This window comes from Macaca nemestrina, chromosome 10, assembly GCF_043159975.1.
Source record: "Macaca nemestrina isolate mMacNem1 chromosome 10, mMacNem.hap1, whole genome shotgun sequence".
Classification (NCBI taxonomy): Eukaryota; Metazoa; Chordata; class Mammalia; order Primates; family Cercopithecidae; genus Macaca; species Macaca nemestrina.
Window position 1 is genome coordinate 40964078 of NC_092134.1, and position 72089 is coordinate 41036166.

General features: G+C 39.0%; 2 protein-coding genes across 4 annotated transcripts; one reads left to right on the forward strand and one right to left on the reverse strand.

Annotated features, from left to right (window-relative positions):
• Positions 1–18278: 18278 nt before the first annotated feature.
• LOC105483731 (uncharacterized) lies at positions 18279–37408 on the reverse strand. Of its 3 annotated transcripts, none has more exons than XM_071071320.1 (5): positions 37269–37408; positions 36473–36576; positions 33886–33942; positions 31616–31747; positions 18279–18704 (listed from the first exon to the last, which is right to left on the reverse strand). In XM_071071320.1, exons 2-5 carry the CDS (start codon positions 36531–36533, stop codon positions 18652–18654), a joined length of 303 nt encoding a protein of 100 aa, XP_070927421.1. In that variant the 5' UTR covers positions 36534–36576; positions 37269–37408; the 3' UTR covers positions 18279–18651. The 3 variants fall into 3 exon arrangements, with proteins under 3 accessions (XP_070927421.1, XP_070927420.1, XP_070927422.1); XM_071071319.1 differs by lacking the exon at positions 37269–37408 and adding an exon at positions 36994–37212; XM_071071321.1 differs by lacking the exons at positions 18279–18704; positions 37269–37408 and adding an exon at positions 30645–31042 and having other exon boundaries at positions 36473–36568.
• Positions 37385–40105, forward strand: LOC105483730 (BTG anti-proliferation factor 1). The gene is made up of 2 exons (XM_011744717.3): positions 37385–37844; positions 38785–40105. The coding sequence occupies exons 1-2, from the start codon at positions 37697–37699 to the stop codon at positions 39150–39152; spliced, it is 516 nt and encodes a 171-aa protein (XP_011743019.1). The 5' UTR covers positions 37385–37696; the 3' UTR covers positions 39153–40105.
• Positions 40106–72089: the final 31984 nt, after the last annotated feature.

Here is a 72089-nt window from a genome sequence, read left to right on the forward strand (position 1 = left end):
GTTTTTTTCAATTTTTATAATTACCACAAAAACGTACCTTGTAATCTGAAGCAGAGAAACATTCAAATTCATCATAGTGTGATCCTATTTTTTTTTTTTGCTTGCTTTTTTCACTGTATAAGATGATGAGAGAAAACTAAGATGTTTAGAAAATTAAAAGCATGGAACAATAAATGTCCTCCGTGATAGTATTTAGCGGTTTAAAAGAAGAAGGAGGAAGAGGAATAGGAGGAGGAGGAAGAAGGAGAGGAGAGGAAGAAATGCCACAACCATCATATATTTTCACTGGCTACTTGAAAATTTCAGCAATTTTAATCTTCATAGGATTTATTTTCCTAGTAGTAAGAGTTCTTAGTATTTTGTTTTCTCATATCTCAGCCTTTATCACTATTAAATAGTCTGCTAGTTGTGTTTGTCTGTGTATGTGTGACAAAGGAACTTAGAAATGTGGTAATATATTTTCTTATAATACAATTACCTCTTGATTCTAAATTTGGATTTTATTACACTATTCGATATATGTAAGAAGTTTTGGTTGTAAAAGAAAAAAATTTGGCTAATTTAGGCAAGCATTAAGATGTATTGCAGGGATATTAGGGTTATTTTATAGTGCCTAAGGACTGAAATATGTCAGTGTGTTAGATTGCTTTTAAAACAGCTCTCAAAGATTTCTGCCTCCTGATACCCACACCTTGTGTCATTTCCTTCCCATGAGTAGAGGCTGGATGTAGTAGCTTCTAACAAGTAGAATGCAGCAAAACTCATAAGATTCTCCTCCAAGATTAGACCATGACTTCCTTCTTGGTGGCTTTTTCTCTTTTCATCCTTACGAAGGCAGACGTCATGCTGTGAGCTGAGAAGGTTATGTGGCAAGAAACTGAGGGCAGCTTCTGGCCAACAGGCAGTGAGAAACTGAGGCTCTTAGTGAAACAGTCTACAGGGAACTGAATCCTACTGCAATCATATGAGTGAACTTGGGAAAGGATCCTTCCCCATTTGAAATTTCAGATGAAACCACAGCCTCAGTCAGGACTTTAACTGCAATCTCGTGAAAGACTCTGAGACAGGGGATCCAACTATGCCCTGTCTAGATTCTCAGCCCACAGAAATTATGGGATAATACATGCTGTTGTGTTAAGCCACTTAGTTTTGAGGTAATTTGGTATACAACAGCACATAAGTGATAGAGTTAGCAAAAGTGTATGAGCCCTGAGGGTTGGCAGAGTGGAGGGAGGGGCATAAAATGCTGTTACTGCTCCTTAATTTCGTTTTTCTCTGGGTGTCTGCCTCATTTATCTTTCTTATTACCAAGCCACTCTGCCTGATCCTCAGCATCCAAGTACACCAATAGCTGCCACATTTACCTGCCTTTAGTTTCCGTCATCTGGAGGAAAGTTAATGTCTTTTTAGGCACTTTTCCTAAACTATAATGGCAGGCATTGGATTGACGGATCTTGGATCAGAGGCTGACCTCTAAATGAATCTTCTGTGCCCAGGAGGGAAACATGCAAGGGAGAGATCGTGAATGACTTTTCTTGGATCAAGTGCACTAACAGCAATTTCTGTGCTAATTATGGAAACTAAAAATCATAGTTAGATTTACAATTCATTTCACTATTTTTCTTACTTTGGCTTATCATTTCTGTAACATGAATTACTAACACAGTGAAACTAATATATACCATCACTCTAAAAAGTAAATATAGAAAATTTTAAGGTCTATAAAAAAAACTTTTCAACTAGAAAGTGCATCATATGGGACTTGAGATTGGTACAAAGTATGAGTCAAGATGTAGAAAGTAAAAGCTTGACATGCTTGATTATTCAGGAAGGATATTATTTGACATTTGAGGCCAACTGAAGCTTCTTACCTCAGTCATATCGCAAGTTCTTTGCGTCTCCACTTTCTGCCCATTGTCCAGCATATGTGGAAACATACAATTCTGGAAAAGGGGATAAAACAGCAAAAGCAGAATCAGTTGTTGTACCAGGGTGCTGAACATTTATCAAACTACAACTGTATAATTGTGACAAATAAGAAGGTTCCTTCAGAACTGCCTACACCTATACATGCAGAATACTGACTGTGATCAAACAATGTAGACAAAACAAAGTGGCTTTGTTGCTGGAATCCCAAACAGAACACATTGTAGAAGCCTATGTTATATTTTGACTGCTAGACTTGCTTCATATATCAAAAGTATTTTGTAAAGATTAGCTCTGAAATCAGGAAAAATAAGCATACTTTACTGCTATTTTGATGTGATAAGAGTATGGGCAAGAAAGTTAAAGAAAGCATTCTGTTGGAAATGGCCGAGATAATAGAATCACATGTTCAGGATGCTAAAGGGCAGTTAGTGGGTGTGTGGAGTGCCTGTGAAATCAGAGGCAGGGATGGAAAGAGTGGTGAGCACACAGTGTCCACATACAGCATAGTACCTGGGCTTTGGATTCATTCTCCTTGGGTTCAAATTCTTCCTTTGCCAAGTACCAGAGATTTTGGGCACAGCATTTACACTCTGTGCCTCAGTTTCTTCATTTTTTAAATAGAGAAATATTGAAAAGTACCTAGCTGTATAGTTTTGCTATCAGGATGAGCTAAGATAATTTAAATAAAGAGCCTGGCATGGTACCTAACACATAGTAATCACTCAAATGTTAGTCTTATTGTTACACACTTTTTGACACCAGTTATTTAAACCCCTATGTGCTCATTTGTCAAATGGGGAAATAATTTTAGCAATGACATATGTAAAGTTATGTATATGTTCTCGGATATCACATTATACACTTACTCAGTCTAATATAGGCATATACCTTGTTTCATGGTGCTTTGCCTTATGGCACTTTGCAGTCATGGTGCTTTGCCTTATTGCACTTTGCAGTTGGTGCATTTTTTACAAACTGAAGGTTTGTGGTAACGCTGTGTCCAGCAAGTCTACTGGTTTTATTCTTTCAAAAGCACGTGCTCACTTCGTGTCTCATGTTCAGTTTTGGTGATTCTCTCAATAATTCAAACTTTCAGATATTTCAAACAGGAAATATGTTTACAACAGGGTTTACTAAATATTTTAGGCCCACCATTGAGACCTAGTGCTCAGGAAAAAAAAAAAAAAAAAAAAAAAAAAACAAGATTCCTTTCAAAATATTACCGCTCTTTGACAATGCACTTGGTCACCCAGGAGCTCTGAGGGAGTTGTACAAGGAGATTAATGTTTTCATGGCTGCTAATACAGCATTTATTCTGTAGCCTGTGGATCAAACAGTAACTTTGACTTTCAAATCTTCTTACTTAAGAAATACATTTCATGAAGCTACAGCTTCAATAGATAGTGATTCATCTGATGAATCTGGGCAAAGTTGAACACCTTCTAGAAAAGATTCACCATTCCAGATGCCATTAAAAACACTTATGAGTCATTGGAGGAGGTCAAAATATCAACATGAGCAGGAGTTTGGAAGAAGCTGATTCTTCTTCTTCTTTATAGATGACTTTGAGGGATTCAAGACTTTGGTGGAGGAAGGAATGGCAGATGTGACAGAAATAGCGAGACCTAGAAATAGAAGTGGCGTCTGATGATGTGACTGAGTTGCTACAATATTGGGATAAAACTTGAATAGATGGGGAGTTGCTTCCTATGGTTAAGCAAAGAAAGTGGTTTCATGAGATGGAGTCTACTTCTGGGAAGGATGCTCTGAACATTGTTAAAATAACAAAGGATTTAGAATATGACAAACTTAGTTGATAAAGCAGTGACAGAGTTTGAGAAGATAGACTCCAATTTTGAAAGAAGTTCTCCGGTTGAAATGCTATCAAACAGATCACATGCCACAGATAAATCTTTCACGAAAGGAAGAGTCCATTGACGTGGCAAACTTTATTATTGTTTCATCTTAAGAGATTGCTACAGTCACCCTAGCCTTCAGCAACCACTGCCCTGATCAGTCAGCAGCCAACAACATCAAGGCAAGGCCCTCCACCAGCAAAAAGATTACAACTCACTGAAGGCTCAGATGATCATTAGCATTTTTTTAGCAAGAAATATTTTTAGGTCAGGCACAGTGGCTCATGTCTGTAATCCCAGCACTTTGGGAGGCTGAGGCGGGCAGATCACTGAGGTCAGGAGTTCGAGACCAGCCTGGCCAACATGGTGAAACCTATCTCTACTAAAAATACAAATATTTGCCAGGCATGGTGGCATGCTCCTGTAATTCCAGCTATGTGGGAAACTGAGGCAGGAGAATCACTTGAACCCAGGAGGCAGAGGTTGCGGTGAGCCAAGATCGTGCCACTGCACCCCAGCCTGGGCGACAGACCAAGAGTCCGTCTCAAAAAAAAAAAAAAAAAAAGAAAAAAGAAATGTTTTAAAATTAAGGTTTGTCCATTGAGTTTTTTAGACATAATATTACTGCAACTTAACAGACATAGCATAGTTTAAACATAACTTTTATATATATTGGGAAACCAAAAATTTTATGAGTTTTTTTTTTTTAATTATTGTGGTGTTATCTTTACTGTGGGGATCTGTAACCAAACCTGCACTATCTCTGAAGTATACGTATATATTTTTTTCTTAGTTCTCTGGGAATAAGAAGAGAAAATAAGTTTGCAGCCCTTTTGCAATCGTCTAGGATCACAGTTGCTGTCCAAACAATGGTGTGTTAGTTTTCTAGGGCTGCTGTAACAAATTATCACAAACTAGGTGATTTAAAACAACATAAATTTATTCTCATAGTTTTGGAGACCAGAAGTCTAAAGTCACGGTGTTAGCAGGGCCATGCTCCCTGTGCAGACTCTAGAAGAAAATCCTTCCTTGATTATTCTAGTTTCTGATGGTTCCTGTGTATCTTGGTTCATGGCAGCATAATTCCAGTCTCTACTTTCATCTTCATATGGTCATCTTCTCTATGGATATCTGTCTCCAATCTCCCTTTTTTCTCTCTCTCTCTTTCTCTCTCTTTTTTTCTAAAGAGTCTCACTCTTACTCAGGCTCCTGTGCAGTGGTACAATCATGACTCGCTGCCACCTTGAACTCCTTGACTCAAGCATTTCTCCCACCTCAGCCTCTCCAGCAGCTGGAAGTAAAGGCATGCACCACCACACTCAGCTCTCTTTTTATTTTTTATTTTTTGTAGAGATGTGGTCTCACTCTGTTGCCCAGACTGGTCTTGAATTCATGGGCTCAAGCAATCCTCCCACTTCGGCCTCCCAGAGTGCTGGGATTACAAGCACAAGGCACCGTGCCTGGCCTCTCCTTTTACTTACAAAGATACTAGTCATCATATTTAAGGTAGACTCCAAATCTAGGATTATTTCATCTTGAAATACATAACTCATATCTGTAAAGATCCTGTTTTCAAATATTGTCACATTCCAAGATTCTGAGCAGATAAAAATGTTGAGGGGACACCAGTCAATCCACTACAGTAGTGGTTTTCCAAATGCCTTGGAGGGATAAAGAGACCCTCTGCTTCTGAAGTTTTGCTGAAAAGCCACTGACAAAAGGCAGATTGATAGGAGAACAGGCGTACAAATTTATTAATGTGCACAAGGGCAGAGGGGAGTATCACAGAGTAATTACCCAAATACCCAGTGTGGTACAAAAGCTTATATACCCTTTTTCATAGGGGAAGGAGGAGATGAGGAATGCAAATTCTTTTGACAGGTAGTAAATCACTGGGGAGAATGAATGGGTCAGGGAGGTGGAAGGCAGACATTACGGGAAGGTGTGTCGCACGTTGCTTTATGCAGATAAAGTGCCCCAGGTAATCTCTTGGAGCTGCCCTCAGAAGAATAGATGAAAAGTCTGTCTGGGGCTGGGCACAGTGGCTCATGCCTGTAACCCCAGCACTTTGAGAGGTTGAGATGGGAGGACGGCTTGAGCCCTGGAAGTCGAGGCTGCAGTGATGCAGTGGCCCAGATTGCACCATTGCACTCCAGCCCGGATGACAGAGAGAGACCCTTTATCAATCAACCAATCAATCAATCAATCAGTCAATCAATAAAAAGTTTTTCTGGGCATGGTGACCCCAGTCTCTGCTTTTCTCTGGTGGTTGATCATTTCTGGTTCTTTGATGATATTTCTAAAGAGGGAGTCTTAAGACAATTGCATTTCTCTTGGAAAAAAGCTTTCCTGATCAGATAAGAAAAACTGAAAGAGAAACTTACCCTGTTCTTGGGGAGGCAGGGACAGGACAAGGTGTTAGAAGGGTCTGGATTCTCAGGCAGCTTCTAAAGCCTCTCAGCATGCCAAAGTGCTAGTCTTCAGGGTTTCTCTTTCTGAACCCCAACAATATGTAACTCCTTCTCGCCATTTACTTCATTTTTACTTTAACCCATGCACTCAACGTACATTTAGGGAGTATCTACTGTGTGTCCCATACAGAGCCAGGCCATGGGGGCACAAAGATGACTTCATTAAGGAGTTTGCAATATTTTTAGAAAGGTGCATATTAAATAGGTCTTCTGGAGCTATAGTAACAAAGAGCGGGGGAAAGAGTGCATTATCTTGGGGTGGTCAGGGAGCACTTTCTTTCTTTCTTTTTATTGAGACAGGATCTTGCTCTGCTGCCTGGGCTGGAGTACAGTGGCAACATCTCAACTCACTGCAACCTCTTTCTCCAGGGCTCAATTGATCCTCCCACCTCAGCCTCCTGAGTAGCTGGGACTACAGGCATGTGTCACCATGTCCTGCTAATTTTTGTACTTTGTGTAGAAACATGATTTTGTCATGTTGTCCAGGCTGGTCTCAAACTCCTGAGCTCAAGGGATCCGCCGGTCTCGGCCTCCCAAAGTGTTGGGATTACAGATGTGAGCCACCATGCCCTGCATAGGGAGTACTTGCTGAAGTAGATAAAACCTATAGTTCTCACAAGTTCTTTACTTATCTATTCAAAGGGGCAGGAGCAAAGTGAAAGTGTAAGGGAGAAAGAAGGACACAGACTTGGTTGGACAGGCCATTCTTACCCTCTAGATTAAACAGAAGATGGTCTCTTGAGTGCCCAACCCCTTGCTTCAAATAGAGTTGCCTCCAACATTCCAGACACATGGATATCAGTGTATAACAGATTAAAATCCTCCACTGTAGCATCATATTAAAAATAGAACATTTATTTTGAGTCTTCTGCTTATGAAAAAATGCATTTCTTTTAAAAGAGGGGACTGTATTGCAAAATGTATACATTAATTATTATCAGTTCACTGATCAATTGTTCAATTGATCACCGGTTGCCATGATACATGGCAACAGATAGGCTCTCCTTAAGGCTTCTTGTAAAAGAAATTCCTTTTATTAAATCTAATTTCACAAATGTAATAATTTTTAAAACTCCCCTGCAGCTAAGTGGTAACTGAAACCTAGATGTTAACTTATCATTGCACCTCGTTTTGTGAGAATAACTTTGGAGGTGCAAGAACGCTTATTTTCAGCTCTCGGAATGTGTGAAATGTGTGATCTCTAGACTTTGTGAAGTTCACCTGCACCTCCCCTCCCATCCCACCTAGATTCTTGGTGAGTGTAGGTGTTAGGTTTTCTGTGATAGAGGTTTTGTCCTCAGACAGAAAAGCACATGAGCAAAGCATGTCACAAGGATTCTATTATAATTCCACAACAAATACTGTTGGCAGGTGTTCTAAAGCTGCTTCACCCCAGAACCAGGCTCTGAAGCTATATTAAGGATGCCTTTGTTTTCAGAAGGCCTTGCTATTTACTAAGGAGCAATTATTAATCTGAGGTAGGTAAACAGAGGGGACTTGACCATGAGTGAAAGTGTAAAGTAGGTAAATTTTTCGTTATCTTATTTCTCTTTGCTATATATACTGAGTCTGAATAAGCAGAGAGAACAGAAAGATTTTCACTGTGCTTCAAAAACTTTATTTAAAATTTAATGTTTTATTCCTTTAAGAATTAGGAAATGGTAAGGAACCAATAGGGCTGTCATGAAAAAAATATGCTACCATGACATCTTATTGCTTACAAGAAGAAGCAAGTTTTTTCCAACAATTTCTTTTTCTTTTTTAAAATAGAGATAGGGGCTGGGTGCAGTGGCTCACACCTGTAATCCCAACACTTTGGGAGGCCAAGGCAGGCAGACCAGCCTGGCAACATGGTGAAACCCCATCTCTACTAAAAACACAAAAATTAGCCATGTGTGGTGGCAGGCGCCTATGTTCTTAGCTAGTCGGGAGGCTGAGGCAGGAGAATAGCTTGAACCTGGGAGGCAGAGGTTGCAGTGAGCTGAGATAGCACCACTGCACTCCAGCCTGGGTGACAAAGAGAGACTCTATCTCGAAAAAAAAAAAAAAATAGAGATAGTGACTCACTATGTTGCCCAGGCTGGTCTTGAACTCTTGGCCTCAAACAATCCTCCTGACTCGGCTTCCCAACAAATACTATATTAGCATTATAGGTGTGCCCACTGTGCTGGGCCTCCAACAGTTTCTTCAAAGTCATTTTACCTGTCCAACTTTCAGCCAAAGCCATCTTTAAAATTCTTTAAAATATATAGCTTCTCAGGGTTCAAAGTAACATAAAAATGAAAAAAAAGTATAAAAAAATTAAAAATTTAAAAATGCTATAGAAGATATGTACCCTACTTCCTAAAGAATGTATATATGCAAATGGATTTGTATATATACAAATAGATTCACATTTCCCTTCCCCAGTCTCCCTTCCCTCGACAGCCAAATCTATTCCTCTATTCTCTTTATTCCTTTTTGTTTGTAGAGACAGAGTCTGACTATGTTGCCCAGGTTAATCTCAAACTCCTGGCTTCAAGTAATCCTCCTGCCTTACAAAGTGCTGGGATTAGGAGCGTCAGTCACCACACCTGGACCCCCACACTCTCTTTAGACTCTGACTCACCGTCTCTTGGGTTGGAAAGAGATGGGGGCTGGGGTGGCAGTTGTCCTTGTCCCCTTTGTGTCAGGCTGGCTTCTGAATGTCTTGCTTCAATGCTGTCACTCTCTACAGACAGACCCGCTGATCCTTCTCATTTTAGGGGTTTGTGTGTCAATCACTATGGAGGAAACAATAGCAGAGGGAGTCCACAAATAACAATAGGGCAGTTACAAAGCTTAATTCTTAAAAGGTCCTCACTCCCTTGCTGCGAAGGTTATAGAAAAAAAATGCTTGGAAGGCTGCTGCCTGACTTTTTCCTTTCAAGGTGGATCTCTTCTGATTAGCTTATTGGTTGAATTGAGCTCAGCGTTTTGAAAATTATCCTGGGGTCAGATTCATCCAAGTAGGTAATTTGCATCTCTGAGCTCCTGTGGACTCGGTAGTCACAATTTAATGACTCTGGTTTCACTCAAACTTGGATATTTTCTCACTTTGATGGCTACACAAATATCTCTGATTTTTTCTTAAGAAATAGGCAAGTGTCATGATTTTCTTACAAAATAAAGCCAATAATTGTTAAGAAGCTTGTAAATGCACTGGAAAGGAGGTTATGTTTAAGGAAAGGATTGCTTCGTTCAAAAACACTTATTGCTTAACTACCTAAAGTGAAAGCCTGCAGACTGGGAAAACAAAAATAATTAGCAAAAAGGTTGAGCACAGTGGTTCATGCCTATAATCCCAGCACTTTGGGAGGCCAGGGCAGTAGGATTGCTTGAACCCAAGAGTTCAAGACTAGACTGGGCAACATAATGAGCCCCTATCTGTACCAAAAAAAGCAAGAAATTAGCCAGGTGTGGTGGTGCACACCTGTAGTCCCAGCTACTCGGGAGACTGAAGTGGGAGAATCACTTGAGCCTGGGAGGTCAAGGCTGCAGTGAGCTGTGATCTTGCCACTGTACTCTGCCTGGGTGACAGAGCTAGACCTTGTCTCAAAACGAAAGAAAGAAAGAGAGAAAAAGAGAAAGGGAAAGAGAAGAGAAAAGGAGAGAAAGAGAGAAAGAAAGAAAGAGAGAGAAAGAAAGAAAGAAAGAAAGAAAGAAAGAAAGAAAGAAAGAAAGAAAGAAAGAAAGAAGAAGGAAAAGAAGAAAGGAAGAAAGGAAGGAAAGAAGAAAGAAGGAAAGAGAAAGAAAGAAAGAGAAAGAAAGAAAGAAAGAAAGAAAGAAAGAAAGAAAGAAAGAAAGAAAGAAAGAAAGAAAGAAAGAAAGAAAGAAAGAAAATTAAAGCTGCCCAAGTTGGCAGAGGTGGTATGAGCCTGTAGTACTTGCTACTCTGGAGGCTGAGGAGGGAGGACCCCTTGAGTTCAGGAGTTTGAGTCCAGCTTGGGCAACATAGCAAAACCTCCATCTCTAAAAATAAATAAATAAACATAAAATGAAAATTTTAGAAAAATTGACATTTAGAAGCATACAACCAAGGTTTTCACTGTTGTTTTTTTAGCTTTACCATCTTAGAAGATTGGTTGGTTCTTCTCTCAACCAATTTTATTGTTTTGCAGTCTGAGAATTTCTTTAGATTTATGGGATCATTTTGAGTTCCAAAACAAGCTGCTCACTGCTCTAAGTCTTTTTTTTTTTTTTTTTTTTTTTTTTTTGAGACTGAGGCTGGCTCTGTCGCCCAGGCTGGAGTGCAGTGGCCGGATCTCAGCTCACTGCAAGCTCCGCCTCCCGGGTGTACGCCATTCTCCTGCCTCAGCCTCCCGAGTAGCTGGGACCACAGGCGCCCGCCACTTCGCCTGGCTAGTTTTTTGTATTTTTTAGTGGAGATGGGGTTTCACCGTGTTAGCCAGGATGGTCTTGATCTCCTGACCTCGTGATCCGCCCGTCTCGGCCTCCCAAAGTGCTGGGATTACAGGCTTGAGCCACCGCGCCCGGCCTGCTCTAAGTCTTATACCTTGTTTTCATCACTGTTTAGTCTCTTTTCCGCCACAAGTCCCCCATTTAGGGGTGCCAGGTTTGCCAATAAAAACCACAGGGCACCCAGGTAAATTTGAATTCCAGATAAGCAGTGAATAGTTTTTTCATATAGGTGTGTCCCAAATGTCGCTTAAAACACAGTTAAGAATTATAATTGTTTGTATACTAAAAATTATTTGTTGTTTGTTTGAGATTCTAATTTAACTGAGCATCCTGTATTTTATCTGGCAAACCTACTCTCATCTTAATTCACCTTCATAAAATATGTTAGCCCTTAAATTTAGTGGTGTCCACAAATTTAAAGAGCATCTTCTTTATTCTATAAACCTAGTCAAGAGGGGAAATGCTAAATCCTCCATAGAAACCACTCCCTGCCGGGCAGCATTTATTTATTCCCCCTCTGACATTGACCCTTTTAGCTGAATAGGACATGTCAGCCATTGCTACTTCCATGTAATACTTGTCACATTTGAAGGATGTTTGTTTTTTCCCCTTTCTCACTGATTTGAATTTTGGATTTTGTCTTTGAATAAAACAAATGCTACAGGTCTAGCTCATCACCTATTCTGAATCTAGGTCTGCCTTCTATTTCAGTGAAGAAATTAAATGAGGATAATGTGGGTGGTTATCGGGTGCAGACTCTTCAGGTTCTATGGCAATAATGCATGAAAGACTGGTCTACAAATCATTAAAACCCTAAGTTTCAACCTTCTACACTAGAAAGCAAAGAATGGTTGATTTGCATGTCATTTCTGTTGTTTCACCTGCTGAAAATCTGATAAGATTTAGAATGTGTAAAGTGAAGTCTGGAAAACGGATTTCGGATTCGCCCCTCTCTGGCTGAAAGCAGCTCTTATGAGCTTAACTGATATCATAGTTCTCACAGGGAGAGAGGTGAATACCAAAAATGTAATTGCTTTAATGAAATGCTCTTATAAATATACTATCATGCCGACTGATATCATTTTATCCTAAATGCTATTGTAATTAAAATGTTGTCACTAATATCCAAAATCAGCAATTTCTAAAGTAGTGTAATATTACAGCTGCTTTAAAAATGTGCTTGTAGACTAGCAAAATGTTAGAGTCTACTTTCAAAGGCTTTCTTCTGGGACCCCATTTATTTTTGCTTATAACTTTAGTAGTAGTATTACCTCTCACTGTTGCAAACTGGTTTTCTACAGCATTCTTTTTTTTTTTTTTTTTTGGTAGAGATGGGGTCTCACTATGTTGCCCAGGCTAGTCTAGAATTCCTAAGCTAAAGTAACAGATATTGCAAATTCTAGAAAACCCACCCCTGGTGTCGATAAAGAAATCAGTTATGGACCTGGCATGGGAATGTATAGGGATATGAGCTATAAACTAGACGAACATTCCCCAAGAGCAGAATCTATTTTTTTAAATAAAGACTTAAATAAAGTCTTGCTATGTCACCTAAGCTGCTATTAAACTCCTAGCCTCAATCAATCCTCCTGCCTCGGCCTTCCAAAGTGTTGGGATTACAGGTGTGAGCCACTACGCCCAGCCAAAACCAGAATCTAAAATAGGAGCATGGTTTGCACCATGCATATGCCACTTTCTAAGGAAACACTCCGACTCTACAGTTTGAAATTTGCGGCCGGGCGTGGTGGCTCACACCCCTAATCCCAGCACTTTGGGAGGCCAAGGCGGGCGGATCGCCTGAGGTTGGGAGTTTGAGGCCAGCCTGGCCAGCATGGTAAAACCCTGTCTCTACTAAAAATAAAAAAATCAGCCAGGCGTGGTGTCAGGCACCGGTAATCCCAGCTACCAGGGAAGCTGAGAAAGGAGAATCGCTTCAGCCTGGGAGGCAGAAGTTGCAGTGAGCCGAGATGGTGCCATTGACACTCCAGCCTGGGCAACAGAGAGAGACTCCGTCAGAAAGAAAGAAAGAAAAGGAAGGAAGGAAGGAGGGAAGGAGGGAAGGAGGGAAGGAAGAAAGGAGGAAAGGAGGAAAGGAGTAAAGGAGGAAAGGAAGGAAGGAGGGAAGGAGGGAAGGAGGGAAGGAGGGAAGGAGGGAAGGAGGGAAGGAGGGAAGGAAGGAAGGAATTTGCATGTGACTTCTTTGAGGTCAAGAGTGCAGAGAACTTGCAAACAGCTGAGAGCCTAAAAGCCCGTAAACACATCAGGGCACATAAGCCTCAGGGTAGTCCAGTGTAGAATTTGCATGTCTTAGGCTTGAGGCCTCAAGGACCTTGTAACTGTGGTTAAGAAATGTCCCTGCCCTCAACGTCACATCTGCTACTCAGAACAAGTTATTACCTTCAGTTATTTCTGACTTAGGACTGTCTGTGGGTGGATCTGTCCTGTTTTTATTATGTCTGCTGGTTCTGATGATCTCATTACTTTGTTAATTAAATTTTTAGCTTATTTTAATCTCCCTTTAATAATTCACTTTTAGCAGCGGGGAAGAGGAAGCAGCACCTCAGAGAATAGTGTCCATCCCAGAGGTAGCTCTGCAGGCTTCCTTCCTGTGCTTCAAATTGTATCTTCTTGCCAGGCCTGGTAGACAGCCTTAAAGACACAGGTTAAAAATATTCATCTAGAGAATTTAGGAAGACCACAGGCTAAATTACTCTTCTGAGGAAAAATGTAAATAGCCCTAAAGCCTCCCAAAATTGCCAGAAAAGAGAACCCCAGAGGCTGCTCATAATGTATCAAAGGCTAGGACCAGCAATTGCTATTGCCCTTGCTGTACTCTTTCTGCTCCCTGCTCCCTCGTCAATGAATTTCATTTGGGAATTACCTCTTCATATTCACTGCCTGTTTCTCTACTTGGGTGTACATGGATATGAATGCATGTCATATGTTCAAAATTGGTTTTTCTTTGTTGTTTATCATTTTGGCTTATAACACTAGCTCCCTATTTGATCTCTTCAGGCAGAGGACAGAATCTGAAAAGAGTCTTCTAAAATATGATAATCTGGCCAGGTGAGGTGGCTCACGCCTGTAATCTCAACACTTTGGGAGACCACAGTGGGCAGATTGCTTGAGCACAGGAGTTCTAGACTAGCCTAGGCAACACGGTGAAACCCTGTCTCTATCAAAAAAACAAAATGAAAACAAAAATTAGCCAGTCATGGTGGCATGCACCTATAGTCCAAGCTTCTTGGGGGGCTGAGGCAGGAGAATCGCTTGAGCCTGGGAGGTCGAGGCTGCTGTGAGACAACATTGAGATCATGCCACTCCAGCCTGCGTGATAGAGTGAGACCTGGTCTCAAAGAAGAAGAAAAAGATGTGATTATATACTTGTAACCTATTCTCTGGACACTGACTCTTAGCTGAATGAGAAATTCAAAAGATGCCAGCTCTTCTGTCTAATTAAGGATATTTACTATTTTAAACTACTAAAAATATATTTTCCTAGTTTGTCATTCATTTTTCCTTGTTCATCCTGATTTTTTTAGTGGCCAGAAGTTTACAAACTTAATGAAGTCAAATCCGTGCTCCTTATTAATGTGTATTTCCACGTCAGTTTATTGTACTTCCTGCTTTAAAAATAATTAGGTGTAAATAGAAATTTAACAGTAAGCAACTAAATATAAAAACAGTTTAAAATAACTATAGTGGCGCAAACTTATACAGTGCTTCATGGTGTTTAGCAGTATGATAATGGAGTAACAGAGTGCGGAGCATGCCTGTCGGATCCCTACCATATGCCAGCTATGCAGATCTGATGCTCTCTGTAGAATGCTCTACGGACATTCCCTGTCCTCTTCCCTTTCCTTTCCTGAAAAGTCAGTCCTAAAGAAGTTAAGTAGAGTTAAGCATGGTAGGCATGAGCTTCAGGGGAAGGCCGTGGGTGACAGGGGAGTTGGAGTGCTCCAGAGGGGATGTCAGAGCCCAAGCGGAAGCAGAAGGACAAGTATCTGCTTTCGCTTAATATTTGTAATTGTTAACTCAAGGTCCTTACATCTGGAATATTCTTATCAAGATGTTAATTATTTAATAAGAATCCTTAATTATTTAGGATTATATTGGTTACAAGGGATAATAAGTTAAACACTACCTTAAGAAAAAATAGAAAAGGAACTTATTGGCAGATTATTGGGGTCTCATAGAATCTAAGGGGAAGGTGAATAACCTAGTCACAAGAAGGGCCAGCCTACAGGACAGGATAATGCTCTGGAACAACTCAAGCCAGGAGCTTAAATATCTCTAAGGTGTTCTCTATACCGTTTATCTCCTTTTCTCTTTGTTCTCTCTCTCTACGTATTCTTTACATAGTAGGAAAAAATGGCTGCCAATGGTATCAGGATTTTACTTGCAGAGCATACAACTATAGGACAGATACCACCTTGATCTCCAGTGTTTCCAGATCTAAAACTCCCAGGGAATAATTCACTGGCTATGCTTAGGTACCCATCATGACTACTCCTGTAGCCATGGATGGAAGTAGGAGGAAAGAAAATGAGGGAGTATTTGAGGGATTTCCAAGAAGGGAGGTACTATGTGGATAAGTCGTAACTACCTATTACTTAGGCCTTCTCTGTTTATCTCCATCTCTGAGATGGGTAATTTGGGGATAAAGGTGATCACTCCTGCTTTAAACTTTTTCCGACGTGGCTGGTCTGAGTGCATGGTGTCTACAACTAATTGATCACAACTAGTTACAGATTTATTTGTTCCTCCTCCACGTCCACTGCTTCACTTGGCTAGCCTAAAACACAAACAAACAAACAAACCCTTATTCTGACTTAACATTACTCTGCAAATGACTCTACACTCAGCTCGGATGATGAGCTCAGAAAGATGATATTTACATGACAGAGTTTCTCAGTTTGTATGTTGTCTTCTGTGTTCCATGCAGTCTGTAACTATTTACTTCATCTAGAAAAGGCCCACCCATAATCTGAGCAAGCAGGAAATAGGATTTTGATTTGGTTTTTTATTTGCTAAGGAGTGCTATGCAACAATGAAAAGCTTAGCAGTCAATTGCTACAAGGTTTTACTTGCTTCAAAACCTTACTTTTTAATACTATTTTCAAGCAACACAGAAATTTACTAATAAGTACTTTTATAAAGAATATTTGAGGAGAAAAAAAACAAAGATGATTACAAGAGGCCCTGAGCCTAGCAATTATGGGTCAATAATTCATGTTTGGGGGCCCATTACTAATGGTATAGAGGCATAAATTCCTCTTGATCTAATTTTCCCTTGAAATCACTGTTCTTTGCAGTTAAAAAAAAATTACACTGAGGTTTACCAATAAATTGTCATAGATTATATTCATACTTTAATATGCACCCTTTAATATCTCTCTATTCTCACTAGGGTTTTTCTATTACAGTATTTTAGAAATCATATTCATATCTCTGCAACTTGTTTTTTTAACTTAAATGTATCATATTTATTCTTCTAAGACTTGGTCAATGTACACAGATATAATAATTTTTATTAGCTATATGGGATTACTATAGTATGAATGATTCATTCACATTATCATTCTCTTATTGATAGACATTTGGGTTATTTCCAGTTTGGGGCCATTATTTTTAAATGCTGCAATAAACATATACCCTTAACACATGTATATAGGAACATATGTGTTTATGTTTTTATATATTGAGTTTTTCTATAAAAACTGACTTTTTCTATAAAATTTATATTAAAGAAATTATCAAAAGTGGGATGTCAAAGCATAGCATATTTTTAATTGATAAATTCTACCAAATACTTTCCAAGAAGATTATAGCTAATTATACTTTCATAAACAAAGTACGATATTTCCATTTCCCGTAACTATATGAGCACCAGACATTATTAATCTTTTACTATCCATCAATCTGATAATAAATGGCATATTGTATTGTTTTGCGTTTTCCTGACTACTACTAAGATTGCATGCTTACTATATTTATTATCCACTCTTTTCTCTAATAAATTGCCCATTATTTTATTTTGCCTATTTTTCTTTTGTTTAATTATCATTATCAATTTATAGTTCTTTATGTGAAGATATTATTATACCTTAATTTTTATTTACTCTATATTTAATATTACTATTAATTCCTTGTTTCTCACATGTGTCACCAATGTTCCTTTTGCTGTCTAGCTTTTTTTTTTTTACAGTCCAGAGGTCTTGGATTTTTTTTTTTTTTAACACCTACTATGCCATGAATTCATAGGGAAGAAGTTCCAGCAGTTCCAGCAGCTCAGGCTTTTTTCCCATTGGTTCTCACAAAGTCTGCTTCTCTGGGTGGAGCAGGCTGGCACTTCAGTTGAACCCAGGTACCATTCTCTTTGGCTTGTTTCTTTTTCTGATCATTTTCCTTCAAGCATTTCAGGAAGCCATCTCAGCTCTTAGATGCTTAATGTGCTCAATACCCACCTTAATTCTCTTGGCAGGAATCTTGCCCTTAACTTGTTTGTTTACAACAATGCCAGCAGCGTGCTGGGGAACAAGGTAGACTCTTTCAGCTTCCCCATGGTAACACTTGTGGGGCATTCCTTTTTGAACAGTACCCACTCCTTTGATGTCTACAATATCACCTTTCTTACAGATTTGCATGTATGTGGCCAAAGGAACAACTTTTCTAAAACGCCTAAAAATCACATTAGGGGATGACTCTCATCTTTCCTGTTGTGTTTGTCGTTTTGGAGAATTACTGGTTCCTGCCCAAAGGACTGTCTAGCATTTCTATATTGTTTTTTTTAATGATGCTTTTTATCATAAACAAACATCTAGTTTTGCTTTGTTTTTCACAGATGTTTTAATCTTTTCCTTTATGAATTCTTGTCTTCCTGAATGACTTAGAAAGTTTTTCCACCCATCCTCACTGCCATAGACTGAATGTATTCCCCACCAAATTCAAATTCACATCTTGAAACTCTAATCCCCAATGTGTTGCTATTTTTAGGTGGGGCCTTTGGGAGGTGATTAAGTCATGAGAGTGGAGCCTTCATGAATAGAATTAATGCCCTTATAAAAGAGATCCCAGAGCGCTTCCTTGCCCCTTCCATTATGTGAGGCTATAACAAGAAGATGGCCCTCTGTGAATCAGAAATCAGGCTTTCACAGACACCAGATCTGCTGGTGCTTTGATCTTGGACTTCCCAGTCTCCAGAACTGTGGGAAATAAGTGTTTGTTGTTTATAGGTTACCCCGTTTATGGTATCTGTTACAGCACCACAAACAAAGAAAGTCACACTTGTAAATCTACACATTTCCTGATTTTTCTTTTATTGGTCTTTATTTAGTAATGTAATTCAAATAGAATTTGTTTTATATACAATGTAGCAATCTAACTTTCTTTCACCTAGAAAGTCAATACTCAGGATTATAAAAAGTAAATAACTATCCACTTCTCTAAAAATACCCCTCAGAGGAGTAACCCCTTGATGTGTTGCCTTAAAGTTTTTTCTATGTATATATAATCCTTTGATACGTGTGTGTGTGTGTGTGTGTGTATACACATATGTGTAAATACTATATGTACAGCATGATCTATATTTATTTATTTTTCTCCAGTTTGTTTTCTTTAAAGACCTTAAAATGCTGGAAAGAACTCCAAATCAGTTGGTATACTCTACCTCATTCTTTTAAAAGGCATAATAACATCATATCTTAAAATCTGACAAACTTCACTTATTAAGGCATAACCAGTTAACTACTCCCAGCTGAAGAAATCCCCAAGGTAAAATCTTCTCTGCCCCAGCTCTCCAAATCTTGTTCTGAACAGTGGTCCCACATCTCTGAGGAGTTCTTTACTTCGTTCCCCTGGGACAGAGTCACAGTATCAGCCTTTATCTTTAAAAAGGGCAGCCTTCTAATTGCCACCTTCAATCAATCAGCTCCCAAGTCTCTCAACATTCTGAACTAGCTTTCTTTTCTATGTGTTGTAGGTCTGGCTTCTTCATTTAATATTCTGCCTGCAAAAGAAAGAACATTTGGAACAGCGCTATTCTGCTACTGACCTTTTTGGTACTTTTAAATCTATAGGGGATGAGGGGGAAATGCAGTTAAAAATAACCCAAGACTCCTTCTGCAATATTTATAGATCTCTCATCAGTCTTTGATTCCATAGATAGGTACCACTTAGCTAGGCCATATGATTTTGATATTGATTCAAGATTTTTAATCTTCCATCAGAGCTTTTACTGCCACAGAATTTCGGAGTTCATTCATTCCTCAAATATTTATTGATGCCACTATTTACCAAGCACTATATGAAGTGCTGTGAATGTACTGGTGAACAAAACAGTCTCAGTGCTGGGTAGTTATGTACTTCTTTGAGCAAATTCTAATTCTAAATTTGATTGAAATCATTCTTTGTCTTTAATTCTCCTTCGAAGCATTTACACTAACATGATGCAGATTTTTGTGTTTTGTATGCTTTTCTGCCATAAAAAACATCAAGTTCAACGCTGTTCCTTATCTAAAGAGAAGATTTTTATGCTGTAGGTATCATCATGACACTTTTTAAACAATTTTTGTCTAAATAGTTTAGCATCTTTTTAACAAAACCAGTATTGTTTCTATGGGTTAAAAGTCATTTGGTATTCAAGAAATATTTATTGAGTCCCTAGTGAATATAGGTACTGTTCTAGGATTCAGGCCTAGGGTGTGTGTGTGTGTGTGTGTGTGTGTGTGTGTGTGTGTCATAGAGCTTTTTAGCAGTGTAACAGTATAAACTTTTTCTCTGAACAATATTTTTATAATGTACTAATTAAAATACATTGGATTACAAAGGACACTGATTGACCTATACCTTGATTAATAAGGTTAATTTCTTAAAGCCCTGCTTTTAAGTAACCTCTTTAAACAAAACAAAATAAACTTCATTCATTTTAATGAGAAAGTTTTTTATGTAGTACATCTTAACCTAAGATTCCCAAATAATTTTCAAAAAATTATATACATATTTCATATGTCTCCATACATGTTTATAATAAAAGTACATCTGTGTAAGTAATAATAAAGAATTTGAAAGTAATCAAGCATAGTAATCCAACGAATAATTTTTGTACTCAGCGAAGGAGAAAGAGATGACTTGATAGTGGGTGATGGACGTGCAGGAAAGAAGTGAGAAAATCTGGATTTAGAAAGCTCCTTCTTTTTGCACTATTTTTCTTATGATTTTTTTAATATTTTGAATCTTATTACCGAGGTCAGTTTTGCTTAAAATAAGCTTTAAACATCATTTTTCAGGCACAAAAAAGCAAAGCACAAACAATGTACATACACCGAATGGAAATAGTGCATGCACACACAGACCAAAGGGTTATAAGAGATGAAGATGCTATATCTTCATATCTTGCTTGGTGTTCACAAGCAAAATAAACATGTCTGGGATTATCCAAATAGGGGATTCCATTTAATTTTTTTTTCCTGTGATAGTTTGACTAGAAACTCTGCTGAGTGACTTGGTGACTGTGTTCATACCTGGAATCATAATGTTGACACAATTTCTCTTAGTGTGTATATTTAATGTATTTGGGTTAAAAAGTCTTTATGCTGGGAATTAAAAGGAGTTTTACCAATAGTGATATGACTTTTCAAGAGCTGTATTGCTGAAAGGTCATTAATTAAACATTCGTCTTGTGAGGTACACCTCATTAACATCTTATTCTATTCACAAAATGGGTATCCTTTCATCCAGTTGGGATAAAAACAAAACCAAAAACAACAAAAAAGAAACTAACAACAACAACAAGAAAAAACATTGACCAAAACAGACACAAATCCTTGCCTCTAAAGAGCTTATAAACTTCAGAATCTACATGGATGATAATTCTGTTCATGGGGTCAATTTGTTCAGCTCACAAAAGGTGCGTTTTGTCCTTAATTAATACCGGCAATCCCATCACAATGCAGTACTGCTCAAAACTAAAGCCCTAAGGGAGTAAAGTTATCCTGTTAAAAGTGTTTTTGCTTAGATGGTTACTCTGGCCTCCAAAATCTTCTATCATGATCATCTCTTTTTTCCCCCCGCTTTTTAAATCCCCATACCTAGAGGACAATAGTGATCATCTCTTTGATGCTTGTTGATCTAGATGAGGGATAGACAAAGTATTGCCCAAGAGCTAAATCTGCTCTCTTCTGTTTTTGTAAATAAACCTTTACTGGAACACAGTCAAACTTGAATTGTCTATAGCTGCTTCCACACTATAACAGCAGAGTTGATGACACCACAGAAATACAAATGCAAATGCACAGAACTAGGATGACCACTTTCACCATTCTTATTAAATACAGTACTGGAAGTCATTATCAGAGTAATCATGCAAGAGAAAAATATAAAAGGCATGCATATTGGAAAAGACGAAGTCAAATTGGAAGTCAAATTATCCCTGTTTGCTGAAGATATGATCTTTTATCTAGAAAATCCTAAAGACCTCACCAAAAAACTATTAGATTTGATAAATGAATTGAGTAAAGTTTCGGGATACAAAATTAATGTACAGAAATCAGTAGTGTTTCTGTACACCAATAATGATCTAGCCAAGGACCGCATCAAGAAGGCAATCCTATTTACAATAGCTACAAAAATAAAAAATAAATGAATATATTTATTCATTTAATAAATATATTTTAGGAATATATTTAACTAAAGAGGTGAAAAATCTCTATAAGAGGAACTATAAAACACTGATAAAAGAAATCATAGATGACACAAACAAATGGAAAAACATCCCACGCTCATGGATTGGAACAATCAACGTTGATAAAGTGACCATACTGTCCAAGGCAATCTACAGATTCAACTCAATCCTCATCAAATTACCAAAGTTGTTTTCCAGAGAATGAGGGGGAAAAAAAAAAAAAAAAAAAAAAACTTCTAAATTCATATGGAACCAAAAGAGAGCCTAAATAGCCAAAGCAGCCCTAAGAAAAAAGAATGAAGCTGGAGGTATCACATTACCTAACTTTAAATTATACCAAAGGACTATAGAGTAACTCAAACAGCATGGTATTGGTATAAAAACAGACACATACATCAATGGAACAGAATAGAGAACCCAGAAATAAGGCCACATACCTATAAACAACTGATTTTCAACAAAGTCAACGAGAATATACACTGGAGAAAGGACACCCATAGTGCTGAGAAAATTGGATAGCCATATTCAGAATGAAACTGGGTTCATACCTCTCACCATATACAAAAATTAACTTTAGATGGACTAAAGACATAAACATAAGACCTGAAACTATAAAAATCCTAGAAGAAAATATAGGAAAAACTATTTTGGACATTAGCCTAGGCAAAGAATGTATGACCAAGTCCTCGAAAGCAAATACAACAAACAAAAATAGACAAACAGGATTCTGTTAAACTAAAAAGCTTAAAAGAAATAATCAACAGAGTAAAGAGACAACCTTCAGAATGGGAAAAAATATTTGCAAACTATGGATCTGACAAAAAGCTAATGTCCAGAATCTACAAGGTATTCAAAGAGTTCAACAAGGAAAAACCAAATAATTCCATTAAAAACTCGGTAAAGGTTGGGTGCAGTGGCTCATGCCTGTAGTCATAGCACTTTGGGAGGCCTAGGTGGGAGGATCCCTTGAGCCCAGGAGTTTGAGACCAGCCTGGGCAACATAGGAAGACCCCATCTCTACAAAAAAAAAAAATGCAAAAAATTAGCCAGGCGTGGTGGCATGCACCTGTAGTCCCAGCCACTTGAGAGGCTAAGGAAGAAGGATCACTTGAGCCTAGGAGGTTGAGGCTGCAGTGAGCCGAGATCTTGCCACTGCACTGGGTGACAGAGCAAGACCCTGTCTCAAAAAAAAAAAAAAAAAAAAAAAAGTGCTGTGCGCAGTAGCTCACGCCTATAATCCCAGTGCTTTGGGAGGCCGAGGCGAGTGGATCATCTGAGGTCAGGAGTTCAAGACCAGCTTGGCCAACATGGTGAAACCCCATCTCTCTACTAAAAATACAAGTTAGCCAGGCATGGTGGTGGGCACTTGTAGTCTCAGCTATTCAAGAGGCTGAAAGGCAGGAGAATTGCTTAAACCAGGGAGGCAGAGGTGGCAGTGAGCCGAAATTGTGCCACTGCATTCCAGCCTAGGGGACAGAACGAGACTCCACCTCAAAAAAAAAAAAAAAGTAGGCAAAAGAAAAAGACATGAACAGGGAGAGGGAGAACATCAGGATAAATAGCTAATGCATGCTGGGCTTAATACCTGGGTGATAGGATGATCTGTGCAGCAAACCACCATAGCATACGTTTACCTATGTAACAAACCTGCATATCCTGCAAATGTATCCTGGAACTTAAAATAAAATTAAATTAAAAAAAGAGACATGAACAGACAATTTTCAAAAAAGACAAACAAGTGGCCAATAAACATATATAAAAAAAGCTCAATATCACTAATCATCAGAGAAATGCAAATTAAAACCACAATGAGGTATCATTTTTCACCAGTCAGAATGGCTATTATTGAAAAGTCAAAAAGCAACAGATGTTGGCAAGGACGTGGTGGAAAGGGAATGCTTATACACTGTTGGTGGGAATGTAAATGTGTGCAACATTTATGGAAAACAGCATGGAGATTCCTCAAACAACTAAAAATAAAACATTTAGTTTGGTAATCCTACTACTAAGTAGGCACCCAAAAGGAAAGAAAGTATTACATCAAAAAGATATCTTCACTCATATGTTTTTTCTAGCACTATTCACAACAGCAAAGATATGGAATCAACCTACATGTCCATAAGTGAATGAATAAAGAAAATGTGGCATATATACTATGGAATGTGACTCAACCATAAAAAGAATGAAATCATGTCTTTTGCAGCAATGTGGGTGAAACTGGAGTTCATTATCCTCAGTGAAATTGCTCAGAAATAGGAAGTCAAATACCACATGTTCTCATTTATCAGTAGGAGCTGAACAATGGGTACACATGGACATATAGAGTGGAATAATAGACACTGGAGACTCCAAAAGGTAGGAGGGCTGAAAAATTACCTGTTGGGTACAATGTTGACTATTCAGGTGATGGACACACTAAAAGCCCAGACTTCACCATTACGCAGTATCTGCACGTAAGAAATCTGTGTTGTACCCTCTAGATATATAAACATTGACGAAATTTAAATGGAAAAAAATTTACAGAATTGAGTAGTTGTGACAAAGCTCCTCTGGCCCACAAAGTCAAAAAGTATGTACTACCTAGCCCTTTATAGAACAAGTTTTGACCACTACTGATCTCGATTTCTGGGGCTTCAAGTACAGTGTTATTGAATATTTGAGCAGATCTAAAGGGATGCAGCCTTGCATTCTTAGGGGATCCAGCCTTACCTACAGAGCTCATATCTCTCCTGAAAAGCAAAGAAGGAGCAGATCTTTACCTTCACATTTTCATAATATTAGAATGCTTTGTCCCCATTGCCCCTGGTGCTTAATGAATGTTTTTGTTTGTTTGTTTTGAGACAGAGTCTTGCACTGTCGCCCAGCCTGGAGTGTAGTAGCACAATCTTGGCTCACTGCAACCTCTGTCTCCCGGGTTGAAGAGATTTTCCTGCCTCAGCCTCCTGAGTAGCTGGGATTACAGGCGTCCGCCACCACACCCAGCTAATTTTTTATTTTTACTGGAGACAGGATTTCATCATGCTGGCCAGGCCGGTCTCAAACTCCTGACCTCAAGTGATCTGCCCGCCTCAGCCTCCCAAAGTGCTGGGATTACAGGCGTGAGCCACCATGCCCCGCCGAGTGAGTGTAACTTTTAACAGGCAAATCTGATCATGTCATTGCTTGGTTTAAAACTCTTGGGTAACATCTTCCTCATTCTTTGGATATGATGAATATCTTAAATACAATCACAAGGTGCTTCAGATTCTGACCTCACATAGTTTTCCAGCCTTATCTTTGGTGTCTCTCGTTTCATTCTCTTCACTAGGAGATCAAACACTTCCACTCTGAACATACCTCTGTCCCCTTTGAACACTTGTTTTCTTAGTCTGAACAGCAGCTCTTATTCTGCCACCCTCCATCCAGGTTAATTCCAACACATCCTTCAGTAAAAATCACTGTTTTAGGAAAGACTTCTGTGGCATCCCTCTGCCCTGTCCCTATCTAGGTTAGACTTTCATAGCTTCTCTATTTTTCTTCCACAGCAGTTTTCAGAATAGCAAATATCTACTTGTTTATGCTATTTCCTTAGTTTTGTGTTTCTACTAGATTCCATAAAGTGTAGGACAGCTTTTTTTCTGTAAGTGGATGTAGCTCCAGTGCTTAGCAAGTACCTGATACAGAGCAGACAGTCAAATTCATGGAATGAATTTATGAACAATTAGAACACTTACACATCAGACATTTTGCAGTAAATTTGTACTCGGTAGTTATTGGGAGTCAAATTAAGAGTGAGTGACCTGGGCTGGGCACGGTGGCTCACACCTGTAATCGCAGCACTTTGGGAGGCTGAGGCGGGTAGATCACCTAAGGTCAGGAGTTTGAGACCGGCCTGACCAACATAATGAAACTCCGTCTCTACTAAAAATACAAAAAATTAGCCAGGCACCTAATTAGGTGCGCACCTGTAGTCCCAGCTACTTGGGAGGCTGAGAGAGGAGAATTGAACCCGGGAGGCAGAAGTTGCAGTGAGCCGAGATTGCACCACTGCACTCCAGCCTGGGTGACAGAGCGAGACTCCATCACACACACACAAAAAAGTGCGCAACCTGAAGCATGAATGTCTTACAAAATTATGTGAAGTTGTTCCTTCTATCAAGATCTAATTAAAAAGTGATCCACTAACTCGAGTGTAATGCTAATATGTTTTTTTGATAGTCTTTTTTCTTTTTTTTTTTTTTTTTTAAAGAAAGCAATATACTTTATTGCATTTCTTTTTTCTTAATTGGTACGAGGAAGCTCAAAAATAAATTTATTGTTTATTTATAGCAATGCTCTCCAAACCCACATTTCTGGTAAAATTTCTTCCTATCTTATTTACACAGCTTATTAGCCTTTTTGTTTATTTTTAAATCTGTTGAGTATTTGCTTCATAGCCTGGGCAACATGGTGAAACCCCATTTCTACTAAAAATACATAAATTAGCTGGGCATGATGGCACATGCCTGTAGTCTCAGCTACTTGGGGGGCTCAGGTAGGAGGATCAAAAAAGTATTTGCTTCATATCAAGTCTCTTCAAGTTTGTTTTTTGTTTTTGTTTTAGATATAAGATCTCACTATGTCATCCAGGCTGGTCTCAAATTCCTGGGCTCAAGCAATCCTCCTGCCTCAGCCTCCCAAAGTGCTGGGACTACAGGGTGAGCCACCGCACCCGGTCACATAAGCCACATAATTGCATCTTGACTCTGTTTAAGACTCATTCTTCTTATCAGAGTAAGTCCAGAAAAGCATATAAATAGCACTTCTTTGGCCATATCTGAACAATTGGTAAGGATGGAAGCTACAGCTGGTCTCAGAGGTTCTAAGGGTCCTGATTGAAATTCTATGACTGTCTTGCTCATGGGGGAGAGGAAAGGGGTAGGTGTGATGTCCTAGAAGTTAATAGTTTTTTTTTTTTTTTAAGTTAGCAAAATAAACTGAAGCCAGTTATCCACTGCTTACGAAATGTAAATAGCATATTAATATACTGTGGCAGCAACTTGGCAACACTACTTTCTGTGCCAGACCTGCAGGGTGTAGCCTTACGTGTGTGCATCCAGTTTGAGGCTAGGACCTCCTAGGCCACTTCTTGCTTCTCTGGTAGGCTGGTTTTTAAGTTACTCCTCCTGCGTCCTTAAGTACATCAGGCTGGGGAGAGGAGGTGAACTAAGAGTTCATCAGTTTAGGAGGTGGGGGAATTTAATCATACATTTGCCTTTTCTTAAGATGATTAAACAATGAGTGTTTATGAAATCAAGAAAAATGTTTTTCCCCCCAGAGTTTTCTTTTCAAAGACTTCCCTGTGCATTCTGGCTAATTTAAAAAGAACCCCATAGGGTGCTTATTTTTGCACACATATATTGCCAGAGTAGTTCCTGTTTTGGTTTAAATGTGTTCCTTCTTTTTAGCCAGATGAAAGAGAACTTTCTCTGAAAAGAACTTGTCTGCTGATCATGTTTGTTAGAATGAGCCTAAATAAAGTTTCTGTTAAGAGCTTAACTGTTTAGTTAAATCCTCTTGGCTAAATTATCTGGCGAATATTTGTCCTTGGACGATGTAACCACAGTCCGCTCATTACTCTCTTTCCAATCTGAAATGTGTGTCTCTCCCTCTCCCGAGGACTACCAGGAAGTGAGTGTCTTGAATAAGCAGCTTTCCCTCTCATTCAGCTAACCTATTCCTTGTGCAGTTGGATGTTGGGGTGTGGGTGTGGGTATATGAAATATGCTAGGCACCACAAGTGAGCACGATCAATCCTGCATCAGGTAAGGGGCTAGGAGGGGACTGCCTAGGTTAAGCCATAGAGAAATGACATCTTGAAGGCATTAGATAAGAGAGAAGAATGTTTGAAAGGGAAAGGCCATGGAAAGAAGTAGAAATACCCTTCAAAAGTCTGTGGAGCCTGGCATGCAACTATACAATTAAGCTTTCCTGATAGATAGTTTTCCTCAGGAGAAAATTCTGGGAAGATACAACTGCAAAATAGGTAAGTACATCAATAGTGAATTATTGATACATGATAAACGTGGATGTATCTCAAAAACATTGTGCTAAGCAAAATAAGTCAGACACAAGAGACCACTTACTATACGACTTTATGTATAAGAAATTTCCAGAATAAGCAAATCTATAGAGACAGAAAATAGACTAGCAGTTTCCTGGGGGCGGGGTGGAGGAGGAGGTGGACAGTGGCGGGGCAGGGGGCAGGAGGCAGGGGGCAAGTTGAAATTGTATCAGAGGTTATGAAAATGTTCTGAAACTGATTATAGTAATGGTGCATAACTCAGTAAATTAACTAAAAATCCCTGAATTGTACACTTGAATGGGAGGATTTTATAATATGTAAAATATATCTCAATAAAGCTCCTTAAAAAAAAGGCAAGATCATCATCTGTTCAAAGGGACTAAGGATAGAACTTTTTGAGTATAAAGATAGAAGTTCTCTTAACTATTACAATCTCCCATCATCTAAATAGTGTACAGTCAGCTTTGTTTCTACAAGGGAGAAAACCAAGAAAAGAACCATTCCTTGAGTACTCTAATGGTTTATCTTTTACTACTGTTTTGCTTTTTATATTTACTTGTGAAATAAGCAGTAGGGTCGGACATTAAAAACAAACAACAACAACAAAAAACACATGGCAACCATTCTTCGAGTTTGATGATCAGCATTACAGTTAAAATTCAAATTGGCTTTCAGAAGATAATGTTTTCTACATTTTGCTTGATGAAGGTTTAAATAAAAACCATGCAAATACGGAATGTTTTTAATACATGCTTTAATGCTAATAAAAGGATGCTTTGCTTTCATATTTTAGGGTCAAGGGGAAAACTTTCACTTTGCCCCCTGAAGGTTCACTGAAAATTTGACAACAGGTAAAACAGGAGAATAGGTATGCAAATTTATTAACACGCATGGGGCGGAAATCACAGAGTAATTACCATAATACCCAGTGTGGTACTGTTTCAGAAAAATTCTAAAACCATGTTTTCCTCTGCTTTTAAACCAACACAATAACAACCAACACAGAAGACTTCTGTGACCCCAAAATATGTGGGAATTTCTCTCCACCATCAACCAACCAATCACTTCTACAGGGAACACAAAAGGGTGTCCTTCAATTCAATTCCAGTACTATCTACCTGGAGATCGTGTCAGATCCTACATGTTGAGGGCTCAGACCCCAAAAATGCCCACCACCCCAAACACCAGTAGCAAGTTCAGGCCTCTGGAACTTCTTTTTCTTTCTTCCTTTCTTTCTTCTTTTTTCTTTTCTTTTCTTTTCTTTTCATTATCTAGTCATCAAGAAGCAGGCCTCTGGAACTTCTGGTCTACTGGCTTCAAGTTGAGATTCCCAAGACCTTCTATCTGGGCGGGTGAGGTATAGGGGAAGGGGCATGGAATTTCCATTCCCTCGTTGGGCCCACCACCCTCCAGGAAACTCCATATGTTCAGCTATCTGGAAGCTCTTTGAACCCTGTCCTTTTGAGTTTTTATGGCGTCCTCATTACATAAGCATGATTGATTAACCCATTGGTGAGCAAGTCGACTTTCAGCCCCTTTCCCCTCGATGGAAGTTAGAAGGTAGGGCTGAAAGTCCCAACCCTCTAATCATGCTTTTGGCTTTCAGGTGACCAGTCCCACCCTGAAGCGATCAGTCTAGTTTAGCATACAAAAAGAAAGAACTTTGGAGATTCCAAGGATTTTAGGGGTTGTATGCCAGGAAGCAGGAGGGAAACCAAATGTATATTTCAGAATATCACAGATTCAGATGCTTATATACCCTTTCTCAAGGGGAGATGGGAAATGTAGATAATTGTTCTGGTAGGTATTAACTCATTCGGGAGAATGGATAGGTTAGGGAGACTGTCTGAAGGCAGACACTATGGGACCGTGAGGAGTGGATCTGGGCAAAAACAACCATTGTCATATTTCACAGATAGAGTCCCCCAGGTAATTGCTTGGAGCTGCGCTCAGAAGAATAGATGAAAAATCTGTCTTAGCATAGTAACTTCAGCCTCTGCTCTTCTCTGGTGGTTGATCTTTCCTGGTTATTTGACCAGATTTCTTGGGAGGGAGTATTAAGACAACTGCACTTAAGCTTTCTTAGTCAGATAAGGAAATTCCAGAGTCTCTCCTGGTGCTTTGGGAAAGAGGATATGAGAGGCAGGGAGAAAGGAGAAAGGCCACAGAGATACTGTGGTTCTGAGGTTAATTTTTCAGGACTTTCAATTTCCAAAGCAGTCAGTATGGCGAAGTGTCATATTTTGGGGAATTGTTTTCTTTGACCCAACAACATTCAACCACATCAGACTGTGAACTCAGCTCTCCCTGGGTATCCTCAGAGAATTGGGTCCCCAACCTCCAAGGATACCAAAATTAAAAGATGCCCCACCCCAGTCCCCAATATAAAATAGCATAGTATGTGCATACAACCTATGCACATCCTCTTGTATACAGTCATGCATTGCTTAAAGAAAGTTCTAAGAAACGCGTCAGTAGGCGATTTCATCATGTACCAACATCATCGAGTGCGGTTACACAAAGTTAGATGGTAGAGTCTGCTACACACCTAGGGCATATGGTATATGGCCTCTTGCTCCTAGCCTACAAACTATACATCATGTTAAGGTACTGAATATTGTACACAATAGTAACACAATGGTATTCGTGTATCTAAACATAACTAAATGTATAAGAGGAACTGTAAAAATATGGTATTATAATTTTAGGGGAAGAATCTTCTTATAAGCGGCCTCTAATTAACTGAAATGTCACTATGCTCATGACTGTAATTTAAGTCATCTCAAGATTGCTTACGACACTTAATAAAATGTAAATGCTATGTAAAGAGTTGTTATACTGTATTTTAATTTTTTGTATTATTTTTATTGTTGTATTGTTATTTTTTTTTTTTTTTTTTTTTTTTTGAGACGGAGTCTCGCTCTGTCACCCAGGCTGGAGTGCAGTGGCCAGATCTCAGCTCACTGCAAGCTCCGCCTCCCGGGTTCACGCCATTCTCCTGCCTCAGCCTCCCAAGTAGCTGGGACTACAGGCGCCTGCCACCTCGCCCGGCTAAGTTTTTGTATTTTTAGTAGAGACGGGGTTTCACTGTGTTAGCCAGGATGGTCTCCATCTCCTGACCTCGTGATCCACCCGTCTCGGCCTCCCAAAGTGCTGGGATTACAGGCTTGAGCCACCGCGCCCGGCCTGTATTGTTATTTTTTATTGTTTCGTTTTTTCCCGAATATTTTCCTTTCCTTTTCTTTTTTTTTGAGACAGGGTCTCCCTCTGTTGCCCAGGCTGGAGTGCAGTGGCACGATCTTGGTTCACTGTAACCTTTGCTTCCCAGTCTCAAGCCATCCTCCCACCTCAGCCTCCCAAGTAGCTGGGACTACCATGCCTAATGTTTATATTTTTTGTAGAGATGGGGTATCGCCATGTTGCCTAGGCTGGTCTCGAACTCCTAAGCTCAAGCGATCCTCCCACCTCAGTCTCCCAAAATGCGGGAATTACAGCTGTGAGCCACCGTGCCAGAGATTTTTCCAAATATTTTCAATCTATGGTTGGTTGAATTCATGAGTGCAGAACTTGAGGATTCAGAAGGCCCACTATGTTATCTAGCTGAAGACTGCTTCTGCTTCACCTAGGGAAAATAAGTATTTATTAAGCAAATGGATAAGAGAACACAAAATAGTGGGGAGGCTCTCACTTTATCCTCATCCTCATCAGAAAAAACATGCAATTTGGCTGGGCATGGTGGCTCATGCCTGTAATCCCAGCACTTTGGGAGGCCGAGGCAGGCGGATCACTTGAGGTCAGGAGTTAGAGATCAGCCTGGCCAACAGGGTGAAACCCCCTCTCTACTAAAAATACAAAAATTTAATGCACTTAATTTAATGCACTAAATTCTAATTAGAATTAAATTAAATTAAGTACATTAGAATTTAATGCACTTAAATTCTAATCTACTTTGAGATTATATATTTGAGTTTCCATTAAAAAAAAAAAAGTTGCTGTTTTGTCTTCTTCTTCTTCTTCTCCTTTTTTTTCTGAGACAGGTTCCCGCTTGTTGCCCAGGCTGGGGTGCAGTGGCACAATCATAGCTAACTGTAGCCTCAAATTCTCCTGCCTCAGCCTCCCAAGTAGCTAGGACTTACAGGCATGCACCACCAACCCCAGGTAAATTATTTATTTTTTGTAGACAGGGGGTTCTCACTGTGTTGCCCAGGGTGGTCTTGAATTCCTGGCCTCAAGCTATCCTTCTGCTGTGGCCTCTCGAAGTGCTGGAATGACAGGTGTGATCCTCCACGCCCAGCCCTGCTGTTTTTCTTTGAAAATAAAAGAAAAACTAAAAATACAGTGTAGAATAAAGTAAAAATAAAGTATAGAATATGCCAACATTTGATTATGTGGGTATTCTACCAAGCTTCCTGAGTATTATCCCCTCTCTTGAGAGCAAAATGTGGACACCATTACTGGACAAGAGTATCTCTGGCTTGCTTAGTGTCTCCGAAACTGGGAAGAATGGAGTTTACCCAGACTATAGAACCTAAAGGAAGCAATTAACAACTCACTGAAAACTTAGTTCATTTTAAAGGCAGCTTTTACCTATTCAATTGATGTGCTAACCTTTTCTTTTAAGGAAAGAAATTTCTATTGGATACGATATATACCTGAAAAAAATGTGGAATTTTTTAGGTTTTTTTTTTTTTGTTTTTTGTTTTTTGTTTTGAGACGGAGTCTTGCTCTGTCGCCCAGGCTGGAGTGCGGTGGCACGATGTCGGCTCACTGCAAGCTCCGCCTCCTGGGATCACGCCATTCTCCTGCCTCAGCCTCCAGAGTAACTGGGACTACAGGCGCCCGCCACCACGCCCCGCTAATTTTTAAAATATTTTTAGTACAGACAGGGTTTCACCGTGTCAGCCAGGATGGTCTCAATCTCCTGACCTCGTGATCCACCCACCTCGGCCTCCCAAAGTGCTGGGATTACAGGCGTGAGCCACCGCGCCCGGCTGTCTACTGTTAAACCTTAAAATTGAAGAGGTCTTTGGCAGCTGGGAAGGTGCAGATAAACACTCAGTAACCCAGGGAGTTGCCTCCTGTGACAAAATAGAAGGTGAGAGCTTTAAAAAGAGATAGGCCAGGAGGTTCTGGCACCAGGAAGGAAAAGGTCTGGGGAGGAGCCCAGCTTTGAGAAATGGCCCTGCAGCTATGCAATAGAAAGTTGAGTGAGAATTCCTGGAGGCCACTGATCAGATTCAACAGTGACCTGGACACAAAACCATCCCTCCTGGCTGCCCTCCCACCTCCCCCACCGAACCCTCCAGGGCTCCCCTCAGTTGCTGGGTAAGAGAGACTGTGGAACTGACCAGGCCCCTCGTTCCTCTTGTCAATTTAGGCCAAAGGGGAAATGAAAAGTTGAAATGGTCTTAAATAGAAAGCACTTTTGCTACTTTCTCTTATCTGTACCTAGGGATAATTTTCATTCCAGTTAAATTATTTGGCAGATTAACATTTTAATATGTTCTTTGTTTCATTTTCCAGTGGGCCTTTTAATAAATGTAGCTGTATCTTCCAGTTTATGTCAGCTATGAGATGTCCCCTCAGCTGCCTTGAGTTTTGATTTTTTTTTTTCTTCTACTATCTCTACTCATCTCCAGATGGCCTTCTAACTTTATCAGGTTTTCTTTCTCAAGGTCATTTTTAGGAGAGCCAGTATCAGGAACTCCCTTGAAAACCCTACCAGGTATTTAGAGCTCAAATTTTGTAGTCCACGACTGAGAGTTCAAATCTGGTTGTAAAACCTTGGGTAAATAACTTATTTTCTTTAAGAGTGTATTCTCATATGTTAAATGCTGTCAACTGTACTCACTTGATTGAGTTTCTTAGAGAATTAAATGAGAAAGCATGGCAGGGTGCGGTGGCTCATGCCTGTAATTCCAGCACTTTGGGAGGCTGAGGTGAGTGAATTGCTTGAGCCCAGGAGTTTACAACCAACCTAGGCAACATGGTGAAACCCCGTCTCTACCAAAAAATACAAAAATTAGCCAGGCGTGGTGGCACGCGCCTGTAGTCCCAGCCACTCAAGAAGCTGAGTGGAAAGATGAGCTTGAGCCCAGGAGGCGGAGGTTGCAGTGAGCTGTGATCGCACCACCACACTCCAGCCTGGGCAACAGAGTGAGTCTCAAAAAAAAAAAAAAAACAACAACAACAACAACAACAAAAAGCATGTAAAACACTTAGCACTGATGCATTGTTAATGATAAAATGATAATAACCTGCATTATTACTTTTGTTGTTAAGCAACGCTTCACTCCTTTTTCCTCCCACTCTCCAAACAATCTGAATAGCTTCCACAAGAAGAAACTGAGTTTTGTCTAAAATCATTATGTGTCACCCTCTGATTGCAAGTTCTTTTGTGTTTTCTGAATCGCAGTAGATCTAAACCCAGTGCAAATGTCTTAGCTTGTGTCCTTGGATACTTACGCAAGCAAAGCAAGTCAGGTGTTAGCGGGGAGGCAATTAAAAGTGGTCTCCTCCTTTCTGTGGGTAACCAAAAAATAGATAAATAAGAGGCATAGGTCTCTAGTTGAAGACATAAACCCACAAGAAAAGCTAAATTATTTAAAGATAAATAAAGCTGATCATATAATCTGCCTGCTAAAAATACTCTCAAGTACCCTATGCCTGCCTCCATTTACCAGTTTTTTCAACAATACTTATCCTCCTTGGTTTATACCTTTATGATACTCCAAGATCAGGCCCTTTCCTTTCCTCCAAGGAGAACTAATCTTGGATCACTTTCATTGGCTTAGCTGAGATTGTTCACTTTCGGGGCTTTCTTATTTTTCCTCTGCCCCGAAACACACAAATAAATAAATGCCCTGTTTCTACTTGCCATCAACACTCCATCAAGAACTCTCTCACTTGACTTTTTACTTATTGGTTGTGAGTTTTCTAGATACCTAGCACTCTATCTGGAAGTTGGTGCATAATAGGCACAACTTTAGTGACTGCAGCTAGCTGACTAGCAACAGGCAGGTTGCCTCTGGCTCAGTCTGGAAGGCCCTGGCCCTGAATGTGCCTTCAGGGAAAGGGCAGGTCCAACTGGGGAAACAATATCTAATAGTTGTGCTTTTATTTGTCGACTTATTTTAAAACCCAGGCTCATTTTTTTGAATTTGTTTTGACAGCATTCCTAAGATTTTTAATACTTTGATTAGAAATGTTCTAAGTTTTAGAAATTAATTAGACAGGCCTGGCGTGGTGGCCCACGCCTGTAATCCCTAAACTTTGGGAGGCCGAGGCGGGTGGCTCACCTGAGGTCAGGAGTTTGAGACCAGTCTGGCCAACATGGTGAAACACCATCTCTGCTAAAAATACAAAATTTAACCAGGTGTGGTGGTGCATGCCTGTAATCTCAGCTACTCAGGAGGCTAAGGCAGGAGAATCACTTGAACCCGGGAGTCGGTGGCTGCAGTGAGCTAAGATCATGCCACTGCACTCCAGCCTGGGTGACTGAGTGAGACTGTCTCTCAAAAAAAAAAAAAAAGAAATTTCATAAATTACTATCAAATTGCATGATAATAACACAGTACTTGGGAGAGCCTTGGTAAACTTAGCATAACACAGAAAGCACCTTTATAATTCAAAAAGTGTCAAGAAATACCTGCTTGTTTCCCAGATGGGAAGGGCCTGACAAAACTTCCAGAAAATGTGACTAAAAGTATATATGTCAGGAATTGAAAACTATTAGCAATTAACATTCTGCACCATCTAAGACTTGTGTTTAAGACTAATGTTTATTTCCAGTTTTTTTTCCTGAGTACTCTCTAGATTTCCCAGGTTAAAAATTGCTATAGTTTCTCAAATCAATTTGTCTCCTAATGGGATGATTTAAGGTGGGAAACACACATATACAATAAAAAAAAACTCAGGGCGGGAAGTAACTCTCCCTGAGTCTGTGGGTTAAACTTTCTGTTAACCCTGTTCAACTGGTTTTATAAGGCTTTCAGAAGGGGTGCTGCTGCTGCTAGTGCAGGCAGTTAAAAATAGTGTGGAGAACAAGGGCTTGGGGGAAGTCTGAGTCCAATCCTAGCATTTTGTTGATTTAATATTTCTGTGTTTTAGATGAGTCAATTTAAGCACATGACCGAGAGGCCAAGTTGGAGACCAGGTTTGGAAGAGAAAAACTTTCACTTGACTTCTAATTTGTACTCAGTGACACATGAACGACAATGTAAGTGAACGCAGGGAACTAAGGATGGGTCAGGTTAGGTGGGAGACCAGGAGTTCTTATTCTAATGTTACAGTAATTTCATGAATTTTCTTTTGCTTCTCTATCTTCTTTTTGAGTTGTAAAAGAGGTTTCATGCCTTCAGTGAAATTATTATTATTTTTAAGCATAGTTCTATCTGAAAAGTTCTAGAAGAAAAAACCCACTATCTTTAATTTTTTCACACATAACTATTTAGTTATGTGTCCTAATGAAAAAATCTAGAAGTTATTTTTTCAAATCGAGTTTTACATATTTTTAAACAATAAAACGTTTTATCCTGTTTTATAATGTCATATTTTTGCTTCATTTCTATATCCTTTAGCTCAGTATTAAAAAGAAAAAAAAAAACTCAAAGTGGTGTGTTTTGCAATATTGATGACCAACTAAGGTCGGGATATTTATTTCCATCTGGTAGAGTTCAACTTCTGCCTCCTGTTTGCTTTCTCCATCTGCCTGCCTCCCTTCATCTTTTTTTTCTCTTTTCCCCCTTCTCCTTAATGGAGTTGGGGTTAACCCTGTCCTAGGCCTAATCGTTTTCGCAGGCTCCCGCCTTCCTGCTACACTGGTTTCTAAGTTTTTTTTTTTTTTTTTCGGTAGGGTTTCAAATAAACTTAAAATGTCTACACTTAATACTTTCACAAGCTTCAAATTCTTTTTATTTTATTTTTATAAAGAGCAGGACTCAGGCTAGGAGGGCATTTGGACTAGGTAAAAAAGAAAAATCTTTGGTTTTGTGTACACAAATTTTAAAATACATTGTACAGATTTTTTTTTTTTTTTTTTTTGGATACAGACCACTTTTTACAGGATCTGCGTTATTATATTTGCCTTCAGTAACTGGCTCTCCTGTCCGCATCCAGTAAGGTTTCCACTCTTCTCTTCATTGACTGGTGAAGTTACTGAAACAGCAACCACAAATGGCCTTACTAACCTACTTATTTTGCAATTACACTTTTACAAAGATATCCCACTACTCTTCCCCTAGGGTGGAGCAGAAACGGCTCCGCGGCGTTGGCAGCTCGTTTGCGAGGGACCCTGGCTCCCCGAGGCTGCAGTCTTTTTCCCTGGACTGAACGCCCCGCGGGACCGTTCCCTCCACTTTCCCCCGCACTCGCGGAGCGCACCGCCAGCACACACAGCGCTGGAGCCCGCATCGCCCGGCACCACACGCGCCTCCGGCTTGAGGAGCCAGTCACCGAGATCCGGAGCGGGAACGAGATGTAAACACGGAGTGGGAACATGCAGCCCGATCTGAGAAGGCGGCGCGAGAGTAGACACAGCCTGCGCCAGGCGGCTCTTATTTATCCAGCACTTACACTCCAGGGCAAGCGGGCCCAGGCAGCGCACTCTTGCAGAAGGATGCACTGGCGCAGAGCCTGGACCTGCTGAAGCGGGAAGGCGGAGCTAGGGCTGGGGGCGGAGCTTTCACACGCGCACCCTCGCTTCCCTCCGTCCTTCGACACAGCAACTGGGTCTCCAGCCGCCACTCCGGGTTTATTTGTTTACAAGCGGATTACGTCAGCTCCTCCCTCTCTTCCCTGTCTCTGGACCCGCCTCCTGGACTCTTTTCCCGCCCCTTTCGGCCCCGAACCGGCTTGCGTCACAATGGTGCGATATTCGGATTGGCTGGAGTCGGCCGTCACGCTCCAGCTACGCCACTTCCTTTTCGTGGCACTATAAAGGGTGCTGCACGGCGCCTGCATCTCTTCGCCCCTTGGAGCTGGAAATGCGATTCTTGAGATATTCGGATGCTGGGGAGCTGGAGGCGGAGGCGGCTGGGGAGGTCCGAGCGATGTGACCAGGCCGCCATCGCTCGTCTGTTCTTCTCTCCTGCCGCCTCCTGTCTCGAAAATAACTTTTTTAGTCTAAAGAAAGAAAAAAAAAAGTAGCCGTCCGCCCCTCACGCCCTCTCTTCCTCTCAGCCTTCTGCCCGGTGAGGAAGCCCGGGGTGGCCGCTCCGCCGTCGGGGCCGCGCCGCCGAGCCCCGGCCGCCCCGGGCCGTCCCCGCACGCCGCCCCCATGCATCCCTTCTACACCCGGGCCGCCACCATGATAGGCGAGATCGCCGCCGCCGTGTCCTTCATCTCCAAGTTCCTCCGTACCAAGGGGCTCACGAGCGAGCGACAGCTGCAGACCTTCAGCCAGAGCCTGCAGGAGCTGCTGGCAGGTGAGCAGGGCGAGGGCGTCGGAGGGACGCGGGCCCCACATCCCTGGGTCAGAGTCCGGCCGTCGGGGCTGCGGGAACCTCGGCAGCGCCCCGGGGCCGGTCGCGCTTGGGCCCCACCGCGGGACCGGTGTGGTCGCGCTGGGTGGCCGCTAACAGCGGCTCCCCGCGAGGCTTTGGGGGCTGGACGGAGGGCGCCCCCTCCCCCCAGTTGGCAAAACGGAGTGGAGAAGAAAACACGCACAACAAAGAAACTTAAACCCACCGAGGCGGGAGCTGCGGTCCGAGGACCGTCGGCGGATTTGGGGACAAAGGAGCCGCGGGGCTGGGGTGGGTTCGACGCCCCCTTCCCTCAGTCCTCTCCAACCGTTGCGTGGTCGGCGGCCCAGCCCCGGGGTGGGAAGCCGCGCCACTGCTCCGGAGCCAGCTCAGAACGGACGTGCAGTCTCCCCGCGCCTCCTGCTCCTGCCCATTAATCATCGGATTTGTCACCGGCACAATTACAGCCCTTCCCAGAGCGTGGTTTAGGGTTGCTTGTTTTTCTTCCCTTCGGGGTTAACAGTCCGATGGCGCTTCTCATCTCCAAAGCCACCAACTCCATTGTGTGCATCTGGGGTGGGGTGGAGAAAGTAAACAGTTTCTCGCCTGGCCATAGGTGCCACTGGCTTCCCGGCTGGCCGAGGCTGCGCGCCTGATTCCTGTTTTGGCGGCTCAACCAGTTGGTTCCTGGAGATTGTTTTGTCCCGTACTACTGCGTTATTTCTAAAACCCTGCCCGCTTTTTCTCCATCCCCGCACATACACAACAACGGATGCAATCCTGGACATTTTAAAAAGTTGATAGTTTTCATTTTCGCTCCTCAAGGGATGCTGGGGTAGGAGGAAATCACACTGGGAGCTAACGATCCTAAGCGTTGTTTCTCTGTTCTTCTTTTTTTCTATAGAACATTATAAACATCACTGGTTCCCAGAAAAGCCATGCAAGGGATCGGGTTACCGTTGTATTCGCATCAACCATAAAATGGATCCTCTGATTGGACAGGCAGCACAGCGGATTGGACTGAGCAGTCAGGAGCTGTTCAGGCTTCTCCCAAGTGAACTCACACTCTGGGTTGACCCCTACGAAGTGTCCTACAGAATTGGAGAGGATGGCTCCATCTGTGTGCTGTATGAAGCCTCACCAGCAGGAGGTAGCACTCAAAACAGCACCAACGTGCAAATGGTAGACAGCCGAATCAGCTGTAAGGAGGAACTTCTCTTGGGCAGAACGAGCCCTTCCAAAAACTACAATATGATGACTGTATCAGGTTAAGATATAGTCTGTGGATGGATCATCTTATAATGATGGATAAATTTGATTTTTGCTTTGGGTGGGCTCCTCTTGGGGATGGATTATGGAATTTAAACCATGTCACAGCTGTGAAGATCTGGCACAAGATAGAATGGTAAAAAAAAATTTTTTTAAGTGACAGTGCCATAGTTTGGACAGTACCTTTCAATGATTAATTTTAATAGCCTGTGAGTCCAAGTAAATGATCACTTTATTTGCTAGGGAGGGAAGTCCTAGGGTGGTTTCAGTTTCTCCCAGACATACCTGAATTTTTACATCAGTCCCTTTAAAGAAAATCTGTATTTCAAAGAACCTTTCTCTGCAGTAAATCTCGCAGAGGAATTTGCACTATTACACTTGAAAATTGTTACTGTTAACCTTTTTGGCAGCTCAATAGGAAAGCTGAACGTTTTAAACATGGTAGTACTGGAAATTTTACAAGACTTTTACCTAGCACTTAAAATATGTATAAATGTACATAAAGACAAACTAGTAAGCATGACCTGGGGAAATGGTCAGACCTTGTATTGTGTTTTTGGCCCTGAAAGTAGCAAGTGACCAGAATCTGCCATGGCAACAGGCTTTAAAAAAGACCCTTAAAAAAGACACTGTCTCAACTGTGGTGGTAGCACCAGCCAGCTCTCTGTACATTTGCTAGCTTGTAGTTTTCTAAGACTGAGTAAACTTCTTATTTTTAGAAAGTGGAGGTCTGGTTTGTAACTTTCCTTGTACTTAATTGGGTAAAAGTCTTTTCCACAAACCACCATCTATTTTGTGAACTTTGTTAGTCATCTTTTATTTGGTAAATTATGAACTGGTGTAAATTTGTACAGTTCATGTATATTGATTGTGGCAAAGTTGTACAGATTTCTATATTTTGGATGAGAAATTTTTCTTCTCTCTATAATAAATTGTTTCTTATCTTGGCATTTTAATCAATCTCTTGTCATGATTATAGAGGTTTAGCTAAAAGTATTTTTTCTTAGAAGACAGGTTCTATAAACTGTGAATATCAGTTGCACACTGGTCATGCTGAAAAAACATTTGAGGAATGAAGATGCTCTGTGTATACATATTTAGGTGTTAGAGGCAACACAGGAATAACATGCTTTAAAAATTTCTAAAGTCAAAACATGGACACATTCACAGGCTAAGGATCTCATGAAATAAGGATAAGAGACCACGGTAGCATCTACCAAAAATGTGATAACTCAAAAGGATTACATTTCATTGCTTCCCTGTTGAAGTGAAGATAGAAATGTTCCATTCTGACCCACCTTTGAAAAAACGATTACTTTGCCCCATGGATTCCTTGTTCAATTAGAAATTTCCCGGGGCAGGTGACCCATAGTCTTAAAAGAACAGGCTAAACACTACAGAGAGATTGGTTGCTTTTTGCTTTTCATCACCTGCAAGATTTACATAAAAATCACATAAGCTGGAATTCAACAAAAGGTATGTTTATGAACTTTTATTCTCAAAAGTTGAAATGCTTTCTCGATTCCCCATTTTCAGACTTTTATTTCAGATAAATGCTAAGAACCTAAGTGGACCTTGATAATGCTGTAGTGTAGGTTAGTCCACTACCCCATATAATAGAAGGACTTGCTGTTTCGTTGTAGAGGATAACAGCGTTTTTCAGTGGAAATTGAAAGTGGAAAAATTGAATTTTGCTGTACGCAGTTAACATGTAGTGGCCTTTTTTTGCTATATATGTATAAACATGTTGACACTGGAAATTCGCAGTCTATATTAAAATCTGTAATTACTTGAACTCAGTATCTCAAATAACTTCAAGAAGTTATTTCTACATGCAGGATTAAATTATTCTGATTTTGTAGGCAACACAGGAATAGGCCGCTGAATATGCAGGTATTTAGAGTACAATGTGGGTATTATTGGCACGCCATTCTTGAGAGTTTGAATTCGTAGACCCACAACACATGACTACCCTTGCCAATTGTTATGGCTTTAATTTTAAATCTATTCTGTGAAAAAGCTCCTCGGTATTTCAAACTTGAATTACAATAAAAACACCCGGTAGGGTAGTTTTTAAATGGGTCTTACCCCCGTGCTGACTACTATTGTTTACCAACTACATTTCACCTGGTAACTCCTTTGAAACTTAAGTACCGCAACCATTTTTTTTTTTTTTTTATCGTAAAGCCTTTTTTCAAATGGAAAGTTGTTTTTGAAGATCTTGACATCAGACTTTTTCGATCTTTAAAAATGATGGAAACAGTTAATAAAAATGTTTTAGAATTCAGGTGATGTCTGGCTTGTGAGGAGCTGTTCATAAGTTTCTCTTTGAAAGGCTTGCACACATCACTCTGAGACCAGCTGTTTCCTGTGACTTTAACCTTAACCTTCCCCAGACAATTGAGCTGAACCTATATCTGAGTACAGTAGCTGTTTGTGTATTTCTTGTTCACTGTTCCTGGGCAATGTTTTGAAATATTTTATTACAAATTCTTTTAAGATAGGATGACTATTTTCAAAATTATTGTTGCCGTTGGCACCAGGAATTCATAGTTGTGATTGGCAGTAAGTTTGAGGAATGTTACTTTCTAAGTTTTAACAGGTAGTTTTGAAATTTCCTTTTTTCCAAATTTAAGTAGTGCCTCCCTCTGTAATGTTGAAACAAGGCTTCAAGTGGATTGTATAGCAAGAGTTATCCTGGTTCACGCAGGATAATGTGGCTGTTATCTTTGTCATCTGGAATGGGAATCACATGTTCTTACCCTTATTCGCAATATTTCTATAATAATAGACTGGAAAGGCCACCAGAAAGTGGCTTTCTGGTACATTGCACAAATAGTTTCCTTAAGTCATTATAACTCACACATTGCAAGTAATTAATTTTGTTTTGTATAGGTGTTGCAGATTATGAAACTGGCCTTCAAGTTAAAAGGAAGGAAGCAGTATTCCCAATGGCTAGTGTTTAATGACTACAGGTTTCCAGGCTCCCTTTAATCTTGGGAACAAATAAATCTACTATTGGACTTTTCCCTGCGTGACTTTTAACATTTCTGATACTCTCTCTTCTTCCTCTTTACAGAAGAGAGGTATGATGACTAAAGTTGTAGTTTGCATATTGAAGTTTAAAGATATTTAATCTCCCCTTTTCACCCCTATTTCAGATGATGCGATAAAATACTCTTGATAGGCTATATGGAGAACATTTGTCAGTAGTTTTATCTATGCATAGAAGTCTTAAAAACATATCTTGGATTGTCTAAAACTGAATAGATTTCTTATCTGAAGGTATACAGACTGCAAATATTTTAGACTCATCTCTCAGTCTCTGCCACTGAACTTTTATATATGGCTGCTATCAAAATATAACTGGTTTATTTTCATATTTGGAACATAATATAACAGTATCACAAAATCTTTTACAATAAGATAGTTTGTATTACTAGCTGACTGAGCTGCTTAACTGAGTCCTTAAGTCATTTAATATATAGGACTATAAATAGAGAAACCTGTACATTATTTGATCTGATTTCTGGTTATGCCTATAGATCTTTATTTATCCCTATAGACCATTTTCTTCTGATGTTTAGTGTTGTATTTTTGAAATGCTCCTAAACAAGTAAGCCTTAGATTGTATTAATCCTGAGGATTGATACCATTTCCTCAACACTTTGTGGAGTATGATTGATACCAGTTTCTTTTTGACTGCAGGTTTAACTTGGCTTATCACTTTTCGTACTGCTCAGTATGTCCAAGATAGGAATAAAAAAAATGGACTTCAACTTCTGACTGTTATTGATGAGCCTTTTCATGATATTTATCATTTTAGTATTGAAGATGCAGTGTTCTTTTGGCAATCACGTATGCTTAGAAGAGAGTACTGATGCTCAGAGGTGAAATGATTTGAATCTAGAGTTGGATAAAAAGGGAAAGGATGGGGAAAATGAAAACTGGGAAGCTAAACTGAGAAGGAATTGCAAGGTTTGGTGGTAAAATTCATTCGCTATGGTCATAGGTGTATATGAAGAGAGGTTTGCACAGCACAGTCTCTTGGCAGAGTTTAGGAATCACTACTCTAGGATTCTGCAGTTCATGAATTGTCGGGGAGACTCTGCACTCAATTTGTTTCTGTGAACATGCAGGTGAACGTGGTAGTACAGGTGGAACTTCATGGGAACTGGGCTTGGGGGAGGTGTGGATGGGAAGCACAAATGTCTCTCAGTATTTTCTAACGGGAGAATATTTTTTAAGGTATCTGTTGTAAACCACTTGATGATTATAGCCTCTTTTCTTGTACCTTTAAGTTGTGAAGGCCATTTGTGACCCCATTCCTGGTGGTAGAAAAATGACCAAGTGTAGGCCAGACATATAACATCACATTAGTACCATTACAGTTAATTGGATTCCTGTATTTGGAGAATATTACATCAAACACTACGTATAATTTCAAACTGTAACATTGATAGGAGTTACTTCACCCATGGGTACATTTACTTTTAGTGATTCTCTAGATGGTCATCTCCAAAGTTATTTTGTCATTCTTTTAGAATATTTTTGTATGTATTTTCATGTGTGCCTGCAAAAGCATGTGGCACATTTTCTAAACAAATATACGTATATTTGACATACACTAAAAATTTTGTTGATAGGATGCATGATCAGAAATGTTTAGAGACTATTTCTTTCGATTTTCACTAAAGTAGATGAATATTTGCTCTCCCCAAAATAACTCATAATTATGTTCTTTAAGTGGTAAGTCTTAAAATGACAAGTTATTGCAGCAAGACAAAGAAGATTGCCTCGTATAAGTTTAACTTATCTGCATAAGTCTTTATAATAATAAAATTAAGTCATCCTTTACAGCCAACAGATATCCGAATTGTGTTACACCAATTTGAAATCTATATGTTCCCATATATTCAACTATGTGTTGCTGTGTGTTGAAATTCACATTTTTGTTTCTCAGAAGTTTTTTTTTTTAAATCTTAGGGTCTTTGTAACATTGATATGCATAGTTGTAAGAGAACTGAATTATCAAAGTTGTAGATGGGTGATTTAATTATTTTTAGTAGTTATGGCTTAGCCAGAAAGGCCCTGTATCTTTTCCCTCTTGTTCTGAGGCATCCCTAAATTTTTGAAGGAAAAGATGACTAACAAATTGGAATTTATTTGAGAAGATTCTATCAATGACCATAAGCCATAAAATGATTAGACTTGACAATTGCGTTATGAGCAGATTTGAGTACACTTTCTAGTAGTTGTCTTGATTTATGGCAATTTTGTCGCCTCAAGTCAATAGACTAAATGGAGTTGTATTTCCCACAAATTATACTTGTGAGTCTTCAAGTTATCAATATATATTCTTATTTGACCTTCCAACAACTGGATGAGGTTGGCAAGTAGGTCAGTATTTTTTAATCTTCATTTTATGGATAGAAAACTGAGGCTTAGAGAGCTTAAGTAATTTGCCCTAAAGCCAGACAGCTAGTAAACAGCTAATTCACAATTTGAATTCAGGCTTTTGTGATCACAGAATCCAAGCTCTTAACTATTGTTATATTGTGATGCATGATTTATCTACCTTCCTTCACACTGTTGGAACATGTATTTTAACCTCTCATTGTCAGTTGGCCATCTTTGGTTATTTTTCAGCCTTGAAACTCTTTCACTCTCTATGTTCAGGAGGCATATAGCAGTCTACAATTAGGCTCCTTTCTTTGAGAGGCAGTTGGAATTTAGCATAAAGAATATTAATCTGGGACTGAGACCAATCAGTTGCAATCTTGACTTGTACCAACTTGTGACTCTGGACCAGTTGCTTAGCCTCTCTGAGCCCATCATTCTATGTGTAATAATGGAGACAAGTCATTTGTTGTCAAGGTAAACATGAAATCATATAGCTAGTGAATGTTTGGAATTTGAATACTCTATCATGGAGGCCAACAAAATATAGCTGATTGTTTTCGTGTGTGTGTGTGTGTGTGTATGTGTGTGTGTGTGTTAACAATTTGATCACAGTATGATTGTTAGGAGTTTCTTGAAAGATTGCTTAAGCCTATAGCTGCAAGAAATGTACTTGCATTTTTGAAATACAGTAATACAGGAAGGAAAATGAACTGCTCTTCCATTGTGAAGGATGGAAATAGACAACCCAGGCCTTGCATCTTATTTTATAGAGCTTTCCTGAGCTGTGTGCTTAACATTGTGGTTTTCAGAGCTATTTTCTCAGTAAAAAAGAGTCCTTCAGATCCTTTGTCTATACTGAAGACACCTTAAGTTGAGAGATGGAGTAATGCAACTAAACGTATATAGCAATATAGCCCTCTACAAAGCATGTTTGCTTCCATTATGTTTTTTAATCCTCACAACAACACTTTGCTATATGAAGTTGACTTTTCCCAGGGTTTTTAGTCCTTCAAACCATTTGTATGTGGTCATGCTTTTGCAAGAGATTTTCAATCAGTGATTTTTAAACAGAACTCAGTGGTTCTCAATCTCTTCTTAATCTAGAGTGGTGTGAGTATTTCCTTCACTGCAAAGAAAAACAGCCTTTTCATAAATTGTCAGTTTGGATTTGAATTTCTTCTTGTGATGTAACCTGATGCAATGTTTGTCTGAATCACTAATAATGTAATTGATTTCCCCTAGCCAGTCATAAATGAGTCAGTGATCATTGATTCTTTTAGTTTATACTCAAGTTGCCTTTTCTGTGTGCAGATATCCTCATTGAATAGCTTGCTGTTGGGCTTGTATAGCATTATGGTTTACATCAGGGAAGTAGATAGCCAGCAGAGCTTTGTGCTAACTTATTTTGCAATCCTATAGGAAACAAAGGACTCATTCTTAAAAGAACCTGAAGAGACTTTAGGGAAAATCAGCCTCTGACCCTTTCAGAAGTTTTGCATCTTAAAGCCCCTGTGTAGTTGAGGCCATGCTTGGAGTTGTGTGTAGCCTTATAAATCAGTCAGTGTGCCCCTATAATATTTAAGATTGTGATGTAAGAATAAGAGTTTGGAACCCATTGAAACAAGGGTTAGGTGGCCGGTGTTATCAGGAATAGTTACCTCTCTCAAGCCAGTAGTCACTGTTACAGTTAAAGATGGAGCTCTTAGGTAATGTCACTAGATACAAGCTCTTTTTCCCTAACTCTCAGATTCTTGCATTTTTTTCTACTACCCTTTAAGTCTGTCAGTTATTTTTTAACTTTCCTGAGATATTTTCTGGTCATTAATATACAAACGGTGTTTTTGTCTTGTGTCTATCACCTATATCTCTTACATTCATTTATTAAATACATACTTGTTGAATCCCTCCATGTGCCAAGTACTGTGGTAAGCATTAGGGTTGCAAAAATAGTCACTGTCCTTGCCCTCAATGAGCATGAAACCTAGTAGCAGAGAGAGGGTTATCCAACAAATGTTGGGCTGGATCTGAGACATGCTAAGAAGAAGGGAAGTGGTGAAGTGGTGTCCTGAGAGCTCTAATAGAGAGATATAACTGTCATAGAGAGGTTTCCCAGAGGAAGGGACACTTGAGCTGAGATCTGAAGAATGAGTAGGGGTTTAAGTGGAGAAGGCAGGCAAGAGAGAGAGAGAAATATGCACAAAATCTGGCTCAAGAATGATGGTGAATGGGAGGGGCTGGACAAAGACCAGTGCAACTGGAGTGGAGAGAAATTAATGGAAGTGAGGCCAAATCATGGGGCTTTACAGGTAGAGTGACCATTTGATTGATAACCATTTACAGATTGAGTGACCATTTTGGTTGATAAAATAATTTTATCAACCAAACCATGATTCTTGAGAGTAAGAGAGGGTGCTATTAATTATTAAACACAGACTATAAGCATCGGCCAGGACATATGGTCACCTCGCTTTTATAGGCCTTGTTAACAGTATTATCTCTTTTTAAAGGCTTGGCAGCGAGCAGTGTGTTTACTTCCTATGAAAGTGTCAGGGAGTTTAGTCCAAAAAGGATCCAAATGGAACTCAAAGGCTGGGTTTTTCCAAACGGCTAGATTGAATTTTTTTTTTTTTTTTTGATATAGATATTAGTGACCCTTTTACGTTTTAAAAGTTTGGCATAAAAAGATGGATTTTATTGTGAGCTACTAGATTAGACTCACTTTCATGGTGTATGAAATAGCACAATTCAAACAGATCTTGAATATTTTCTACATTTTAAAATTATACACTTGTCATTTTTGCAAAGGATTTTTATTTAAATAGGATTTCTTTTTTTTTTTTCTGAGATGGAGTCTCACTCTGTTGTCCAGGCTGGAGTGTCCAGGATAGAGTGCCCAGGCTGGAGTGCAGTGGCGCGATCTCGGCTCATTGCAACTTCTACCTCCCGGGTTCAAGTGATTCTCCTGCCTCAACGTCCCAAGTAGCAGGGATTACAGACGCCACGCCCAGTTAGTTTTTGTATTTTTAGTAGAGACGGGTTTCACCATGTTGGTCAGGCTGGTCTCGAACTCCTGACCTCAAGTGATCCACCTGCCTCAGCCTCCCAAAGTGCTGAGATTACAAGCGTGAGCCACTGCACCTGGCCTAAATAGGATTTAAAAAATAGTTTCATTTTAGGTTTACATTTTGAGTTTAAGTACCTCCTGGACAATAACGTCCAAAGTATGGGCCGCTTAAATTATTTTCTTTAAGTTGATGTAAAAATTTGTATAATATGCAAAGAGTTCAGGGAATTGTGCACACCCATGTAATCTACACCCTGATTAAGAGATAGAACATTTTTGCCACCCCAGAAAATTCCCTTTTGGGACACTTAAAGTTTGATTAAGAAATACAGCTGTGCAGCCAGGCCTCAAATTAGAAATAAGTTGTTTGCCCTCTCCTTTTATAACTTTATTTTTGCTTCCTAAACATGTGGCAGTGGTTACTTTAAACACGAATCCAATTGTCTCCAGAAGAAACCGTTGCCTTTCGACTAGTTATGATTTAGTGGTTAGTAATATAGTACATCCCTGCCCAATTTGCTATGGGTTTTTTGTCCTTAAAGTAAAATCTGAGTCATATCCCCATCACTGACTCATCAACTTACTAAGGATTGCTTGTTTATTATTAGGCCTAAGCGTTAGAATCTTGATCAATCGAAAAAGATTGTGATAATGTCACATTTACATAATACCTTTCTCTCCTCCCTTATTTTTCATTTCAGCCTGTTTATGTCACTCTGTAGTGAGTTATGAAAATAAGAAGGGAGGACAAGTGTCAAGCCAGTGTTCTATAGCTGAGTCCCTAGCCTTGAGGACTTCTTTTCCTCTCAAAATTCTCAACATCAGTTGCCAGAGAGCAGTTAGAATATTGACCTAAGTTACAGTGCAATTCGTTGTGAAATTGATTCAATTTAAGGGTTATGTGTCACTGTCTTGAAAGATTCTTGAATCAGAGACAAAGACTTGTCCTAAAAACACTGTTCTTAATGAGTTTGGGATCTACTGAGGGATAGTGATTGAAAAGGGAGCTTACTCCTTTTTTCCCCTGTAGTTTTCAGATTCTCGTTTGGAGCCTGATCTGGGACCAGATCTTGAATTAACTATTTTTTTTCCTGACAGAGTCGATCTGTTCTGCTTAGCAAAACCTCTGCTGTCAAAGCACTGGTGGGCTGTGGTGGTGGTTTGTAGGCATTTCTTTTTCAGTTCAGTAATACATAGTATTTCAGTACCAGTTGGGCTTTTTGCCTTTTTTTTTTCCCTCTATACTCCATTTTAGAAAGAATGGCAAATCAGTGAAGATATAACATGGGTTAAAGCCAGATTTGGTCAGTGGAAAGACTTGTTAATAACCCATTTTCAACTGGAGAAGCTGCTACTCTGATTACACATTCATTTCACTAGTAGGTTTGTTCCTCATTTTAAAAAGGAAATTTCGCTCATTAAGCACAGGACTAGTCAATGTGACACTTAATTCTATGCATATTGAGGACAATTTTTTCTTCATTCCTACCTCCTCTTCCTGGCTTCTTGGCAAGCCGTCCCAGTGCCACCAGGCGGCTTTTGACCCCCTGTTCTGCTGCTCTGCTTCTGTAAAAGTCTGTCCTGATGCCTCAGGCACTTCCTGCAGCCTTCTTGAGTGCAGGGACTGTGCTAAATACCTTCGTGCATCCCCTCACTGACTCCTCATCACAAGCCTGTAAGTGTAGACATTTGCTGTTATAGTCATCCGTCATTTGAGGATGTTATGATACAGAGATGTTATATCACTTGCCCAAGGTCACACAGCTATGGACCGACTTGGGGCTAGCATCCAGATTTGTGTAAGATCAAGCACTAGCTTCTAACCAATACATATCACTTCCTCAAGCATTGGTTTCTTTTCTGATCCTATTGCATTGTAATTGTTTGCACTCATTCTGATTTTTCCATTAGACAGGAAGATATTAAAGTCAGGGACAACTCTTAGACCAGAGCTTTAGAAGATGCCAACATTAGATTAACAGATTGTTCAATTATAAATATTTATTTAGCACCTACTATGCACCCAGCATTGTTCTGGGCACTTGGAGACATAGCAGTGAACCAAACAAAAATCCCTGCCCTCAGAGAGGTAAACAAGCAAAGAAAACGTATGCTGTATTAGATGGTGACAGGTGCTGAGGATCAGAGCTGCTGTGTTGGTTCTGTGAGTGTTACTTCCTGGAGTTGTGCAAAATTGTGCATGGGTTTGTCTGAAAAAGGAGAGAGGGAGGGAGTTAGTTGCTGGAGTAGAACTATTTTAAGTAAAATAGTCAGGGAAGGCCTCAACTGATAAGGTGACATTTAAGCAGAAACTTGGAGACCAGAGAAACGGCTCAGGAGATATCTGGGGAAAGAACATTCCATTCAAACAGTTGAGTGAATTCCAAAATCCTTCTAGACGTATCTCTCCCCAAATATATAACTATAATTTGGCATTCTTGGGTACTCTATTATAATGTCAATCAACCTGATTTTTGGCAATTGTTTTCCTGACCACTTTTTATTTGTTTTCTGGTTATTGCATGCCATAGGAGTCAGCACAACTTTGATTTCTGGAAAATTCGGCAGGGCTTCTGCCCCGCCCCCACACATCTTCTTCCTTTTAGAGATAATTGCAAATCATAATAAACAGGCTTATAAGAAGATCGGAACTTCAAAATATAAGTCTGATTTTTTAAAAAACTGTATATCAATAAATATAGACTAAGAATTGCTGTTCAGTATAATAAACAGGTTCAGCAAGGTGCTCAATGTTTTGGTAGGACATATGGCTAGGCAAGCTAACAGACAAGTGTTGAAAACAAAAAGTTTTCTTGCTGATGTATAAATACCTGGGAAATTCAGTTATCTCGAATGCCTATTCCTTACAAAATCTGAGATTACAGTACAGAGACTTGTTATCACTTAGAGCCCCTGGTCGTTTGTATATGTCACTGAAGAGAAAAACAAGGGTACATTAACTTTATCATACAGTCACTTAAACATCATGGGAACACTTAACTTTTTTTAAGGTGCTGGCAAGTATCTGGCCTATTCCTGCATTACAGAAAGTCCCTGGTGTTAAGACATAAAAATGAATATTTCTCTGGTTCCACTTTCCTTATCAAAGATAGATGAAAAGGTACTTTCTCAAATACATTTCACCATGAATTCTACCCCACCCATGCTCCCCAGCCTGAGAAGTAAGAATGTCTCCTTCCATTTCGAAACTTGCTGTAGCTATCTGGTCTAAGTTGTCTTCCTTTTGCTGCATAAAAATTGAATACTTTTGGCATGGTAACGCTGGGTCCACATCACTATCAGATATGATTCTCTCCCACTCTTGAGAGTCTAAGCAAAAGCTAAAAAGGAGGCAGAAATCTCTGGGATTAAGAAAGAATCCCTGTCAAAACTCCCAATTAAAAATAACCAGATAATTCTAGCCACTTGATTAAAAATGGTGGGATGAGATTGTGGGGGAAAGAGGAAGGGAATGAATGAATAAATAAAAGTAAGGAACTATACTTTGAAAAGCAATAGTGATATTATGTGAGGTTTCATGCAGATCTAGAAATTTTATCCAAAGCAAATATTTACCACAGGTGCCATGAGACCTTTTTTTTCTTTTTGAGTCATATAAATAGATTCTTCAACTTCCAAACTTGTTCTTGTAAATGCTGCACTATCTTGTGTAATTATCTCAAAATTATCTTCAGCATCTATCTATCTATCTATCTATCTATCTATCTATCTATCTATCTATCTATCTATCTATCTATATTTGTCTAGTGATAACAGACCCACAACCAAAAATTCCCTAATGTTAAATTTGGGAACACAAATAAAATAACCATGTTAATTTGAAACTGGGTACCATGGATACGGATAGTGATTATAGCCTTGCAGATCTGCTAATAATTTGTTGTAATAATCTATGGCATTTCTCCCAGAAGATCTCTCAGATTCATCAATGCAGATCAAAGTTTGTCCTTTATCAAAATGCTGGCTATGATTCCCTGGCTCTGAAAGGTATTTTTGCCCTTCTCTTTTCATGAGAAAAGTCCTGCCTTCATTTCTTAATGAGTATCCCTTTGTTTTTATTCTTCCCACCTACTCACACTGAACTTGTCAACTTAGATAGGAAAATACTCTGCTGTGTAGAATGAAATTAAAACATCCAAATGTGGAGTTGGACAAAGTTATTTTTAACTTTAGTCATTTGGTGTAACACTTTGTGTTAGGCAATCAAGTTACGATAAAGGTAATTGAAATGAAGTTGCTTAGTAGCCTATTTCATAGCTCAAGGTTTTTAGGGTATTGTTGAGTAAAAATGTATTTCAATATCTTGAGTGCAGATCTCTGGTCTAATATAGGGTATTTTTTCAGTGGAAACTTTCACTAGAAATTTATTTCAAGGGAACAAAATAGAGTCTTGTGTGTATGTGTGTGGGTGTGTTACATATGCGCTTGCTGCGAGAGTAGGACGGGCAGAGTTAGCACTGGAAGGAAGAAAGTAAAATTCAAGAAATGGTGCAAAAGGAAGATTTCTGCATACATTTGTGAGTCATATGGGTATGCCTTTGCCCTTCTTAAATTAGTCTATTGAAAGTAATGTGCTGAATAGGTTTTTTTAATGTCATGGGTTTTTATTTATTTATTTGTTTTCAGTTTTTAAATTTTTTCTTCTGGCAAGACTCACAGTCCAAGGTTGGCTGTTTATTTTATTTTACTTGAGACGGAGTCTCACGTTGTCGCCCAGGCTCGAATGCAGTGGTGCAATCACAGCTCACTGCAGCCTCAACCTCCCCAGGCTCAGGTGATCCTCCCACCTCAGTTTTTGTGTTTTTAGTACAGACAGGGTTTTGCCGTGTTGCCCAGACTGATCTCAAACTCCTGGTCTCAAACAATCTGCCTGCCTCAGCCTCCCAAAGTGCTAGGATTACAGGCGTGAGCCACTGTGCCTGGCCTAGGTTAGTTTTCTAAAAGATGTGGTTTGTTTTGATATCTGGCCACTGATTTTTATACAGTTATAAAGAGAAAAAAAAATACTTCTTTTACTACCATCTATCAATGTACTAGAAAACAATACCCTTGCGTTCATGACATGCAAAGTCTTTTTTAAAATTTTTAATTTAAACTAAAGCACCTACAAAACTTATGAGCCAAGAGGGTAGAGTTTTCATAAGCTTTTAAAATCACCAACATTTAGGGAGTGCCTACTGTGTGCAGGGGCCCTCACTGGCATTGAGCGCTCTCTTCATGTCGGGAACATGAAATATACAAGGGAGGCAGATTGACAAGGCCTCAGCTGTGCATTGGTGGTTAAGTGCCACATGACACACCGTTTAAAAAGGATGAAGTATTTTAGCAAGTTGAGCCTCAGGTTACAGAAAGAAGGGGTGATGTCAAAATCCCACCTTTGACCTTAGACCTAGATCAAACACCCATCTGTGAATGTAATACTGTAGAGCACTCATGATCAGGCAAGCTGCCCCGATTTGAAGGCCGGAAGATTGATACAGAATCTGCTGTGCCCTCGCAGGTCTCTGATTTATGTGGGGTTGATCTTTTGGGGTGTTAGTTTGACCACCAAGTTCAAGTTTAACCATTAGGATTTCAAATGAAAAACACAGACGGTGGGTCTCTGCCCTTTTCTGGATTTGACAGGCTTTGTGAAAGCATTGACAAACCACATAGTCCCATGGACATTTCAGGCTTACAAGTAATTCCAGGTATACTCATTGTGACTACTCCTTTCTTTTCCTGGGGAAAGCACATTAGAATATGGGAGGGTACAGGTAACAGTACTGAGAGCTCTGTGTGTATGCATGCAAAAGGTTACCTCCATTTCAGCCAGGGTCACCCTATACCTCCAGAGCTGCATTGATCAACCCCCATTCTTCTGGCCTGATAAAGTCCAATGTCTTTCTCAAGTTTTTGCACCTTCCCAGGTGGCACATCCTCTCTTCTGACCTCTGGCCTTGGACCCAATCCAGCAGCTGCTGGATTAGGTCAGTTTGGTGACCATTTTATCAGCCTCCTTGGACTGTCCTTTTTGCCTACTACCTAGATGTGAAGCTTCGTCTCATCTTTCTACTGCAAACATTCACTTAAAGAAGGCATCTCTGGGGAAGGTGTGAGAGGACAACAGAGACTTACACTGAAACAGCATTGATGTCTTGAATTGTTAGGATTTTTTTTGAGACGGAGTCTTGCTCTATTGCCAGGCTGGAGTGCAGTGGCACCATCTCAGCTCACTGCAACTTCCAACTCCCGGGTTCAAGCAATTCTTCTGCTTCAGCCTCCCTAGTGGCTGGGACTACAGACGCGCGCCATCACGCCCGGCTAATTTTTTGTATTTTTAGTAGAGATGGGGTTTCACCGTGTTAGCCAAGATGGCCTTGATCTCTTGACCTTGTGATCCACCTACCTCCGCCTTCAAAAGTGCTGGGATTACAGGTGTGAGCCACCCCGCACCGCGCCTGGCCAAATTGTTGGGATTTTTTAATGCTTTGGTGATTTGTGGATCCAGGCTCAGGTCCTTTATTCCTTACCCTCCCAACTTCCGCCTCCAAAAGTGCTGGGATTACAGGTGTGAGCCACCGCCACCATGCCCGGCCGAATTGTTGGGATTTTTTAATGCTTTGGTGATTTGTGGATCCAGGCTCAGGTCCTTTATTCCTTACCCTCCCAACTTCCCCTTTCCTTTTTATACCCCCATCTCCCCTTCCTTCTCCCTCCCCCCTCCCTCCATGCAGTCTTCTGTCTCCTCTCCTCCTTTCCCTTCCCTTCTCTTTGTGTCTCAGGAGACCAAAGCAGATGTTGCCCCTCTCTGCTCTTAGGGAAGGAAAAACAGTGTTTTGTCTTTCTTTCTGCAGTCTTTTTTTTTTTTTTTTTTTTTGAGGGTAAGGTTGTAGAGAAAGATAAAATAATTAAGAACAGAGAGGACAGATTAAGTCTTCAGGATAGGCAGAAAGACTGTAGAGAACCCTGCGTTTGCTTAGACACCGAGAGAGAGCCAGAGGGCCAGGAGAATGGAGTTCTAGGCACAGGTTCTGGAATCAAACATTTCCTGGTTGGATCCCAGCTCAGACACTGGCAGTGGTGCCAAGAGGCAAAGCACTTCATCCTTTCTGACTCCCAGTTCTTTTGCCTTTAAAATGGAGTTGATAATATATTCGATCTTCAACTCCAGATTTCAAACTCTAAAAACAGATTTAAAAAGATCTAGAGTTGCAAAAACATTTTTGGCAGTAAAACTTGAGGTTCCCCAATGTGACGCTATTTAACGTGGTCTTCAACCTACTTTAGTGTCCACACATTTTACTGCAGGAAGATTAATGCATTTGAATTCCAGCTCCCATGGGAGATGATGTATGCTATAGGAACATGCTCCATATTGCCTTTCTAAAATCCAAAAAATGCTCACTTCAAGAAATACAACTGGCCCTATGGGCTTTGGATAAGGATAGCCACCTCAGAGGGTATTTGGAATCCTGAATGGGGTAATAGATGTAGGATGAGGCCCTTAGTAAATGTTGGTTGCTGTGACCATCATGGTATTGTGGTCTTGAATATGTGCAGGTATGTCTGTCTCCAGGAGTAGCCATGAAACTTTGTGATAGTTGTAGGAAGCACGCAATACCCTGTCAGTTACACATAGGCTTCTTTTATATCTGTGGTTTATATCTGTCTTGAGTATTGAAGTTGGTTCTGATTTTCCTTTTAGATGTCTCCTCATTGCCCTCTTAACTCCACTTTTTTATTTTTATTTTTATTTTTTTATTTTTTTGAGACGGGTCTTACTGTATTGCCCAACCTGGAGTGCAGTGACATGATCTCAGCTCACTGCAACTTCTGCCTCCCAGGTTCCAGAGATTCTCTTGCCTCAGCCTCCCAAGTAGCTGGGATTACAGGTGTGCACCACCACCCCAGCTAATTATTGTATTTTTAGTAGAGATGGGTTTTCACCATGTTGGCCAGGCTGGTCTCAAACTCCTGGCCTCAAGTCATCCACTCGCCTCGGCCTCCCAAAGTGCTGGGATTACAGGTGTGAGCCACCACGTCTGGCCTTAACTCCACTTTGTTAACTGAGAATAAATAGTATTCTTTTCCTCTCTATTCCTCTGCTCCTCTCCTTCCATCCTCCCTCCTCTTCTCCCCAGCCCTCTCTCTCTCTGTCTCCACCCCATACGGGGGTGTGTGTGTGTGTGTGTGTGTGTGTGTGTGTCTCAAACGCCCTTTTCCTCTGATCTCAGGGAACTAGAGAGCTGGTTACTTTGGTGGCTGCAGGGCTTTTCTCTGAGAGTAGTGATTAATAGTTAAAAGATGCTAAATGTGAAACAGTCATTTCTTAGGGGCCAGGTGCTAAGAACTTCTCAACAGGGACAACTTAGTGAGGGAAATGGAAAATGAATACACACGATATAAAACTTTGGCTATAAATACAAGATGATTTGGGGGGTGGGAGCAGATGGAATTTTGTTTGGTGTTTTCTCCATTGTAAATCCTGTTGCCTGAGGTAAGGTAAAATTCTTTTTCATAAACATAAATTTAGGAAGTTGAGTATGAAGAAGAATAAATGAGTCTAGGCTGGAAGAACTTGATTGATTGAAATAATTAAAGGCTTTTTGTCCCATGGTGATAATCAAAACATCATTCTATTATAAAAAAATATATATACATTGATGTTTAGTAAAAAAAAAAAAAAAAAAAAAAAAACTGGCAGCAAGTTGTGAATTCATTTTGCCTGTCCGTGCCAGTTTTCCAAATAGGCAGAAGGGAGATTTATTTCTGAGTATGTACTCCATTAAATATTTTAAGTTATTAGAAATATTGTTGGTTTTTGTTTTTTGTTATGTTTTATGTTGATGTTAAGATGGGTTCTCAGACCCTAGCCTAAGATCTGGATTTCTGTGTTGTCTTCATGAAAAAAAAGACAAGGAATGGAATAAACCATTGTAAGTAAAAAGGAAATGTAAAAAGAGCACTGAGAACCTTAGTTTTAATACAATTTTATGTCTACTTTGTCTACTCAGCCACTAGTCAGTTCTTGCTGACAGTTATTTCAAAGGCTGAAGAAATAAATTTGTCTTGCTCACAATTACTATGATTCTTTGTTTTTGCTTTTTAAATAGAATCCACACTTTCCTCTTTAATTGTAATGGGTTTCTTGGTTATATATGGCACACAGCACCCTCTCCCCAATCATGTTGCCTCAAGAAAGAAATAGAGAATATGTTGAAAATCAAAGCACTTACATTTGGAATTGAAGGAAAAGAAGGGAACTACAAAAGATCTCTCCTCATTCGGTAATGGAAGAGTGCAAATAACCACATTTTTCCTGGCCTTCTCTAAGATGCCCCTGGCCCACACAATATGCTTGAGAATAAATCAGTAATTCTCTATCATCAGCATTGCATTTATTCAGTCTCTAGGTATGGCACCCCAATAACAAGCAAAGTCTGAGCTTTCTCTCAAACAAAATTGAATTTAATACACTTTTGTCTCTCAAATTCCTTTCTGAATTTTTAATTCCTTCTTTTTTTCAATCTGGTTGTTTCAATTTTGATTTTAGTTTGAAGGTAAATGTGGTTCCTGTATCCTCTCTCTTATACCTAAAACATGTGCATAATAACTTTCTGAAGAACACGGGAAAAAATGGCTCCTTGTTGAGGGATGTGATCAATAGAAAAAGAAGTCAGGACATGGAAGTGTTCTATGTATGAAAGGATCTGGAAGATCTCCTTAAAGGAGCCTGTGAGGTTTTTAAACTTTGTTTTAAGCTGTTGTGAGCCTATGTTAGCCAGTCCAGGGACATTCATTGTAACTAAACCTCTTTTCCTTTCCTTTTTTTTTTTTTTTTTAAATTTATTTTAACCCCTTTTTTATTTCTTCCTTCTTTTTCTTTTTGAGATGAGGTCTCACTCTGTCTCCCAGGCTGGAGTGCAGTGGCACGATTTTCACTCACTGCAACCTCTGCCTCCCAGGCTCAAGCAATCCTCTAGCCTCAGCCTCCTGAATAGCTGGGACTATGAGTGTGTGCCACCATGCCCTGGCTAATTTTTTGTATTTGTGGTAGAGACAGTTGCCCAGGCTGGTCTTGAACTCCTGAACTCAAGCAATCCTTCTGCCATGGGTTCCCAAACTGCTGAGATTACAGGTGTGAACCCCTATGCCTGACCCCTTTCCTTTCTTTTTAAATAGGTATTCAATATCTGATTTTATGAATGTCTGCCATTGTGCAGGATACAGCTAAGTAAACCCTAATGAAAACTCAAAGGTGATGAAGACTTAGTCATAGGAGTCTATAATCTAATGCAGAAAAGAGATTTACACAGCATAACAAGGCAGTGTGTTATGTTATGATATAGGTACGGCGAAATGAGTTTAGGGAAGGAAGCAGCGGAAGGCTTCGTAGTAAAAGTGGCATTTAGTAGAACTCATGATGAGCTGAGGGATGCCAGTAGTGAAAAGGGAATGATGTCAAGACTGTAAAGTGAAGGCTGTGTTTAGTGAATAGTGTATTCCAGTTTACCTAGAGCACAAGTTATGTGTATAAGTAAGACCTTGTCCTAAAAAAAAAAAAAAAAAAAAAAAAAAAAAAAAAAAAAGTCTAGTGAGGAAAAAATGTAAATAAACAAATGAATGAGTACATTTTGCATTCTGAGTTATGCAGAAAGTGCTTTGGAACACAGAGGAAAAAGCCCTAACTGTTGCAGTAGTCGAGGGTTGATTGGAAAGCCTCATGGCGGGCTGAGTCTTGATGGAGCAGTATTTTGCCCGGCGGAAATAAGAAGAAAGCATATAGAAGTTCTCCTTATCCTTTGGACTTGCAATACACACAAAACTTTCTGGGGCTTTCTAAGGAAATTTTATTTCAAGATTCTGCTAGGCAATAACTCTCCTTCCTTAAATTGAAGGGTAAGGACTCTAAGTTCTGCTTTTCCTTTTCTCACTGAATTCTCTTAGGTTTGTTTGTTTTTTTTGTTTTTTTTTGTTTTTTTTTTCATCTTTCTCGCTGGTGTTGATCACTTTCTCTTCCTTAGTAAAGCTCCATTCGCTTCTCTCCTAACCTGGACATTGTAGGAAGCAATGATGCTGTGTTAAAATTTAGAGAAAGCTCCCATTCTGTCTTTCCCAACCAACATCCCTTCAGTTTAAATAAGAAAAAAAAAAAAATAGTTGCTATACAAGCATGGCAACCTCCCTGCTTTCTGTATGGTAGAGCAATATGTCCTCATGTTTGCATCAGGAAATGATGTTTCAAGTTGAGGTTCTGAAGTTTGATTGCTCAATTCTGTCACTTGCTAAATGTTTAATCTCAAGTTACCCAATCTCCCTGTGCCTCAATTTCTTCCTCTAATAACATGGAAATATAGTCATGTGCTGCATAATGTTGTTTTGGCCAACAATGAACTGTGTATACAACGGTTGTCCAAGAAGATTATAATACTGTATTTTTACTATACCTTTTCTATAATTTTATATGTTCAGATGCAAATGCTTACCATTGTGTGACAATTGCCTATAGTATTCAATGCAGCAACCTGCTGTACAGGTGTGTAGCCTTGGAGCACCAGGCTATACCATATAGCCTAGGTGTGTAGTGTAGGCTATACCATCTAGGTTTGTGTAAGCACACTCTATGATGTTCACATAACAAGAAATCACCTACTGATACATTTCCCAGAATGGATTCCTGTCATTAAGTGATGCATGACTGTAATGTACCTTACAGGACCATTGTGAAAATTAAATGAGATAATCCACAGAGAGCACTTAGTGTTGTGGCTGGGAGGTAGTCAACAATTTAATAAATATTAGCTATTTAATAAATATTAGCTATTATTTTTAATTTTTTGACCAGCCATTTAGCTCTTCCATCCTTTGGATGCTGCATAAGGACAGCCTATAGTAGTTAATTTAATTTGTCAACCTGAACTGGGCCATGGGATGCCCAGATAGCTGGTTAAACATTATTTATGGCTGTGTCTGTGAGACTGTTTCTGCAAGAGATTACCATCTGAATTGGTGGACTGAGTAAAGCACATGGCCCTCCTCAGTGTAGGGAGACCTCACATTGTTCTTTGGGCCCTCATCCCATCTGTTGAGGTCTGAATAGAACAAAAAGGCAGAGGAACGTCAAATTCTAGATTTGCCTGACTGAGCTGGGACCCATCTTCTCCTGTCCTTGGTGCTCCTGTTTCTCAGACTTTTATACTCGGATTGGAATCTATACCATTGCCTCTCTACCTCTCAGGCCTTCAAACTGTACCCCCAGCTTTTCTGGGTCTCTAGCTTGTGGACTGGATCATGGGACTTCTCTCAGCTTCTATCATTGGGTAATCTAATTCTTTATAATAGTTCTCTTTATACATATATGGGCTGGGTGCAGTGGCTCACACAATTTCGGAGGCCAAGGCAGGAAGATCACTTGAGGCCAGAAGTTTGCAACCAGCCTGGGCAACATAGAGAAACCCCCTCTCTACCAAAAAAAAAAAAAAAAAAAAAAAAAAAATTAAAAAAACAAAACAAAACATATATCTAGCTCTAGCTCTAGCTCTATCTCTCTCCTAGACAGAGAGATTGCATGTACATTATATCTATATGTAATCTCTCTCTCTATATATAGATATATTCTATTGGTTCTGTTTTTCTGGAGAACCCTGACTAATGTGTGGTTTGCAGCCAGTAACATTGGCATAATCTGGGAGCTTATTAGGGGTGCGTATTCTCAGGCCTTGTCCCTGCAAATTAAACAAGATTTCTAAATGAATCATATACATATTAGAACACATAATTCCCCTATTGTCCATGAAAATTCCACGTTTATAGTGATGCTTCGTCAACTAGGGAACAGCCACAGTCTCATACTACATATTAAGAGGAATATCTTTCAGTTGAACAATGGTAATTTCAGCAAAGACACAGAGTTCACATAGATCTAGCCTTGTTTCAAATGATGAAGTTACTGGGAAATAAATGATAGTATTTTACAGTCTATTCAAGAACTCTCAGAGAGATTAGGACTGGAGGGCCATATCTTTACTCTTGCATACCCAAAAAGTACACCCAAAAAGTACACTTGCATATCCAAAAGTAAGGGAGGTGCAGGGGAAGAGAGACTTAATCAGGCACATTTTTATTTGCCTTGCTCTCAAAAAGAGAGCAGCCTACAAGGAAACTGGGTTGGGAAAGGGGTGGGGCTAGGAGTACCTAGTAGTCAAATACCTCCTGAGAAAAGCTCACTAAATGGAGATAAGTAAGAACTCTAATAACTACTAACAAAAGGTCTTTGAGTCAAGAGACCTCACACTGCCCTGGCTTTCTATAGAGTTAAGTTGTCACCTTGAAAAGAAGAAAGACTACTATTTCCTCATGGAATTGGCAGGGGTGAGAATCCATAAATTAATTGGGAAGGTGCCTATACGTAACATAACCATACCTGAGCTTTAGCTACTCACCACCTATCTCTACTTTAGTTACTCTTCCTTCTTTAGTTACCCGAATGACTGAAAAAAAAATTGCAACCACTAAGTGTCCAACTTTCCAGCATAAGTTGTAAGGAACAGCAATTTAAGGGGATCAGGTAAACATCGAACAAATGTGATGGTAATCCACCAATGCTGTTGGGCAAATATCAGGACCAGATGAAATTGTGTCTAATAGAAGATGAATAAGAAGTAGGAAAAATGGGACTTCCCTGAAATTCATAAATAAAAATATAATGAAAAAAATGATGTGTAAAAGAAAGGCAAATAATACATATTCAAAAGAGAATTATTTAAGGAAATAAAAATAATAGACTAAATTTCCTTTGTCCTCTCAAGGGAATTAAAGTCATGGTGAATGGAAAGGAGAGCTAGCATGCTTAAGAAATGGAAGGGGAAAATATAAACAGTTTTGAAATGAAAATTGCTTTAGAAGGAGCAGAATCAACACTGAAAACAGATCAAAGGTAAAGAGGGTAGGCATGAGAAAAACCATAGAGAAGGTAGTGGAAAAATACAAGGCAATAGAAGAAATTAACTAGGAACTCAGATGTGGAGAGACAAGTTGGGAATGATTTGTGTACTGGGAGATGAAAAACTAAACTGAGCTGGAGCTAAATAATGCATCAATATTTTATAAACATAATGTTATCCAAAACAAAACAAAGCAAAGGACAGAAGAAGGAATGCAGGTTTTCAGGTTTTCACCCTTTATGTAAAGTTTGAAAACATGTAAACATTTCTATGTGTATAACATGAGACTATAACGCAATGGTTGAGAATAATAAACTCCAGATTCAAGAAAGTGGCTATTTCAGGAGGTTGGACAATGGAATCTAAAATATACACATATGTTTTATTATTTCAAGGTAAGGTAGTGGGAGGATGGATGTTCACAGTATTGTTATTTATGTCTCTGTTTTGTGCTGGTGAGGATGTAGGAGAACAGGATTTCTTATACTTTGCAAATGACATTGTGAGCTCTACTAAATTATTCCTGGGGCTTAATGAGCATTTTCAAAACTTATGTTCAGGACTTCCTTTATTCAGAAAAATTTTCTTCTATTATATCTTAAATTTTTATATTATAAAATATTTAATTTATATGACAATGTTTAACAAAAAGCTTTTGAAATTCTAATTGTAGTATTAACTTATGGTCTCACTTGGTAGGATTAACATTTTAATAATATCAAGTCGTTTCATTTAGGAAAACTATAGTTTTACATTCATTCATGTCTTATTTACATAAAACATATTTTTGTAGGTTTTTTCTTGTTAAATATATTTCTAAATACTTTTTACAGTACATCCCTATTGTAAAGAAGATAATTGTATATGTCTTTTTCTAAACCTATAATATTAATATAAAGAAAGTGATTAGTTTGTCTATATTTTTCTCACATATTGATACTTTGCCAGGTTTTCCTATTAGTCTTAATAGTTTTGTGGTTGTATCTCCTGGGTTTTCTAAGCACACAGTCTGAAACCTACAAATAAACATAATTTATCTTTTTATATAAAATGTTTATTTAGTTTTCTTACTTTATTGAATTATTCAGATCCTCCAAATAATTTTGAAAAAAAATGGTGGTAAGAAGAATTTCTGATTTGATTCTGATTTTAGTGGCATTGGCTTTAAAATTTTACCATTTATAACATGTTTGTTGCTGTTTTTATTAAAAGTTACTTAATATATGAGGAGACTTCAAGAGTTTTTGAAAAATGGAATTAAAAGATAAAAGTAAAAAAAAAAAATAGACTTTACTTCTTAACATAAGCTCCATCAGGCTCAAGACGATTTTGTAAATGATGATGCCAGCCATTTAGTCCAGCCTTAGAGAACCAAGGGTCCTGGGAATTTAATCATGTGAATGAAGTTTTTTTTTACTTTGTTAACTGAAGATAAATGGGTGCCCTTTACAGATTTTTCAAGATTAGGAAACAAAATGAAGTCAAACAAATGGAACCAAATCAGGACTGTAAGGTGGATGCCTAATGATATCTCATCGAAACTCACAAAATTGCCTATGTTTGATGACTCAAGCGAGCAGGAACATTGTCGTGGTGGAGAAGTACTCTCTAGTGAAGATTTCCTGGATGTTTTTCTGCTAAAGCTCTGGCTAACTTTCTCAAAACACTCTCAAAATAAGCAGATGTTGTTGTTCTTTGGCCCTCCAGAAAGTGAAGCTAAATGACTTGAGCATCCAAAGAAACTGTTGCCATGCCTTTGCTTTTGACTGGTCCACGTTGACTTTCACGGGACCACTTCCACTTTCTGGTAGCCATTGCTTTGATTGTGCTTTGTCTTCAGGATCATACTGGTAGAGCAATGTTTTCTCTCCTGTTACAATTCTTTGAAGAAATTCTTTAAAATCTTGATCCCACGCGTTCAAAATTTCCACTGAAAACTCTGCTTTTGTCTGTAGCTGATCTGGGTACAAATGTTTTGGCATCCTTGGAATGGAAAGTTGCTTGACTTCAAATTTTCAGTCAAAATGTTGTAAGCTGAACCAACTGAGATGTCAGTAGGGTAGGGTATTTTTTCTACTGTTAATCGTCAGTCCTCTTCAATTAGGGCATGAACAAAATGAATTTTGTCCGGCAAATTGATGTGGATAGTCTGCTGCTGTGGGTTTCATTGTCAACATTGTCTCATCTCCTTTTTTTTTTTTTTTTTTTTTTTTTGAGACAGAATTTCACTATATTGCCCAGTTTGGACTTGAACTTCTGGGACAAGCAATCCTCCCACCTCAGCCTCTTTAGTAGGTGGGACTACAGGCACACACCATCATACCTGGCCTCATGCCTTCTTAAAATGAATTACCCATTTGTAAACTGCTGATTTCTTTGGGGGGCATTGTTTTCATAAGCTTTTTGTAAAGCATCAGTGATTTCACCACTCTTCCACCCAAGCTTCACCATAAATTTGATGTTTGGTCTTACTTCAATTTTAGCAGAATTCATGTTACTTTCATAGGGGCTTTTTTCAAACTGATGTTGTCCTTTTTAGTGCCTCAAACTAGATCCTGTTCAGACATGTTAGAACAAGTTAGTACAAGTTTATTTTGGTGCAACAAAATTTTGAAATCCATGCATGGGTTTTTTTTCATAATCTCATTTTCCATGAACTTTTTGGAGACCCCTAGTATTTCAATTTATTTAAAAAAGTATAAGAATAAAAAACAGAAATAAGATTAAGAATATTTAGATAAATGACATGATAATATTTTTTATTTTATTTGGAATGTTTATTTGGAATTTTTGGTGACATATTTACTTAAAATGTATCTATATTCTGGCATCTAAAGATATATTTTTTAAAAATTCGCTATAATAATTATAGTTTTCTGAACTATTTCTACTTGACCATGTTATGTTACTCTTTTAATGCCTGTATGTATTCAATATGTTGATATTTTATTTAGAACATTAGCACTTATATTTGTAAGTAAATTATTTTTCTTGTTTGTGTTTTTTAAAATTAGTAAGTTTGGATATTCTTGTGTTAACTTACTAGATCATCTTAATAGTTTCTAATCACCTTTGGGAGTCCAGTGTATTTTGAATAAAATGGATAAAATAGAAATTACAAATATTTTCTTGCATTCAAATTTATTTGGTGCTGGAGTTCAGAAAGCAAAAGTTCAGATAGGTACCACAATGCAATATATGGTCATATTTGATTTTTTGAGGTTTGGATGGTGCGTAGCAAGAGTTCAGAAACCAAAGGATCCGTTAAAATTTTCAGAATATATTCAGCTCTTAATTGTATAGTGAGAGCTGAGATAGAGGGAAATACTCCCTGAACTTTTATTTGCTATTTTGAAGGTGAAATTGAATTCTGCAATGACACTTTCTGGGTCTAGAGCCTTTCTTGGTCTATGGCTTTCATGATGCTCCAATTTCTTCTTTGGTTTCTTCATGTTTTCTTTTTATTCTAAGGTCAACTTTGATTATTAATATTTTCTAAAAAAAATCCAATTCCTTTACACTTATAAATGTATTGATATTAATTTGCACTTAATTTTTTTCAGAAATTATTTTATAATTATTTTACTATCTTCTGTATCTGTAGTTATATTTCTTTTTCCAATTTCAATGTTGTAATTTTTTTTTCTTTCTCTCCATCTCTATTTTTTCATATTCTAAAAATCAGTATGTCTAGGAGTTTATTTCATTGTTTTTAGTTCAGGGATCTAAGCTTTACTTATTTAATGTTTCTATTATTTTTGTTTGCTGCTTCATTAATTTCAACCTTTATTAATTTTTTTCTAATAACTTAATGTTTTTCAGTTATTATGTTCTTTTCAAGTATCCCTAGTTATATACTTCATAAATTAAACATTTTTAATAACTTTTATCATTTTCTTCTTATACAACTTAAAAATTCTATTAGTCTTTGTATGAAGATTTTCTAGATAATTTGTAATCTCGGTTTTGATTTTATCTTAAGATAAACTAGTTTTTTAGAAGGCTAGTTCTCAACATTCAAGTATTTAACTTTTTGGTCATTTTCTTACCTTGTTTTACTAGATAATGGCTAATTAATATCTCTACTTTTAAAAATTTATTAAGATGGGCATAAAACAAAAATGTATTAATTCAATACAAGTTGTTGAGGGCCTACAATGTTCAAAGCACTGTTCTCAGTGCAGAGGATATAGAAGTAAACAAAACAGGCAAATGAGTTTGCTTATTCTTTTATGGAGCTTACATTTTCATGGAAGTGTATAGACAATAAACAAACAAAAGTTAATCTTCATTTCTTTATAGCAATGCAATAAATAAAAATAAAAATACATCTTCGAGAACAGAATGTTGTCTGGTGGCAAATACTACGGAGAAAAATTAAGCAGGCAGGAAGATGGTAGTGTTGTAATATTGTGGAGGGAGAGGTGATTAGTTGTAATTTTAAATGGGATCGTCAGGGAGGGTCTTATGGACATTTGGGTAAAGACCTAAAGGAAGTAAGAAAATGAGTTGTGAAGGTATCTAGAGAAAGGGAGTTGCAGGTAGACAGAAGAGCAAAGGAGAATACTCAGAGGTGGAATAGAAAATACTGATAGGTGGTTTCCAATTTAGGCTGGGTCAGAGAAGCTCTATCTGAGAAATTGACCTTTTAGTTAAGATTGAGGAACTAGCACTTCAGGCAGCAGGAATAGCAAATTTTCATCAGTCCTACTAAAGGACACACTGACGTACTTTCCTTTTGTCTCTGTAGAAACTTATTATAACAAAATAGTTGTTAAACCAAAAGACAAAGATGTAGTCACAAAATGCACTAAATAAGATGTGTTAGGCACTGAATTAATGCCTAACAGCAATGCATCTTCTGATTTTGTGATGTTTGTGATTTTGCCAACTTTTTGAAATTTATAATTTTTGAGGTGTCTTTTGTCATTCTAAATAAATATTCATTACACAATTTTCAGCCTAATTTTAAAAACATAGTTTTTTATGTTCCTTAAGATGTGCTTTCCACTCCCAAACTACGAAAATTTTAGGTCACAGGGATCTTGGATATATCCCTGAACAAATTATATGCTGCAAATCAGGTGGGGAAAGGGTTTCCAAGAGGAGGGATGATCAATGAATGTATTAAGTGATGCTAATAGGTCAAGTAGGGTAAGGCTGGAGAGGTGCTCAGGTGTACAACATATGGTTGTTAGTGATAGAGACAAGAGCAGTTTCTGCCAATGATGGCAGAAGAAACCCGCTTGGAATTCGTTCATGTGAGAATGAAAGAATTTTGGGTAGGGAGTGTAGACAATTCTGCTCTAAAAAGATACAGAGAAATAGATGGTAGCTGAAAATGGGATGAAGTTAGGAGAGTTTTTCATTTTTTTAATGATAAGAGAAACAACAATTCGTATGAGAAAGAGGCAGTGGGTGGAAATTTGATGAGGAAGAGTAGAATTTTTTTCCTTTTTCTTTACATTGTATTACTTATGTTCTCTATATCCTTATTTATTTTTATCTTTTTGACTTATTAAATTCTGATATAAAATTCCCAGGCTGAATGCAGTGGCTCACACTTGTAATCCTAGCACTTTGGGAGGCCAAGAGGGGAGGACTGCTTGAGCTCAGGAGTTCAAGACCAGCTTGGGCAACATAGTGAGACCCCATCTCCATAAAAGGATTTAAGTTTTAATTTAAAAAAAATTAAAACAAGTAAAAAAAATAAATCCTGATATAAAATTCCCCATCGTGATTGTGATTTTTATAAAGGTTATACCTATCTTTGTTACAGTTTTGTTTCATATATTTTACTGCTGTAGATTTTGGTCTATAAGAATTCATGAATTATATTTTTAGATTTCATAATATGCCTCTTTTTCCTGCTTAATGATCTTGATCTTGAATTCTTATCTGATTTTGATTTTGACATTTCTGCTTTCTGTTTGCATATATTTACGTGGCGTAATTTTCCATGTGCCTTTATTTGAAAACTTTCTTTGTCATTTGGTTTTAGGCATGTTTCTTGAATATAGTAATAAACTGGTGTATCTGTTAGGATAATTTGGGTTGCAAATGATGCACAAGGGTTTAAAAAATGAAGTGAGATATGTTTGCTTTTATAAAGTTCTAAGACAGATCTGGTTTCTGTCATGGTTTGTGTGTTGTGACTTGATTTGTCTCTATTATTTCAGCTCTCATTTCCTGGTGTGTTGTGCAGCTTCTCTCATGGCAGCAAAATGGCCACAGAGGTTTGGTTCCAGGCCTTTCATGTGTTTATACCTTACAGTCCGGCAGAAGAAAGAGCTACTCTTCTGAAAACCTTGAAAACTCTTGAATCTTATGTCTAATTCCCCTACAAATCACTATGATGGTATGCCATACGACACTGAGTCTGGGTCTGTGCTACTTATCCTTGAACCAATCACTTTGGTGAGGGGATCGGTATTACGATAAATGGTTAGTTTATGTAAATTGAGGCTGAAGCCTAAAATTGAAGCTTCAGACTCATTCCCACTCAAGTTAATGTGCTATTATTTTAAAGGAACAGAGTAAGTACTATAAATATTGTAAAGAAGTTAGCACATTTCTCACTGCTGGATAACCATACAATTCTATATCTTCAAAAGCCAAATGGATCAACTCACAAAGTATATCAGAAATAATAAGTAAGATTGTTTTTACAAGATTAATAATGGAAAAAAGTCAATAGTTTTTATATAAAAATAACCAATTAGAAAATTTAATTAAAGGAACTATTTCATTTATTAGACATAAAATATACTGAAAATTTTATTAAGAAACTTGCACTATTTATATGAAAATATATGCAGTTTAACTGAGAGATCTAAGATGTTTCTAGCTAAAAGAGCTCAATATTATAAAGATGTGTGTTTTCCTTAAATTAGTTTCTAAAATTATTGCAATCCTAATCAAAATCACAATGATTTTCTTTTTTGGGGAGGTAGATCTATCTGTCAAGACAAAAGGTTTTAAAGTCTATATGATGAAACTAATTATGCTAAGCTAGCGAGGAAAAACCAAACAGACAAGCCCAGGCAACATGGGTCTGTGTGAAAGAAAGAAGCCTTTGCTGACTGTATATATAAAACAGAATATAATATAAAGCTATAGTAATTAAAAACAATAGAATACTGGTACAAAAGTAAATAAATAGAACAGAACAGGAAATTCAGAAAAAAACCAAAGTAATATAAAAGTGGTTTAGCATATTAATGGAGCTGGCTCTATGGTATTTATTTTAGACTTCAATAAGCCATGTGTCTAAAATAAATGAGTGTAATAATTTCTAAGGTAACAGTAAAATAAAATAAAATAATGTATAGCTACCAAGTTAATAGAAGGTAAAAAATGGAATCATTAAAAAAAGAAAAAATAATATACACAGATATTACAGATAAAAAGCAAATAGCAAAGTCATAGACCTAAATGCATTCATAATAATTATGTTAAAGTAAATGGGCTAAAGAATGCAACTAAAAGACCAATACTCTCAGACTAGATTAAAATAGAAACAATCAAGAACTAACTGTATGTTGTTTATAAGAAAAATACCTAGCATATAGTGAAGAGGCTGAATATAAAAAGATGGAAAATTGTATCATTAAAAAACTAACCAAAAAAACCTGTGATGGCTGTATTATTAAAAGTAAGTTTATGAAAAGTGGAGAAGAAATAGTGGGGGCCGGGCGCGGTGGCTCAAGCCTGTTATCCCAGCACTTTGGGAGCCCCAGACGGGTGGATCACAAGGTCAGGAGATCGAGACCATCCTGACTAACACAGTGAAACCCCGTCTCTACTAAAAAAGTACAAAAAAACTAGCCGGGCGAGGTGGCGGGCGCCTGTAGTCTCAGCTACTCGGGAGGCTGAGGCAGGAGAATGGTGTAAACCCGGGAGGCAGAGCTTGCAGTGAGCTGAGATCCGATCACTGCACTCCAGGCTGGGCGACAGAGCTAGACTCCGTCTCAAAAAAAAAAAAAAAAAGAAATAGTTAGTGGGGGGAGGAGAAGAGGGAGAGCAGGAACACAGTATAAGTAATGCTTGTGAGGTAGCCTGGCGCTCTATTGAGGGTTGGGGGCACAATAGAGGGTGAGTGGGCCAGTGAGTGTGTAGCACGTGTGCTAGAAATTAGTGGGAGATGACATAGCATTGGAAAGATGGATCCAGATTAGGGAAAACCTACAAAGCCTGGATTTGGTCATGAATTTAATAAATGAGAGTCTAGTGTATCTGTCTTTAGTGGTAGTGAAAAGTCAGAATTTAAAACTTGTTATTGTCAACACTATTAACAGCTTTTACATGATTAGAACAACTCTATTCCTTTATCTACCGTAAGTGCTAAAGTCTTCAATAAAACACCATATTTTCCTTGAGCAACCACAAATAGTGTAGTGGTTATTAAGAGCTCTGGCTTTGGGGATTTACCTGGGTTCAAATTTTATCCTCTCATTGTGCACCCGGTTCTTCCTGGCTGTATTCCATGGGTGGAAACTCTTAACCTCTCTGTGTCTTTGTTTCTGTATCCATAAAATGGGAATAATAGAAGAACATAACTAATAGAGTTGTTGTGAGGATTAAACAAGTTAATGGCCGGGCCCGGTGGCTCATGCCTGTAATCCCAGCACTTTGGGAGACTGAGGCTGGCGGATCACCTGAGGTCGGGAGTTTGAGACCAGCCTGGCCAACATGGAGAAACCCCGTCTCTACTAAATATACAAAATTAGCCAGGCACGGTGGCGCATGCCTGTAATCCCAGCTACTTGGGAGGCTGAGCCAGGGGAATCGCTTGAACCCGGGAGGTGGAGGTTGCGTGTGCCAAGATCATGCCATTGCACTCCAGACTGGGCAACAAGAGCGAGACTCCATTTCAAAAAAAAAAAAAAAAGCAAAATCAAAAACAAAAAAATCAAGTCAATATTCTTGAAATATGAGAAAGTAGCTGGCTCAATAGTTATTTTTATTATTATTATTATGACTATTACAAGTGATAATGCTTTATTTATGTTAAATGCTGATTCAGTAAGCCTAAGGACACCAAATGAACAATCTAAAACAGCCTTGCTGTATTTTCAACTCATGATTATGAACCAGGAGCTTAGTAATTTGTCATGGGTCTAGTCTTTCCTGCTTGAAATATATTTGCTGCAAACAATAACGGCGTCTTTAAGGTACTATAGTTAGCACTGGGAATATTCTTCAGAAAGGCATAGGTTGTACCCTTGAAGGAGCTCACAGACCTGTGAATAAAGGATTCCCATGCAGTGGGATAGAACAAAATTGAAGAAGGACATATCTCAGCACATCGCATGAAGAATGAACTTTGGAAGCAGAAAAGAGGGAGAAGGATATTTTCTAGCTGAGGAAGCCTTTACAATGGATAGGAGAGGAGCTGAACTTTAGAAGGAGACTCAGGAGAGGATACTGTAGAGCTAAAGAACAGCATGAATGCAGAGGTAGAATGATGTGAAAGTACAGACGTGCTTGGGGAGTGACAAATTGTCCATTGTGTCTAGTTCATCAAATGTCCAGAATAGGAAGCAGCATTTAGGAAGGCTGGGGAAGTAGACCAGAATTGAGGGGTGACTATTTTTCTTTTCTTTTTTTTTTTTTTTTTTTTTTTGAGACGGAGTCTCGCTGTGTCTCCCAGGCTGGAGTGCAGTGGCGCGATTTCGGCTCACTGCAAGCTCCGCCTCCCGGGTTCACGCCATTCTCCCGCCTCAGCCTCCGAGTAGCTGGGACTACAGGCGGCCGCCACCACGCCCGGCTAGTTTTTTGTATTTTTAGTAGAGACGGGGTTTCACCGTGTTAGCCAGGATGGTCTTGATCTCCTGACCTCGTGATCCGCCCGTCTCGGCCTCCCAAAGTGCTGGGATTACAGGCTTGAGCCACCGCGCCCGGCCTGAGTTGTGACTATTTTTCTAGGGAATTTAGAATCATTCAGAATTATTTTAATGGCCAACCTTTTTTTTTCTTTTCCTTTTTTTTTTTTTTTTTTTTTGAGACAGGGCCTCACTCTGTCACCCATGCTACAGTGCAGTGGCGTCTTCATGGCTCACTGCAGCCTCGACTTCCTAGGTTCAAGCCATCCTCCCACCTCAGCCTCTTCAGTAGCTGAGACTACAGGCATTCACTACCACTCCTAACTAAAGGCAAATCTATCATAGTCAACTTTCAAATAAAGTTATACTTAAGGTATGATTGTACTTTTTAGCTTGTGGAAGAAATTCAGTGTGAATGTTCCCACAGTAGTGAAATAAGTATTGATAGTAATTTAGGGTTTAGAGATAGAATCCTTCATTTTTAAATTAAGTATGTTATGATCAACTAAATGTGAACTTGGACTTGCTGAACTGTTTTCAGTATATGGTTAGCAAACTATGACAATAATAACAGTGATAAAAATAATTAGCATGAGTAATAATAGTAATACCATTTAACACTTATTGACAGCTTTTTATGTGCCAGGAACTATTGTAGAATCTTTTAATTTCACTTGCATATTTAGTCCTCACAATACCTCTA

Bases quoted from the DNA above. Each gene is read 5' to 3' on its own strand.
- LOC105483731 (XM_071071320.1), bottom strand. From the start codon at position 36,533: ATGCGGACAGGAGAGCCAGTTACTGAAGGCAAATATAATAACGCAGAT. The intron at 31,748-33,885 runs GTAAGTATCCAA...CTGTATTTTTAG, and splicing joins ACCTGACTTGCTTTGCTTGC to TTTTTCTTTTATTTTCAAAG. The intron at 18,705-31,615 runs GTGAGAACCCCC...TTTCTTTTGCAG, and splicing joins AGACCACCCTGGGCAACACA to GCAGAATATTAAATGAAGAA.
- LOC105483730 (XM_011744717.3), top strand. From the start codon at position 37,697: ATGCATCCCTTCTACACCCGGGCCGCCACCATGATAGGCGAGATCGCC. The intron at 37,845-38,784 runs GTGAGCAGGGCG...TTTTTTCTATAG, and splicing joins CCTGCAGGAGCTGCTGGCAG to AACATTATAAACATCACTGG.